The sequence below is a fragment of the Channa argus genome, chromosome 20 (assembly GCF_033026475.1).
Source record: "Channa argus isolate prfri chromosome 20, Channa argus male v1.0, whole genome shotgun sequence".
NCBI classification, from domain to species: domain Eukaryota; kingdom Metazoa; phylum Chordata; class Actinopteri; order Anabantiformes; family Channidae; genus Channa; species Channa argus.
Genome location: NC_090216.1, coordinates 19503362 through 19567657, shown reverse-complemented (window position 1 = coordinate 19567657; position 64296 = coordinate 19503362). Strand labels below are relative to the sequence as shown.

Here is a 64296-nt window from a genome sequence, read left to right as displayed (position 1 = left end):
AACCGCTCTACCTTCCTGTGCCACAGTCGCCCCTGTGCCACAGTTAAAAAGGCAGCACGAACAAATTTATATTTATAATCTCATTTAGCCAGGAAAAACTGTTTAAAATGTACAAAAAAGCCCTCTGTGATGCCAGAACAGCATATTTTTTTTAATGATTAATAACGACTCCTAGTTTCTTTTCAACTCTGGCTTAGCCATAGCTCTGTTGAGCCTAGTATTCCATTAACCCTGAGCAGCAATGACTTTGTGTCTTTCTTTATGAATAAAATTGTAGCAGTTGGAGAGAGAATTCACCATATCCTTTCCCAAAATATTACACATAGATCTTCATGTACAACAGTTAGAAACATCGATAGGGCCCCAATCCCTATTAGACTGCTTTTTACATATAAATCTCGCTGAGCTAACTTCAACTATTACCTCATCTAAACAAAAAACCTGTCCACTAGACCCTATTCCAACTAGACAGCTCAAGGAAGCTTTACCCATAATAGACATGTTTGTATTAGATATCATCAATCTATGTTTAGAAACAATTCAATTCAACTTTCATAAACTTTACAGAATAAAGTCAAGACTAAAGATGTATAGAGAAAAAACAACAATTCCCCCTTAAGTAAGCCCTAGGAAACAGTGGAGAGGAAAACTCCGTTTTAAAGGAGGCACCTTTGGTGAAAACATACAATGTCAATGACATACAGTGGTGAAAATTGTGGGGTGAGAGGAGAGGAAAAAGGGTTAAGAGGGGGAAAGGAGCTCAGTGCATCGGGGGGTGGGTCCCCCAGCAGTCTAAGCCTATAGCAGCATGACTATAAATAACTATAAACTCTATCAAAGAGAGGTTTTAAGCCTAGACCTAAAAGTAGAGAGAGTTTCTCCTTCCCGAATCTGAACTGGGAACTGGATTCACAGGAGAGGAGCTTGATAGCTAAAGGCTGTGCCTCCCATTCTACCATTGGAAATTCTGGGAACCACAAGTAGCCCTGCATTCTGAGATCAAAGTGGTCCACTGGGATGATATGGAATTATGTGGTTTTTTATATATGATGGAGCCTGACCATTTAGCGTACGTAAAAAGGAGGGTATTAAATAACTTTGAGACAGGATGCTTTCTCATTTTGGCAATGTTCCGTAGGTGTTTTATATGTGAAATGAGGGCAAATCCTGGTAAAAAAAAATAACTCCAAGATTCCTTGCAATAGTAAGGGAGGCCAGAGTTATGCCATCTAGAGTATCAATATGGTTGGATAGCTGAGATTCAGTTTTGTCTGAGTTTAGATGTAAAAATTTGTGTGACATCCAAGCCTTTATGTCTTATAGGCATGCTTGAAGCTTGATTAACTGATTTTTTTATCCGGTTCCATAAATAGATATATTTATGGACAATTTTTAAATTGTCTGTTCCCTCTAACCTCACTGTTCCACCTTGGTCCCTCTCATTTACACACATATTCTGTCTTGCTGCAGCTAACCTTCATTCCTCTGCTTTCCCGATTATACCTCCACCTCTCTAAGATATTCTCCACCTGCTCTCTGCTCTCGCTGCAGATCACAATGTCCTCTGCAAACATTATAGTCCATGGAAATTCCTGTATAACCTCATCTGTCAGCTTTTCCATCACCAGAACAAACAAGAAGGGTGTCAGAGGTGAAGTGAATAAAGAAGGCATCAGTTGTCATACATGCACAGGCTAGAGTTTCATTATCCCTTAGAATAAGGGATAATGCTTTGTGCTTTGTCCACTAATTGCCTTCATCCACAATAGCTTTCTTGCAACCTGTGCTCTCTGTGAACCTGGTTGAGTCTGGGCCAGAAAAAAGCCACAGCTCTGTGGATGACCCTGCAAAATGAGTTAGTAATTTGTCACCTGAAGATGTTGGATAAGCTACAAAGTGCTGGTGGGTTGTTTGGATAAAGCTTAAAGTTGTTATGCCTACATATGCCTAATATTTTTAGAATTAGGAAACAGCCCAATAATAAAATATTTTGAAAAGTCTAGAAGTTTTTGTAAACATTATGAAAGAGAACTGCTAACATTCGCCTATAATTGTATAGTTGTTGATACAAGTTTTGTTTCCTTTGCTGTGTTATTCTTATTTTTTGTATGTAATTGTCGTCATTTGGTTATGGTGCATTCAGAAAGTAGCAGAAAAGACACTTTCACATTGTTTCCCGGTCACCTCAGTGCTGGCCCTGAGCCCAGATAAAATGGGAGGATTATGGCAGGAAGGGCATGTGGTGTAAAAACTCATGCCATATCAATGTGCAGAACATGTTCCGCTGTGGCGACCCTTGAAGGGACAAGCCGAAAGCTGTTGATCTTTGATCTTGCTGCATGATGACTCAGAATTGGTTGTGAGAAATTTATTCTGATGCTATCTTCATGAGTTATATCATCAGTTAGAAGCAGACATTCATATCAACATTCATATTCATATCAAGCAGAAGACATCAGTTCAACTTTATTTATACAGCGCCAATTCACAACAAAGTCCTCTCAAGGCGCTTTATAAAGTTAAGACTATTAAGATGTATAGACAAAACCCAAAAATTCCCCCTTCAGCAAGCGCTAGGCAACAAGGGAGAGGAAAAACTCCCTGTAGCGGAAGAGACCTCCAGCAGAGGCTCAGGGTGGGCGGCCATCTGCCTTAGTCGATTGGGGTGAGTGGAAAGTGAAGAGAGATAAGAAATAAGCAACAAAAGCAACCACCAAACATTGGGCAGGTTGGTAGGACCAGTAGCTGCACACTGGAAAACACACTGCTCCAAAGCTGGGGACATCTGTAGAAAGGGACAGAGAGAGGGGGACAGAGAAGGAGAAGGAAAACTACAGCAGAAAACAGACAGAGTGAGTGTCATACAGTGGTGACAATTGTGGGGTGAGACGAAAGGAGAGCCCCTCCCAAGAGGAGGAAAGGAGCTCAGATCATCGGGGAGTGGGGTCCCCCAGCAGTCTAAGCCTATAGCAGCATTACTTTAACTAACTATAAGCTTTGTTAAAGAGGAAAGTTTTAAGCCTAGAGATAAAAGTAGGGCGGGTGTCTGCTAACCGAATCTAAACTGGGAACTGGTTCAACAGGAGAGGAGGTTGACAGCTAAAAGCTGTGCCTTCCATTCTACCTTTGGAAATTCTGGGAACCACGAGTAGGCCTGCAATTCTGAGATCGAAGTGGTCTACTGGGATGATATGGTGCTATGAGGTCTTCTATATATGATGGAGGCTGACCATTCAGAGCTTTATATGTAAGAAGCAGGGTTTTAAATTCTATTCTAGACTTAATGGGAAACTAATGGAGAGAAGCTAGTAAAGGTGTATATAAATATAATCTCTCTTGCTAGTTCCAGTCAGCACTCTTGCTGAAGCATTTTGGATTATTTGCAGGCTCTTTAGGGAGTTACTGGGGCATCCTGAAAGTAGGGAATCACAGTAGTCCAACCTAGAAGTAACAAATGCATTGACTAGTGTTTTGGCACTTTGAGACAGGATGCTCCTAATTTTAGCAATATTCCGTAGGTGAAAGAAGGCTTTTCTTAAGATTTGTTTTATGTTATGTGAGAAAACTCCAAGGTTCCTTGCAGTAGTACTGGAGGCCAGACTTATGCTATCTAGAGTAACAATATAGTTGGACAGCATATTTCTGAGATACCACTACCACCAACGTACTTCACAGATGAACTTGTATTGCTTAGATCATTTATAAATCCTTTCTTAAGTTTTGGCCTTTCCATCACTTTGGTAGCAGTTCATCTTGGTCACACCAGTCCATAAAATTTGTTTTCAGAAATCTTTTATGCAAATTCTAATCTGACTTACAGATTCCTACTGCTAATGAGTAAGCAGGAAGAGCTAATGAGAATCTTGTAGCATGGCCTCTGTTTTTCGCCTCATGAAGTCTTCTTTAAATGGTGGATTGTGATAGTCTCTTCCTGGCTTTGTGGAGTTAGTGGGTGATGGGCAACTGTGCAGGCGGTAAAGCAGCCTTTCACCAATCTAAAGTTTGTTGGTTCGATCCTCGAGGTCTCCGGTCACTGAACACCGACTTAGTTGTTCACTTAGTTGTTCACTGTATAGCAGCTCTCCCATTGGTGTGTGGGTGTGGGTGTTAATGGGTGAATGAGAAGCAGTGTAAAGCGCTTTGAGTACCAATAGGTAGAAAAACGCTATATAAGACTAAGGGGTGACCTGGGCACAGGAAACAATCCACCAATCTCGCAGTTGTTGGTTCAATCCTCAGTGGTCCCCTCTGGACACATGTCCTTGAGCAAGACACTAAAACCCAACTTAGTTGCTCCTGGTGAGCATTGGCCTGTTGCATAGCAGCTCCCCCATAGGTGTATGAGTGTGTATGTGATTGTGATTGCGAATGGGTGAATAAGAAGCAGTGTAAAGTGCTTTGAGTGTCAATAGGTAGATTGACACTATATAAGGGCAGACGATTTACCATTTACTACTTGATGCCAGTGACATCAAATGGTAAATGTGCTTATGCCTTTGATTAGTATTCTGTCTTTTCTCAGAATCAAATGGCTTGCTTTCATCCCATCTTCATCTTCATGTTAATTTTGTTCATTTTTAATAACAAATGCACTCTTGTCACAAGACACACCTGGGTAACAAGAAATAACTGAAGTCATTCAGTTACAGTATTTTTTCTTACTAAACATGTGGGTTACCTGATATCAAATTGTAAGGCTTGGAAAATGCTGAAACAAATATGCCATGGTCCAAACAATTACATCACAAATTGACAAGGAAATAAAGCCCATCTAGAATTCTACTGTAGACTAACAGAATATTCTCTCCCTTGTTAAAAATCTAAGTAATAAAGTCTCTGTGTCTCTTGTCTCTTACTCGCCCTGTCTCCTCGATCAGCGTCTTTTGTTGATCACTCCAAACAGCACCTCTCACCTTTCCTCCCAAGCATTCACCAGCTGGCCAAATGAATGCAAGCAGAGCTCTATGACCTCGCAGTTACAGCTGAATTATTCAAAAGGCACTTGATGTTTTTGCATGTCTGTGAATGCCAGCTCAACTTTTGTCAATAGTTGTATCGTGTGTATCTATGAATCACACGCACTTTTTAGTTCGATATATGTAACATTTGTAGCTGTGACTTCGTAACTCCCCATCAGTCCTCCTCCCAAGCAAGAGTGGATGTTTGTATCATTGATACCTGCACATGAAGACTCTGCAGCCCCCCAGCCATGCCTGGGTTTCACCTGAGATTCACCTGAGAATCCTGGTAAGCTATTTTGAAATGAGCTCTTACCACTCCCCACTGGGGTGCACATTTAGGTAGCTCTAAAGACAGCATTTTATTGCTATTTAGATAAGATTAGATAGATAAATAGATAGATAGATAGATAGATAGATTAGATAGAACCTGAAGATAACACTGTTGTGTGCTGTTGCAATGGAACAGAGGAAACATTATTTATCAGGAAAAAGTCTGAATAACCTAAATTTTACTTTGTTGCAATTTCTGATTTGTTTATCTATATTGATTTATTATTAACTTATTGATGAAGATGTAAGACTTAGTCTAACCATGACTTGTACATAGAAACTCCAGTCAGTGTTCAGTTTATACAGGTTGTCTAGCTTCAGAGCAATTGTCTGAATTTATAATATGGCTTCACTGAATTTAACATGTTACTTTAGCTAAAACTCTTAGGTGACAGTTTTATTGAGTGGCTAACACGTCTTGTTAAACGATTTAAAATTTCCAATGCCTGAAGACTAAAATCTACATTTGTTGCTTTCATTTGCATACATTGCCAATAAGCTCTCAAATTACAAAAGTTTATTTTTAATTAATTATTCTGTAAGGTATTTCAGCTCTGAAGAATTTACTGCCATGTCCCCAGTCAAGTCCCAAGGTAAAGAAAATGCTATAAGGAAAAGGACAAAACCTAAGACAGCCAGTAATGGAAGCCAACAGAAAATTGTAAGAAAGAAGGGTTCTAAGGCTTCCCAGGCTCCCTCTAAGGTTCTTAACAGGAAACAAAAAGCGAAAGAGAATTCACAATCTCCAGAAATGAAGCACAATAAAATGAATAAAGCAAATGGCATACCAAAAGCTCCACGTGACAAAGAGATTACAGGGGGCATAAACAAGCCTCCCAAACTCAAGCCTCCACCAAAAGTATTCACTCTAAAACCAGAGAGAGTCAACAACAAGCTCCCCAACAATTCTCAAAACAAAAGGAGCAATAAAGAGACAAAATGTGAGATAGTGGAATCAGAGAGTGATACAGGAAGCTCAGTGGAGGTGACTGAAGTGGAATCTAGTGACAATGAAAAGGATGAACACCAGGGCCGTAATGAAGAGCCAGCTGAGTCTCAGGAGAGTGAGCAGAACAGTGAGGAGCAGGCTAAGGAATCGGATTCTCAGAAAGATACAGAGCATACAGCAAAGTATTTAGAGAAAGAGTCTACAAAGGAAGCCAAATCCAGAAGTAACTCTGAGGATGAATCAGTCACATCTGCTACAGAAGATGATGAAAACAAACAAGAAGTTGAAGCATCTGAGGCTATTGTCAGCGATGGGATTGAAGACAGTAAGCAGAAGACAACAACTAATAAAGTGTACAGACATTACAGACAGACTCCACGTCACTCAAAGCCTGCAGAAAAGCTGAATTTCAAGATGTTTAAAAAAATAAATACAGATGTGCAGGCTGAGAAGACAGAAAAAAAGATGGCCAAAGCAGAAAAGGAAAGGTTTGAAGAAGAAACTGAACAAAAAGCGGAGGAAGGAAAAAGGAACAAGAAACCACAGAAAGAGGACAAACCTAGTTCTGTAACAGAGGAGATTCAACCACTAAAAGGTCTTTCTCTTAAACAGGCAGATGGCGCAGCAAAAGCTAAGACTCAGTTAAAAATAAAAACAAAAAACAGCAACAACAAAGATGCTCCTGGTGATGTTTACAAAGATATAGAAGAGGAGGTGATGGAATTAACATTGTCCACAGCAATTGAAGGCCAAAACCAAATAATGCTTCTCAAAGCAAAAGGTAAAAACTTCAAAGCCATCCTGGAGCCTGGGGTGCAGCAGGACACTTACAGTTTTGCGAAAGGGCACCCACAGAGTTTGCTTTTAGAGAAGGACAAGAATGCATCTCTTGAGGGCAAAGCAAATAGGTTGAAGTTAGCAAAGCTTGATGAGGACACATCAGTGAGTAAGGTCATTGTAGTAGGGTCTATCAAACCCAAAGAGCATTTGATAGCACAAAGAAAAGGTATGACAACTCTTCGCCAAGTGTCTAGTTGGATACAGAAAAAAATGCCAAATCGGTTAAACATAAGAAAAAAGCTTTCGGCTTGGTCTAAAGCCATTAGCTTTTCTAAATGGCTCTCCCTTCAGTCCATAGAAAATAAACAAGGCACAAGAAAATCCAAGAGCAATATCCTCAATCACAGAATGGTCATGAGAGCTATCAGTAAAAAAAGCCTTACAAGTAGGAAAAAGATGAGTTTCTCTAAGGATAAAATGGCTGAAGAAAAAGTAAACCTCCAGTTAACCTCAGGGGAGGTTGATGGAGAAATAGAGGCGAAATATGCTGTGGTACTCCCCAGGATGAACAAAAACATCAATGACAGACAGATAAAGACACTGTCACAGGAGGCTTCTGGTTCTTCTACTCCGTTAAGAACCACTGGATCCCCAGAAGAGTTCTCTACCTCAGAGTGCACACCTCTAAAACCAGGTGCTAGGCTTGTACTCTCTGTAACATCAGATCTCAACATTTTAAAGTCCATCAAAAAGCCTTTGCTGGAAGGTTTAAAAACATATGGAGATGTTGCAAAGACTGTGCCTGTGTCCTTTGGTCCAAAAGAATCATCCAACACTAAGGACAAAGACAGGAGAAACACCCTTGATAATAAAAATGAAGTCAATGTGCTACATGCTGAAAAAGGGAAACTGTATCCCTCTCAGATCAACATGACCAAAATGTCCTTGTCAGGAGGAATGGTAGGTGGTGGACTGAATTGGGTAGAAAGGTCAGATGCAGCTGAGATTCCCAGATCTAGCACACAGCCCTTTCCAAATGGAGAGGCAAATACAGTGATGTCAGGTGTCTGGTCCTTGTATGAAGAAGACACAGACAGAGAAGTGGCACAGCTGATGGGTGAGGGTGGTTTATATGCTGGAAACCCACTGATGAGTGGAGATCCTCAGGTAGGTATTTTATTTTTAGTTTTAGTCTTTAATGTGTGGCACCCTTATTAATGATTCTTTAAGACCAGTCACCTATCTTTGGTGTCTGTGGCTAAGGACTGGCTCCAAACCAGGAACCTGCTGCCCCATCAGACTGTAGAGAAACTCACAAAATGGACAGTCAATGATGATGGGGGCCAGGCCAGGAACATTCCTATTCAGAATGCCAGGGACCCCTGGGAATTAGAGGACCCCACACAGGAGATGCTGGAGAGTCAATTAGTCAGCACACTGGTATTAATACTCTTTTGTGCATTGCTTTCTACACTTCTCTATAGTCTTAGTTTGTCTTTTTAGGAACTAAGAATGTGCACAAGAGATTTCATGAGATTTTTCCTAAGTGATAAATGCAGTAAGAAATTGTGTTTTGTCTCTTCCAACATGTTGTCACATGATGATGTATCTACCACTAGCAAAGCCTATAAATACCTGGAACTTATACTTAGTAGCGTGATTGGTGCAGTGAAAATTAAGCAGAACCAGACACGATGGAAATGCCTTGTGTTGAATGTCAGTAAGTTCCTCCAGTGGAAAAACCCCAGAAGTAGACCCAAGAAAGGGGAGACTGGTTTTGACTTGATTATACTGTAGCACTAGATTTGAAGAATTCTTTTCTTTGTTTTTAATTTGGCCAGCAGTTTACCAGATACGTAGATTGAGTGTTGCTTTGGCACTGCAGTTAGCAGTACTGCCTTCATTGCTGGCACGTCTAGATTACTACAGTTTTCTAGCACTGTCGAGTGTCAGTATTTCCCATTTTACAATGTCTTATTCTCTAATTTAAAGTTTTTATAAACAATTTTAATCCTATAGAGAAAACATTCAGAGAAGTGAGTACATTGTTCAGTGTCAGAATTTTAGTTAGTTTTCATTGTTTATACCTGAGCATAGCTACTGCAAATAGTAGCTGTGAAGAGTAGCTATAAATGAAACAAAAGGCTTTTCTGATTGTTTATTTATTTTGTCTTCTGGATAGATACATCAGAGCCACCAACACAATGCAGCATGCTGCAATGAAACTGCAGTTTATCAGTGTGGTGGATGTTTTATTTTGACTTGTGTCCCTGTATCTGTTGATATCTCAGGTGGGGATGCCTAGTAGCATAAGGGTTGTGGATGAGGTGGATGACCTGTCCCAGCTGGAGTAAGCTCAGACATACGCACACAAACACACACACAGAACCTCTAGATTATTCTGGATATTTGGCTGTTTTATTTCTTGTTTCCTGTCTTGTACTTTTATTTTGTAAGACCTTAGTTCCCTTTCCTGTTTGTCTTTTTGGTTGCTTTTTTCCTCTGTTAGTCTTGAGTTTTTCACCTGTTTCCCTGTTTATTTAAACCTAGTTCCAGGCCAGGTCGGCCTGTTGTTCGGCCTGAAACCTGTCTTGGTTTTTCTGTTTGGAGTTATTATTTACCTGTCTGTCTGTTCACTTCACTAAGTCATGTTTGATTCTTTGTTTTGTCTTTATTATTCTCTGTATTGTTAATGATTTATCCTGTCTGGTTTTCTGTTTGCCCTTGTTAGTTGGGTTTTTGCCCCTTTGTTTTATATTTGTTTTTCGCTCATTTGTACCTGCACATTCCCCTCCTTAGTTTTTTATTTATTATTATTATTATTATTAATTTTTTCATCTTTGTGTTTACTAGTTAGTTCTGTTACCATCTGTATAGTTTTTTCCCCCCTCGTTAGTCTGTGTTATCTTGTCCTCCCTTCAGAGTGAGTTCTTGTTTGTTTGCCCTCTGTTGATCGTTAATTAATACAATACTTTCTTTAAATTAACCCTTCTCACCATCACCTTTCCGAGGTGCTTAATATATACAACCCCATTACAACAGTATAACTGTGCATAGTTTTGACATGGGTGTTTCATGTTCTTAGAGAAGTGTGCGAAAGCTCTGTGCTTATGAATCTGAAGAAGAGGTTCCAGTGTGACTGTATTTATGTAAGTGTTATTGCTTTCTTTACACAAGGAATTTGAAACGTTTTTAAAAAAGTAAACTTTTTTGATTTAAGAATTTTGGCAAAAAACACACAAACAGCAGAAGCAAGTCATATGATACCTCACAAGAAGAATAAATATTTTCACAACAAAGCGTTTTTGTCGGCTAGTACTTTAACAGTTTTGTGTATAATCTTAATAAAAAATGAATCTAAATTCAAATTGTCTTACTTTGTTGCCCACTGCTTTTAGTTAGATTCTACTGCCTTTTAAAGTACAGGGACCTAGAGCTACATTAGTCAATCTTGAGTTTAAAAATGTTATCACAATACCAAGGCGTTCCCTTTTTAATAGTAGATTGGAATGGACATGCTTATTCGTTATCTGGATTGCAGAAATTTCAGTTTTTCATAGCTTCATGATTTCCTATAAATGGATAAACAAAATTTTAAAGGTGCCAAATACAAAAATCAATGTAGAAAACCAGCCAAAAATCTATCTAGACCCCAGATGTTATCAAACAAGAATGCAAAAGAAAATTATAATGCCCTACTATAACTTGACAGCATTATGCAAAACTTTAGGAATAACTGCGATCCTCGCCAAATGATGTTTGTCCAAAACTAAATGTTTTTTTTTCAGTGTACTTATCAGTGACACTTTTTTCGCAGACTTACATTGGGAACATGCTGCTGTCCATAAACCCCTTTAAGCCTATTAACATATACACTGAGGAGCTGAGACAGAAATACCAGGGCAAAGGGCAACATAGGAACCCTCCGTGAGCAAACCTTTCCTCCACAATATCCTCCCCTCCCTTAATTGCCATTTGAGTTGGAAGCATGCATACATTTGTTCCAATGTTTCTGTCTTGTCAAAACATCTGCCCGCTGTCAATGTTTCTGCTATTCTCTGCTTCAGCCATGTATATGCCATAGCCGATGCTGCCTTCAAACAATCTCAGGCATCCACACAGGAGCAGTGCATCATCATAAGGTACTGACAAGAACATTCATTTTCTGAGTTTTATATATTAAAAGGGTTAGGACAGGCACATATTTGTCAATGTGTCCATCACCTCTTTTTAGTTTTTAGGAAATGAGAAGACCAGTTGTTTCACATTTAAAAGCATTTTTACTCGTTCTTGTTTGATATAGTATCTCAACTGCTCAAAAGTTCAGGCCCTCTTTTGTCATATTTTTCACTTCATAATAGTCCTAAATGTTTTCGATGAGTAACAGGTCTGCACTGGGCAGGTCAGCTTACCATCTGGACTGTTTTACTATGGAGTCATGCTGTAATACGTGCAGAATGTGGTTCGACAAGACCTTCACCAGAAAAAGACATTGTTAATGGTAGCATATGTTGCTCCAAAACCTCTATAAATCATGTAGCATTAATGGAGCCTTCATAGAAGTATTATTAATCCGTGCTGTGAGCCTTTAATGCCCCCACCACTGCGATCACAAAGGCTGGCTTGGCATTGTGCACTGATAAATCAGATGGAGATCATGTACTATACAGGTTTTTAGTCTTGTTCCTTGTGAAAATTTTATTAATGTAGTGAAGCATAAATGATTAAATCCCCAATTATGTTAAACATTTTTAAGTCGTTTAATTATTTACCCATGCATTGATCAATCATCATACCATCATTACAGTCTTTTTATACCCAATCATGATACTAACATGTTGCCAGTTAATCCCATTAGAAATGTTCCACAAGTTTTTTCTTCATAAGACTTTTTATATCTTTTCTTGCCCCTCTCCTAACTTTTTTGAAATGTGTTGCTGTGGAGTGGAATTCCACTACTTATCTCTCCACTATAGGGTTATCTAATAAAAGCATAACATGTACAAAGTTATTTTAAAAAGTGACAAATTTCCAGATATTTCTATTTCTTGGGAAGTGGCCAGAGCGGTTCAGGGAAGACTGAAGCTACTAAGCTGATAGTCCAGTACCTCAGCTCCATGTATAAGGAGAGAAACTACAACCTCCAACAGGTAATTATGTCAACTGGCATCTCTGCAAGGTCTATGTTTCAGGCATCCTGTAATTCACTCCTCTTTCCCTTTCTTCACCAGCCCATAGAGGTATTTCCCATCCTAGAGAGTTTTGGGAATGCCAAGACCATTCTTAACAACAACTCCAGCCGCTTTGGCAAGTACGTCCACATCCACATTCTCCAGTGAGTCCATCTAAAATTTACCTATATATTTACCTATCCTCAGTCAGCCCGGGTAAATTAAATGGAGCTTTTTTATTTTATAATTGTGTTTTCTTGATTGACAGTGGGGTTGTTGTAGGGACCTCATTGTCAAAATATCTCCTTGAGAAGTCCAGGGTAGTTTTTCAGGTAAGAACACTCGGAAAAGTGTGCTGTGTCTTCAAAATAGGCATTCATGATCTGTATGTTTGGAGAAAAACCATCGGGTTCATGTGCGCACACACACTCACACGAACTACACATCGTATTAGTTGCTACATAGATGGCAATACCCTTCCTGGTTTTAATGCCAGCCAGCCAGCAAGTTGTGTGTTTGCATGGATTTCCTCTGTCATAGTATCTCAAAATTTTCCTCCCACAGTCCAAAGACATAAATCTTAGCATAACTCGTGACTTCATTTGCCCGTAGACATGAATAATTGTCTGTTCCTGTATGTCTCATTGTTTCAGCCCATGTATCTATCATAACTACTTCAGGTCACCACCTGACCCCGCTGTTTACCCAGTGAATGCTGGGTGAACTCCAGCACCACTGAAAGAGCAGCAGGTGCCAGGTCCCAAATCAATGAAGCCCCAAAAATGTGCCAGACAAACTGCTTAGTGTGTAAAAGGTTTAATGAGAAAATGTAAATGTATGTGGTTGAGAGAACTCTCTAGATGGCTGTGTTGCTCAGATCTATGGAATGTAAGTGAGTGTGGGCGACTGTGGTGCAGGAAGGTAGAGCGGTTGTCCACCAATCTCGCAGTTTGTGGTTTAATACCTGGCTCCTCCGGTCACATGTGGAAGTGTCCTTGAGCAAGACACTGAACCCCAACTTAGTTGCTCCCGGTGAGCAACTCCCAGCTGCATAGCAGCTCCCCCATCGGTGAGTGTGTGTGTGATTGTGATTGTGAATGGGTGAATAAGAAGCAGTGTAAAGTGCTTTGAGTGCCAATAGGTAGAAAAGCGCTATATAAGTGCAGATCATTAACAATTTAAGTAATTCATAGAAGTCAATGTTAATAATCAGAATTTCTGTCTTTAGATGAGTAGGTGGATGGGTAGGGATAACCAAGATCAAAGCAAGATGTCCATGCCCAGTGTTGGCAATCTCCATGTGACTGTTGATTCAAAGAATGACAGGGAGAGTCAAAAGGACAACCAATAAAACAAGGCAGAGGGGAACTGGGATAATGGGCTTAGGGGTTTAAGCTCTGATGGCAACAAAATGTTCTCAGACGTTTCAAAAGCATACTTCTGTAACCTTAAACCTGCAGTCTCTTCATCATGGCTGTCATTAGGTATGACAGAATCACTCATCTCTATTAGACTAGAATGCACTCCCAATATGACGATTTTAGACTTCCAAGCTGGCTGAGTGAGATCCCAAGGGAGAGCAAAGGACCCGGTCAGGGGGAAACAAACAGGCATCGGGAACAGGCTGAGAGCTCGAACACACTGAGTTCCTTGGCCTAGCGTCCTGCTTTGCAATGTCCAGCGTGTGTTTAATTGTAAACAATTGCTTGCGCAACACAGAAAGCACTGTACCTCTCACATACTCCTGCACACCCAACCTGGAGTTACTGACCTCAAATGTCGCCCTTTTTATCTTCCTCGGGAGTTTACATCAGTCATAGTCAGCGCCGCTTATATTCTACTTTAGGTGGACACGGATTTATAATAAATAATAAATACATGACACATGATGTATTTATTTTCCCACATAATCACCAGTTATGAACACAGCTAATGCACAGTTTCTCTATGTTTAATAGAAGAGTTTTAGGAATATTGATTAACAGAATATTATATACTGCTTGGTGTTCCCAGCCCTGGTCTTTTTAACCAAGACAAATCTCATATGAGTTCACATGATGTGTTTTGTTTTGCTTGGATTTTTTAAATGTGTGAAAGGAAGTGAACCAAAGAGAAAGTTTACAAACTGTCCCACTCATTCGGACCAGCGCAAACAAATTGCTGATTTGAAACTGCAAATTTTTCCCCATTTTAGGGAAAGCAATTGGTCCAGGCAGTTATCCTCAGAAACTAAACAGACTAATTTTGGAATTTTTTTTACAACTTTTGGCCATTGACCATCTTTTCAGCCCTCGCTGAAAGAATAATTACCAGTACAGAAGAGGATTTTTTTCTTGTTTTCGCCTTTATGTGCCCACCCCAGGTCTATTTGACCAATAGAGAACATCATCTTCACAGGACTTCTAGGGATGCATGTTTGTTTGCTTAAATATTACAATGAGTGAAAGAAACCAAAACAAAGGGAAAACAGATGAAGATTGTAATCATATAGTCATATTTCTTTTTTTTTCATTTCCTTGTTTTATGAAGGTACCATATTTTCTGTATGTACTGATCAGAAGTTATGAATTTCTTTTATGTCACTGCCGAGTTCATCTCATTTCCTTTGAAGGCCACTGAGGAAAGGAACTACAATGTTTTCTATGAGCTGCTGGCTGGTATGAAAGAGTGGGAAAAACAGAAACTCTACCTACAGGGAGCTGAGAGCTATTACTACCTAAACCAAGTACATAACACATCAGTAAACAAGCAACTCTGTTTTTCCTCATGTTTTCTCTTCCTTTTATTTATTATACACATTGGACATATTTTTTTCTTTATATTTCTGCAGGGTGGTGCCTGTGAATTGGATGGGAAGCAGGAGAAACAGAACTTCAAACTTTTGATTCAGTGCTTTGAGACCATTGGCCTCCATGCTGATCAGATCTCCACTATCTGGGCCATTCTATCATCCATTTTGCACCTCGGCAACATCTGCTTCAGCTCATTTGAAGTGTGTGCGTGTGGGTGTGGGAAAGTTATTCCAACAACTAAAACATTGGTATCATACATCAGCTGGTGTTGTTTCAGAATGAGTCCTCTGAGGTAGCCCATATCGTATGTGAGGCTGAGGCAAAGCAGGTCAGCTCCTTGTTGCAGATTTCCTCTGAGGCCCTGCAGACTGTCATCACTCACAGAGTGACAGTCAGTAATCTCACATCCACCAGTTTTGTTTTTTACAATGTTTCCCTTTTGCTAAAAAAGCACATGCTGATCTGCTTTGTTATCCACAGGAGACAGCCTATGACAGGATCTACAGCCCTCTGTCTGTGGAAAGTGCCATAGAATCAAGGTAGAAAAATGCAAAAAAGCAGCATCTCAATTTCATTAGTGTATTAATTAACCAATTAATTTGTTCCAATGTAGCACTTGAAATAAAGCTTTTAATATGTGATTTGGAATTAAAGGTAATTAAATCATTTGTGGAAATATATAGAGATCCCTAACTAGTAGGCTACATTTACTATGTCTGGATTTTGTAGCCTATTCAGTAATTGAATATCAGCTGAAATATTGATATAGGTTTACATAATAATATTATTACTCTTACTATTCGTGTCCTTAAGTGTACACCTAAATTTTGTTTATACATTGCTATATAATTACTGCTGTTAAGACAGAATGCACAAAAACCTGATATATATGGGCAGGAATGAGGCTCTACATAAGCTTTAAGATCTTAAACACATGTTGGTTGGAATCAACATGGATAGGTATTTTTCCTGCTGCTCACTCAGGTTGGTTAGAAAGGCAGCCTCCAAAAAATGCCTGCAATTTATAGAAAAACAAGCTGATAACTTATGACAAACTTGAGTTTGGCAATCGACTAAGTTTTTCCTTTTTTTTAACAAACCCATTCTGTGTATGTTCCTAAGTATGTCAGTGTTTTCCTTCTTTTCCATGATATTCCAAATTGTTATTATGCTATGCAGGACATGTAAAACTGGCCCTAATTGGCCATGCTGTAAGAGAATATATTAACTTGTATGTAAAGGTGCCTCTTCTCATTGTCATTTCTTATAGAGATGCTATTGCTAAAGCCTTGTATTCAGTGCTGTTCGACTGGCTGTTCGAGCAAATCAATGATTGGCTGAGTCCGACAGAGATGGACAGCACAGTGGGGATAGTGGACATCTACGGGTTTGAAGTTGGTGTACAGCCGGACACCTGGAAGTTTTAAAGTAAACAAGTATGATAGTGTGGCGTAAGAGAAGCAATGTCAAAGCCCCTCTGTGTTCCTCTGCAGGATCTGGGAGTGAACAGCTTTGAGCAGCTGTGCATCAACTATGCTAATGAGCAACTGCAGCACTTTGTCAACAAGGCTGTCATCACTCAGGAGCAGGTTGGTGGGTTGACAGCTACATCTATGGTCAACTGACATCCTTTTAAACAATTTCTAAAAGGTCACCATTAATAATTTATAGGCTGTAATAGCTTTATCAGAGTTTGATGAATCATTAAAGACAACCATTTTTGCTTTGCTACATTTTAAAACATCCCTGTGGCATGATATATGCTTTATTTACTCAATTATTGCCTTAATGACTAATTTTACAAGGCCTCAATAGTTATATCCATTTATTAACACCTTATTATATAATATTTACAACAGAGGAGTTGTGTCGGAAGCTAGCCTGACTTTATACTAAGTATAAACTGTGTGTGTGTGCTCACCACTAATAGATAAATCTAACCAGCTAGCAATATATTTGTGTGTGTGTCTTTGTTTGTGCTGTATAGGAGGAGTACAATGCAGAACAGATCCAGTGGTACCCAGTTCCACTGAAGAATTTTCATTCCTGCCTAGAACTGATCTCCTCTAGGCCACATGGTATCCTCCGAATCCTGGATGACCAGACCTGCCTTCCACAGGTAGATACAGTACACACACACACACACACACACACACACACACACACACACACACACACACACACACACACACACACACACATAAATATGACATACAACACCACTGTATACTATACTACAAAGATTAAATATATGTGGCCAACAAATGCTTATAAGAATTTAAAAAATTTTTCTACTCCTGAATAAGTGTTTCATTGTTGCTCTGTGGTTTTCAGGCCACTGATCACACCTTCCTCCAGAAATGTCACTATCACCATGGGGACAGCCCCTACTATGCCAAGCCCAAGAATCCATTGCCAGTTTTCACTATTTATCACTATGCTGGAGCAATCACCTATCAGGTATGAGGCACAGAACAACAAATGCATTAAGCAGTAGCTAAAGCAGACAACAATCTTTATTTAAATACTATTCTGTATTTTTCAAGGTCCATAATTTCCTGAATAAAAACCATAACCAATTCAGGACAGAAGTGGTGGAGCTTTTGGCAAGGAGTCGCTTAAAGGTGAAACATCTGGAAGAGGTGAAATCTGTTCCACAGTAGATGCTCAGTCAGTTACATTTTAGCACATCCAAGAAAAAATAAATGAATAAATAATGTCAGCAGAAAACTGTCAAGATAAAAACTCAGATTTACTGTAAAGCATCTCTCTTTGTTCTTGCCTGATCATCTTAGCTACTGTTGTGCCTGACAAGAGCTTCCACGTTGTCCAGAGTCAGGTTATTTGGTGGTAGTTTAAATTTACATTTACATTTAGATCTGATCTGCTCAAAGCAACTTAAAAGTGAGGTACAAGGCAAGCAAAAATCTGAGTCAAGGAGAAAACATTTCCATTTCATGAGATGCAAGTGCAAATAGTTTAGTAGAACTGTTCCTTTCTGGGGGACCTTCAAGATCAGGACTGTCCAGCCTTTTCTCACAGGTTACCCCCTTCCGCTTTTTTTTAAGCGTTAGTTTGGACCCAGTAAAACACCAGAAACAGGCTCTCTATTTTATTTTAAGTTTTATTAAAAGAAAAAATAGTGCTCATGGTGAACGCTCGTCTGAGCTACGCATGCAAGATTAGGCAGGCGCTCACATTGCTTGGTTAAACTTATATATTGCGTGATCAAACATGTACATAGCGTGGTAACATCCTCCCTAAAAAAACACGGTAACGTAGTAATCTTCTTTCTGGGCAGGTGGCAATACTCATTGTCCTTAACGTCATTCATTTAGTCGGCAAAAGAGATAATTGGGAGTGAGCGATCGCTCACAGAACTAAAACGGCAGGCAGAGTCCAGGCTGTAAACCTAGAGGGATCAGAACAGTGCATCGATGAACATGATAAAGGCTGGACCTTAAAGGTCCTTAAAGGATGCCTTTCCTATATCAAAATATCTCTCTTCTTCTAGCTGAAAAATGCCTCCAGATGACATTACTTGAAAGGAATTCTTCAGTTCAGATTATGTTTTTTTGGTTGCTCACACTGTATAGTTTGTTATCATGGTCAGCCTGTTTTTCCAGAACTCGCACAGATGACATCATATTAACTCCTAATGATGGAAGAATCCTTTGGGTGACATAATATGGAGGAGATTTTCAGCTAGAAGCAGATAAATGTTTTTAATATAGGGAAGTCTGAGGAAAGCCTGAAAGCATTAATGTACATTTACGCCCTAAACCAAAGCCATAGAAAGCATGTTGAGGAGCCAGGCAGCTCTCTTGTAAACTCTGCTTTACAGAGTTTAAAATTTAAATTTAAATTTAAAATTTTGTATTTTGATAGTTTATGCATTCTTGCATATTTTCTTCATATAATTGCATGTTTGTCAGATGGTGTCAGAGCTGTTCCAGAAAGTTCAGGATAGCTACATCAAACAGAGAGAACTCGGATGGAGAGGGAGGGGCTTTCGTCAGCAGCCCTCAACTGCTGCCTCATGTTTTCTCCAGTCACTCAGTGAACTCACCATGCGCCTGGAGAGGTACCATAATGTTGACCACACTGGCTGACACAAAGCTGTCATTATCCATATTGCCTGTTGAGGGATACAGAGATTACAGTTTCAATGTGTGTGTTTACAAACAAACAGTTTTGGTTCTTCAAGTACAAAGTAAATGTCATAGGAAGGAAATGATGAGCAGAACAGTTGGTCTTCATACTCCTTTCATCTGGTGTGAATTATAACTGGGAGCAGTTGTACAACAAAATGAGGCACAATAAATGACTTAATGGCTCAGATCAAGTTTCAATGTGTTTATATTTGTACAGAATGACTGCAGTATATCTAAATAAGATTCAGTTCAACTATACAGTGATTTCAAACAGCCGTCAGATGTTGCTCAGGCTTTCTTGATTTGCAGATAAGGTTCCTGTTTGCTAAAAAATAATGTGTATTTTTTTTTCCTTTTAAAAACAGATGCCAAGCTACATTTATCTGCTGCTTAAAGCCAAACTATTTGAAGGTGAATAAGGTTATTTTCATACTTCATCTGTATTATAGGCTGTATATAGGCTGGGTTTTATATATATATATATATATATATACACACACACATATTCATACACACACACACACACACACACACACACACGATCAATTATATATATATATATATATATATATATATATATATATATAGATAGATAGATAGATAGATATAGATATAGATATAGATATAGATATAGATATATATATCTATATATATATATATATATAGATATATATATATATATCGATATAGATATATCGATATAGATATATAGATATAGATATATCGATATAGATATAGATATATAGATATTGATATATATACGCTTACACACTCACACACCATGTACTGTATATCAAACATTCTCCATCAGATTCCTGGGATTTTTGATGTGGACTATATGTCAGCCCAGCTGAGGCATGCTGGGCTGCTGGAGACTATCCAATTAAGGAAACTGGGATTTCCCGTACGGATTCAGTATTCCTACTTCATTGAGAGGTATTGCAAATATACAATGCGTCCTTGCCAACACCACCTTTATAGTACTTTTAGCTTAAATTAGCCTTTTTAATAATATGATCCAGTTGGGATTATCCATCATTACTTGATCCTATTTATCTAATACAATTAATTCAATCGCTGTTCATTAATATTTTTATTCAACACAATTCATATTTTCATTCAACACAATAATACTGATCCCAGAACTCCCCTCCTTCTGACTTGAATTTGCCAACTAGGGAGGGACTGGTCCAGACCTAGGGGAAACCTGTTAAAACCTGTAACATCTTTCCCAGGCTTCTTTTGTCTGTACAGGGAAGCCTTTCAGGGCATATTCTGAGCTGATCAATCAGCAGAAGATTATCCAAAAGATAATGTAAATCCATCCAATTACCACATAGAACCAAAAACATGAACTTGTTTTAACATTATGCCAGTGGCCAAAATCACAAAGATTAACCTGATGGTGGCTCTACAATAAGTCCTCTACTGTACAAGGAAACAGCAGTGTGTGTCCCACAGTTTACCTGCTATTTTACACTGCCCTAACTGCATCATCGATCAATATTGCCATATACAGTCATGGCCAAAAATTTCAGCAACCTTTCAGTTCTGTCAGAGAATGCAACGTGCTTATTGTTTGCACTGGAACAACACAAAAAAACAGAGAAGAAAAGTTAAACTTGATACAAAGTCACACAGAACTCAAAAGTGATCTGGACAAAATTATTGTCACCTTGTTAAAATTGTAAGAAATAATTGGTTTTCAAGCATGTGATTCTCCTGTAATTTGTATTTAGACGAACCCAGGTGTGGGCAATACAGTAATCGCACTTGCAACCAGTTAAAATGATGAAAAGCTGACTCAACCTTTGTGTTGTGTGTCACACTCAGCATGGAGAAAAGAAAAAAATGTAAAGAGGTGTCTGTGGATTTAAGAGAAAACACTGTGGAAAATCATAGGCAATCTCAAGGCTACAAGTCCATCTTTAGTGAATGTTCCTGTGTCCACTGTGTGCAATATCAAGAGGTTTGCAGCCCATGGCACTGTAGCTAACTTCCCTAACGTAATATGGAGGATACTTTCAGAAGAAAGAAATTATTGAAAAATTATAACGTAGGATTGTTGGAATGGTGGCTAAAGAACCTGATTAACTTCCAAACAAATTCAAGCTGATCTGCAGACACAGGGTACAACAGTGTCAGCTCGCACTGTCCGTCGTCATCTGAATGAAAAGGGACGCTATAGTAGGAGACCCAGGAGGACACCACTGCTGACACAAAGGCATAAAAAAGCAGGACTGGAGTTTGAAAAAACTTATGTGACAAAACCACAATCCTACTTAGAGAATATACTGTGAATAGATGAGACAAAAGTAGAGCTATTTGGTAAAGGACATCATGGCAGTGTTTACAGAAAAGGAAATGAGGCCTTCAAAGAAAAGAACAATCCCTACAAACATGGTGGAGGTTCAAATATGTTTTAGGGTTGCTTTGCTGCTTCTGGCAATGGATGCCTTGACTGTGTGAACAGTATCATGAAATGTGATGATTACCAAAGAAGTTTAGGGCTCAACAAAGTGGCCAGTGTCAGAAAGCTGCGTCTCCACCGAAGGTCATGGGTTGTGGGACAATGACTAGGACACACTTCAAAAAGCACTCAGAAATGGTTACAAACAAAGCACTGGAGAGTTCTGTTATGGCCTGCAATGAGTCGATATCCGAATACACCCCATAGAAGACCTGGGGAGAGATCTCAAAACAGCAGTTTGGAGAAGTCTTTCTATAAAATCTGAATGACTTGGAGCCGTTTGCTAAAAAATGAGTGGTCCAAAATTCCAGTAGAGATTCATCGTTAGAGAAGGCCATTGATTTCAGTTATTTTTTCCAAAGTAGGTGCAAATATTAATTTAAAGGTGCCAATAATTTTGTCCAGTGCAATTTTTTTGGGTTCTGTGAGGAATGTTTTTTTTTTTTGGTTGTTCCAAGGCAAACAAAAAAAATAAATAAACGTAAGTACCAAAACATTTGCAACTGCAACAGTTTTCTGAGAGAAGGGTTGCATTTTCTGACAAAATTGCAATATATTTGGCCATGATTGTAAGTGGCCATCTACCCACTGTTGTGTACATCATTTGATTTTTAGATTTTTGAACTTGAGGTCTCATGCAGGTATGGAGCTCTACTTACAGAGAGGTTCATTGAAGAATCAAACAGAGAGCAGACAGTGGTTCTATTGGAAATGTTTGGTGCAGAAAAGGAACAGTACCAGCTGGGACTCACGAAGGTACCAAACTGCCCATTCATGACAAGATTGACTGTATATATCCACATGTTTAGTGCGTGTGTGTACCCGTGTGTTAGGTGTTCCTCAAGGAGCCACTGTACCAGCAGTTGGAAGAGAAGTGGAACAGCACTCAGACCTGGGCTGCCATCACTATCCAGAGAAACATCAGGGGCTTCCTTTGCAGGAGAAACTTCAGGTTCTTTAAAGAAAAAGCCATTGTTATCCAGAGCCATATCCGAGGACATCAGGCTAGGTATGGAGAGGAAGTAGTACCTGGTAATAAAAGCTCTTTCAAATTTCCAGATGCAGGACACAGAATATAGTGATGATTTTGTACTTTCTCTGTTGGGGAAGTGGTCAGAGCTAGTGTCTGAGGTGGAGGGGTACAAACTAGTGTTCTTACAAGTCACCTGGTCATTGCATAACCAGAGTGGAAAACTCAGGAAACTCAGAGTTGCTTCTCTGCTATTTGCAGATCATGGGGTTCTTTGGGTTTGTCCAACTGAGATCCTCAGCATGCACTGGGGCAGTTTGCATCCAAGTTTGAATCCTTTGGAGGTGAGAGTCAGCAGCCAGTTAGTAGTTTGGCTTTCTTGTCAGGATATGTGCTTTTCTGGGCATGTCCAATTTGTAGGATACTGGGATAGATTAGAAACACGCTCATTTGGCCTAAGAACACCTTTTATTACCCCAGAAAAAGCTGAAAAATGCTGCTGGGGGGACATGGGAAATGTGAATCTTATCTTATCTTATCTTACTGAACTTCTGCTGCTGTGAACTTATTCCAAATAAGGAGCAAATTGATGGATATATTTTCAAAGTGGTACCTGGTATCAAATCCTGTTACCTTTTAACATTACATTTTATTTTTTATTTTTATTTTTCCCTTTTATACAACTTGTCCACTATTGTTGCCCATTTGGACTCATTTGCTTTGAATCACTCTTCACTTGTTCATTTTATATTCATCAGAATGCCTTACTGAATCTGCCTTAATCTGAATTTGGGCTTTCCAGTCTGTACATGAACATCAGTCATAAAATGAGAAGAACCTGAAGACAGTACGCACATACTTTTGATTTAAATTAATAAAATAAAGTTAATCTAAATTAACATTGATAAACAAGTTGATAAAAAACTGTAGTTCAGCGCAAAGAAAAAAGAGACAGCCACAATCTTCCCTCAAAGGTTTAATTCTCGCCTTGTTGAAGTCATGTCTTCTAGATGTACAATATACTTCAGCGTATGTCAGTACACTGTGATACTTTAATTTGGGGTTAAGGTGCAACCCAATATATGTCTGACCCCACTAAAGCACAACCATAAGTCCATAACCTCTGTGGTCAACTGATTTACATCTTTAAAGAGTGAGACACCACAGTCTATTATAAACGTAAGTCACTGTTCAGTATGTCCACATTACTATACTGTCACATTTTAAGAAAACAATGAGAAATGTAGCAATGGCTGTGTTTTGTTTTGTTTTTATTAAGCAATGTCAAAGAGAACAAAATAGGCAAATTAATAGAAATATGAACTAAAAAGGAGTTGAGATGATTGCTCATTTGGAACACTGTGTTGCTGTCCCCTTTCTTGTTGTAGGAAGTATTTCAAGCGTCTGAAGCAGTCCTTCACCCAGTTCTGGGCAGTGATGCTGATAACCAGAAACACTATTAAGAAGTGCCATTGGAGGAAGGTAGATATTCCAGAAAATTATTCCCCTTCCCCAAGCAGAGCCATGGCTGGGTTACTTGGCAATGTGGTGTTTGAAGAGTCTGTTGTGCTATGAATCTTTGTACTAACATATCATTGTATAAATTGTAATAAGAAAAATGCATACAGTATGTCTATGGCTTAAGTGGTGACACCCTGAAAGCCATGTTAATGGTCAAAGGTCCTGTCCTATTCAACTCTTTAGTCCTGACTTTATCTGGTATCCTACTTCTATTGTTGTGACAGTGCAGACAGAGCCATATATATGGCTAGCTGTCTATATGTGACATTTTCAATTTAATGTGTGTTAATCATTAGAAATAACACAGCGCCCAACACAACAAAGCACCTTTTGCATCAGATGAAAGATAAACTCTTAGATCATGAGCAGATCCTTTCTTCCTCTTGCCTTTCCATCATTTTGGTAGTCCAAAAAATTGTATTCCAGAGCTTTTGTGGGTCATCTCATCTCTTTTATGCAAATTTCAATATGGCTTCAATATGGATTTTTACTGCTGATGAAAGTTTTCTAGACCTGTGATCTCTGTATTTATTCTAATGATGATCTTTTCAAATGGTGGATTGTGATACCCTCTCCCTTGCACTGTGGAGGTTGTTGGTGAAATTGCATTTCTTCACAACTCTAATGTAACTGATATGAGCTGTTATTGTATTTTTCTCCCATACGCAACTCTCTGGAAATTCTTCAATATATTCATCTTCTGAAACCCAAATGTCTTTAGTGTACAGTAAACACAAATGAATTAGCCTTGCTGTTCCAACTTGGTAGGGAAGAGATGCCAATTTACCTACCTACATTGATAGCTGCTGGGCCCCTTCACAGGGTGTTTTCTTTCCCATATATTTTAACATTGCTAATAACAGTGTTGACATCATCACAACCACATCATAATATCTCCTACCTTTCCTTTTACACCAGCTTTCTTATCTTATATTTATCATGTCACTTGCGCACACACACCCACACACACACACGCACACACACATGCCCTTCTTACACATCAGCCACACTTCAGCCTTGGACTTCAACCCCTCTCAGTGAAATTTGATGCAGCACTGCATCTCTTCTTCCGCCTTCTGTAACCTATCCCTTTTAGATTTCTAGTGCCACTGCTCTGACAGGTAGGCTGCTTTTCTTTGTTTTAAACTTCTGCAGCAGATCAGATGCAAACATATTTCTAGCATTTTAAGTGACTTGACACAGGGATTGTAACAAAGGAAACTGTATTTTTGTCTTTATGCTGCTGCTACTGCTGTATGTTATTATAGGTAGGTTAGTAGGTAAGTACTTCATCTATTGTTCTTACCTTGTATAAACAAAACTGGCAATTTTCTTGTTTTTGCTAGTTTTTATGGTTCAGTTGTATCACCGCCAGTCTATTTGGTGGTGGTGTTTTATGAGGTTTGGACTATGAACATTGGAGCTATTAGGCTACAGCTAATTTGTAGCCTATGTCAGCTGATCAAGCCTAGTTAGACTCATCCAGGGCAAGTCTCAATTGTGTGTGTATGTGTGTGTGTGAGATATATATATATATATATATATATATATATATATATATATATATATATATATATATATATATATATATATATATATATATATACACATCTCCCATTTTTTTATTAGGTCTTTATTAAATGTTAAAAGCTTGACCCATGTGAGTACATATGGCAATAAAGTTCTATTCCATTCTTTCGGTCATTTTAAAGCAATTATGTAAAAAAATAAAAACAAACCTAAAAAAATTATACTTCAGACTAAATTCACTTACAAAGAGAAAATTTTTTTACTTAAGCTTCATCTAAGCCTCTTACTTAAGCGGCACATCTCTAAATGTACACATTTAATTCAGGTTATCTAGCATGTTAAAACACTGTACTGTATATTAACTTTTACAACTCTAGAGAAATAGTTCTAATTTAGTAATAGTTATTCTTTAGGGATGTGTCAGCTTGGGAGTTTGGAGAGTTTATGATGCTTTAATATTCAGGGACTCCGGATAAAATATTTTTATTCAGGATAAAATGCTGATGCTTTGCTGCAATAAGCACTTATTTGTGTTACCTGATAATGAACTTGTTGTGTTACTGCATATCACAGAATCTAACAGGTGATGAGCGTTCCTGTTTTTCAGGTTATCAAAAATAATTAAAAAATGTTATACTGAGGACTTTCATTACCCATGTTTACATCAACACGTGTGTATATTTAATGTCAGTGTGAAAGGTAAATTTGCTGTACACTGGAGACATTTGGGCTAAAGATTGCAATAAAATAAAAGCTCAGAATTTCAGCTTTTATTTAATGCTATTTAGATCTTGATATGTGAAACAACATAAAGTTGGAACTTTTTATATCAGATCACCCACATTTTAAGTGCGCAAAAGTAAAGTAAATAGTGTTTTCAGTAAATAGTGTTAAGATTTGTTCAAATACATGTTGGCTTAATAAGGGACTCTAAAATGTCTTTCTGTGTTGGCCCTGTGACAGACTGGCAAACTGTCCAGATTGTACTCTGCCTCTCACCCAATGACAGCTGGGATAAGCTCCAGCAGCCCTATGACCCTGATCAGGAGAAGCAATTTAAAGATAGATGGATAGATGGATATTAAATGACAATCCATGTGATAGTCAATCAGAGATATTGAGATTATAACATAAAATGACTAAGAGGATTTGTAGTAATACTAAAGGTGTTGGCTGAGCTGCTATGATTTCTAATGCAGTTGTTTGATTTGGGACTGTCACTGTAAACCCTCACATGAAGATAGAGTAGGCCTAGCCCATGGATCCACTTTTAGCTATTTGACTGACTGAAAATATTGCGAGGCTACAACAAAGGGAAATAATTTGCTGCATAAATACATTTGCGCACCCACATTTAATCTAAAATGCAAACACACGCATTTATTAAAATTTTAGCCATTTATCTGATAGCTGTATCTGTTCAAAATCAACAGAATAAACAACTAACTGTGTATTAAGAATATACAAATGTATAAAAGAACAGAGATAGAGATAAATGGAATGGCTTAGACTCTTTGAGCTGTAAACATGTCTAAACTTATTGGACTTTTGGACTCTCATATGAGGTGGGGCAAGACTATGGGTGTTGCAGAAGTATAAAAAGGGTTATGATTCTAAGAACAGGTCTGAGTAAACACATGCCTCAGAGAGAGATGAGGAAGTGTGTATCCGGATAACAAGTGCCTGTCATCTGAGGAACTGAGAAACTCAACTAAGGAGTTAAAGGAAAGGGTGTTAATTTGGTGATTAATGTGACTTTTACATCATAATTGATTGAACTTGTTTGTCTTCAATTTCAGGAATTTAATAGGAACAGAGTAAAAGCACCGACAAAGACTGTATTTCTAGATATGGTAAGTCTGACAAATTTAATGCTCTATCAGTAGAACTGACCTAGCTTTTAACCACACTCTAATATTTGATGCTGTTTTTAGGATGTGGGGATGTTGGAGATCCCTGCTCAGCTGTCAGCAAGACTGCGCAGTGGAGCAGGTCAGCTCAAACTACTCAACAAGAGGACTGAATACATCTGCACATATGAGATATGCTGCTATTGTTTTTCAGCCTTTTGTGATTGTAGTTTTAATTCTATCCACCAGGGTGCCAGCATGTGTCAGGAGTCACAGAGGTTGCACCTCCACAGGTGAAGGCAGAACATAAGCTCATGCTGCCTGTGGATATAGACAGATACCCTTTCTCTCGTTATGCCAAGTCCATTTTAAAGGTGAGTCAGGCCTAAGTCTTTTTTTTTTTTGTCCTTTCAGCTTATCCCGTAAGTTCAGGGTCGCCACAGCGGATCATTGTCTGCATGTTGATTTGCCATTGTTTTTATGCAGGATGCCCTTCCTGACACAACCCTCCCCAATTTTTACTTAGCTTGGTAGTCCCTGTGGTCTGTGGACGACTGCCTTATCAACAGAGCTACAGCCGCCCCCTATTTAAGCATAATTTCTAAAACACATGGCAGACAATGAAGACTCAGCAGGAAGTAGTCAATATCAGTGAGATGTTGGTAATTTTAACAAAAGATTACCTTAATAAACCATAGGCTTTAAATCTGCCTGACAAAAGACCACCAGATATAAAGGAAATCCTTACTGATGTTGCTTCTTATTGTTCTAATTTGGGTAGTACATGTATATAAATGCCATTAAACTTCCAATTGACTTCCCTATATGAAAAAAATCTCTCTATGTTAAGCCAAAAAATTGATGACATCACAACACCTTCAGTTCAGATTTATGTCTTTTTGCTCACACTATGGAGTTTGTAATCATTGTCAACCTGCTTTTTCAGAGCTCCCCCAGATGACATCATCTGACGCTTGTATTAATGGAAAAACTTCTCCAGGTAAAGTCATCTGGAGGAGTTTTTCAGCTAGAATTGGAGAAATATTTTAATATAGGGAAGTCAGGGGGACGTTTAAAAGCATTAATGTACATTTATACCCTAAACTAAACTCTCACATAGAGACCAAGCTGTAATTTGGTGAAGTTGCCCCTTAGTCCATTATGGCTCCACAACTGTACGAGTAACCTTAGTTTCATATCAACCAGGGCTTGATATTAACTTTTTGTGCTTACTAGTCATTGTGGCTAGTGGTTTTCCAAATCTAACAGACACTCCTTTCCCTGGTTTCTATTTTGTTGATGGTGAAATGTTTTACATGATTTAGGTTCACTATGTTCACTATGCCATTCTGTGCAGGTTGTGCTCATTGTAGTTAGTGTCAAATTGGACTTATTAATTGGAGAGTATTATTTCAGATGCATTTTAAGAAGCCCTAATTAGCCCTAATTATTATTTTACTACAGTAAAATAATAATTAAGGCTGTTAATTGTGTGTGTGAATGGGCATATAAGAAGCAGTGTAAAGCGCTTTGATTGCCAGTTAGTAGAAAAGCGCTATATAAGTGCAAAACATTTATATCAGTTTTCCTAGTCTGAGTTACTTGAACCCTGTGCCAGTAAGGGAATAGGACAATATAATTGAACCTGCCTTAAGGGTGTTAAGCAGGGTTTTGAGCAGTATCTTAGCTGTTCCTAGGACTGCACTCTTCTGGACAAAAATCTCAGATGTTGTTCCTGCAATCTGCTGGAGCCACTCTCCCTGTTTGAGAGTCCTATTGCCAGGGTACCAATTGTGCTTTAATCTTCCACATCTTTTCTAACTTTTCTTTCAGTCCTTGGTATTTGCTGATACATTTAGATTAGATTAAATTCCACTTTATTGTCATTACGCATGTACAAGGCAACAAAATGCAGTTTAGTATCTAACCAGAAGTGCAATAAGCAGTGCAAAATATCCAGTGTCTATAGTATGTACAAGATAGGCACTATTTTTGACATAATGTACATGTGGAAGTACTATGGACTAATACTGTATATAGATGGAAGTACTACTGACATAAAATATAGATGGAAGTACTATGGATATAATACACAGATGGAAGTACTATGAACAAAATAATATATAGATAGTCCCACTGCTTTTATCCTGACTGAATGAAATCACAGGCAGCTTTTTGCCTGGCTTTGCTAATGGTGCTAGACAAGTGTTGAGGAAAAACAGTTACTGGAGCATATCAGCAAGGGACAACAAGGATGAAAAAAAAAAAAAATACTCCACCTTAGTATATAGTTAATCAAGTGTTGACTGGCTCTAATTGCAGAGATTGTGTTTTCAGGTCTGTTTACAGCTACTATAGAAGCCTCAGGAGAAACTATAAATACCTATTTACAAGCCATTATGTCCAAATTGTACATTTGGGGTGTTAGTTAGGGAGGGTTGTGTCAGGAAGGGCATCCACTGTAGAACCTGTGCCAAATCAACATTTAGAAAGATAATCTGCTGTGGTTAATCTGAACCCACAGGATAAGTCAAAAGAATAAAAATTGTACCTTTAGTTAAATGGACATTAAGGTACAATTTTCTGTCCTTTTGACTTATCTGTACCTTTAGTGCGATGGACAGTTGGTAAGGCAGCCGTCCACACACCACAGGGTGAGTGGTTTGATTCCCGGTCCCGGCTATATGTCAAAGTGTCTCTGGGCAAGACAGTTAACCCCCAACAGGCCTTTCCCATCCCCAGCTATGCAGTGCTGGTCCAAGCCCAGTAGAAATTGGGGAGGGTTGGTCAGGAAGGGCATCTGGCATTAAAAACTGGACCAAATCAACATGCTGACAATGATCTGCTGTGACAACTCTGAACTCACGGGATAAGCTAAAAGGACAAATAAATAAATAAAAAGGTGCAATGGACATTAATTATGATGCATAACTGAATAAACAATAGTTGACAGCGGAGTGCATAAGCTAATGCATAATATTCCATACGTGTATGAGTAAAATTAATGAGAAGTTGGACCAGTGTGTGAGATGATACAGTTCACTGTTTGTATATGCAGGACTCAGTGGGGGCAGAGTTCAGTAATGTAGAAGTAATAGAAGCTGTCCCAGAGTCTGGTTGTTTTAGTCCGGAGGCTCCTGAAGTGCCCCCCCGAAGGGCAGGTGGATCAACAGTCTATAGAAAGGATAAGAAGAGTCCTTGACAATGCTGCAAGCTAATCGCAGGCAGCATTACCTTTGGACATCATCAATGGCTGGAAATGGAGTCCCTGCTTTGCGTTGGGCAGTTTTGCAGTGTCTTGCGCTCAGTAAAAGGGCAGTTCTCGTACTAGACTGTGATACTGCTGGTGAGGATGCTCTCTATTGCACAGCGGCAGAAGCTCACCGGAATCACTGAAGACTGGTCTCCAGGTTCTTCTGCAGTGTCTTCAAGAAGAAGAGATGCTGGTGAGCCTTCTTGACCAGGCTGGAGTTGTTGGTGACAGGACAGGTCCTCTGAGATGTGGGTCCCCAGGAACTTGAAGCTAGTAAAATGTATAACAGCCATTCATGTGAAAGGGGTCATGCATGCCTCCATTTTCGCTTGGGAGATGGGAGAGATGCTATGCAGCTGGCCAACACTCACTGAGAGCAACTAAATTGGGGTTCAGTGTCTTGCTCAAGGACACTTTGACATGTGAGGAGCCGGGGATTGAACTAACCAACCAACAACTGCGAGATTGGTGGACAACCACTCTATCTTCCTTCGCCACAGTTGCAAGGTTTGCCAGGGCCAGTCGCTCAAAGTACTTTATAACAATAGGTGTGAGTGCTACAGGGTGTTAGTCGTTCAGGCATCAAGGTGGAGTGTTTTGGCACTGGCACAATAGAAGTGGATTTTAAGCATGTAGGCACGGGTGATGGAATGAGAGACGGGTTGAAAATGTCTGTAAAAACCTCAGTGAGCTGACCAGCATATGCCCTGAGCACATGTCTGGGGATCCCATCCAGCAGCCTTGTGTGGATTAATCCCGCTAAGCGCAGCATAGGCATTTGTGGAGCTGAGTGTGAGGGGCTGGAGGTCTGCAGAGGAAGTGGTCTTGGTTTGACTTGCTTTGAGTGCGAAAAGCGCTATATAAGTGCGGACCATTTACCATTTGATATCCTGTCTTCACTAATAATTATCTTTATTTTTGGCCTCTGTAAGGACACATGGTGCCAGCCTCAAGGAAACCCTCTCCAGAGACCTCTCACCTGTTTGGAGACTGAAGATGCCAGAACTGCATTGGAGATTTACAAACTGGTATGTGTTAGTGATTATATTAAAGATTACATCAAATTCTTCGCATTAGGCTAATTTATGATTTCCTATCAGATCATGCGGTTTATAAGTGAACCAGATCTCAGTGGCTGGCAGGAGCAGTTGCTGGGTAACTACATAGTTGAGAAGGGCCAGAACCAGCCAGCTTTGAGGGATGAGATCCTGGCCCAGTTAGTTTACAACACTTGGGGCATGCAGGAGGAACAGGACAGTCTGAGGGGCTGGCTGTTGCTGGCTTGCTGCCTCAGTGCTTTCACCCCCTCACCAACACTGGACAAACCCCTACTCAAGTAAGTCCTTGCACATGTGTGTTGCAACAAACCTATATCTATACCTATACCTGTCTGTACATTGCTCAGTCTGGAGTATTTTTTTCTCAGGTATGTATCCGACCATGGTCCAGGGGAGTACCGCTCACTGTGCCAACACAAACTGCTGACATCTCTGGAGGTCCCAGCTCCCGCTGTCCGCATCTATCCACCCACTAGGCTAGAGTGGACCTCCAATCAGAGGAAAGGCACCATGTTGCTGGATGTACACACCTTCAATGGTGAGACCGGCAATTTTAGAAATTTTGCTATGTGGTGTAACTGTTTTAGTTTGGCCAGTGCCATAATGTATTTTTTAATAAACCCATCTATTTTTAAAGATGAAAAATTGACCACTGAAGTTGAGTCATGGACCACTGGAGAGCAGCTGGCCTCATGGCTTCTTAATTTCAGGTATTTGTCCAGTTTCAAACATATAGTGTATTTTCTGTACCTCCCTTAACTTGTGTCTCATAGTAAATTGTCCCTTGTGCTCCTGCTCCATGTGTTATTGGTGTGTGACAGAGGTGTGTCTGAAGCTGTGAAGGGCTGGTCGGTATCTCTTCTGACCGATGCAGGCTGGTCAGATCTGGCTGGCTCAGATTTTGTCATGGATCTGCTGGCAGGTGCAGAAGCTGAAGTGCTGCCGCCACCAGGAATACCCTTCCCTACAAATTCAGACTACCTATTCAGCAGCCAGGGAGACAGGTAGATCACTGACAAGAGCTGACTGTTGACTGGACCAATCCAGAATTGTTTGAAGAAGATTTGTTCTGTCTCTCCCATGTCCTTCAGGATGCCAGCTGTAAATATGGACAATATTCCACCAGCACCTCCAGTTCAAGCTCCTGGGCTACCTCCACTTGAAGGGAGCCCCTGGAGAAGAGATTATCCACAGGAAGGTAGGTGCTAAGGCCATGTAATGCTGCATATCTGCACAGGGAATAAGACCATGTGACTAAGACAAAGGACAAAGGATCCTGTGTTTTAAAAGAATGTAATTAATTGATTTATATTATACCAGCTCATAACTGCATAACTATCTCTGCAAAGCAAAACAACTTCCAATTCAATTCATTTCAACTCAACTTTATTTATATAGTGCCAATTTACAACAAAGTCATCTCAAGGCAATAGTCAATACAATAAAAATGTATAGAGAAAACCCAACCATTCCCCCTTCAGCGAGCCCCTCCAGTGGAGTGGAATAACTCCCTTTAACGTGAGAAACCTCCAGCAGAACCAGGCTCAGGGTGGACAGCCATCTGCCTTGACCGGTTGGGGTGAGAGAGAAAATAAAAGACCAAAAAGGCAATAACAAAACATCAGGCAGAGTGGAAGGACCAGTAGTTGTGAACTGCAAAATACACAGCTCCAAAGACAAGGACACCTGCAGAAAGGGACAGAGAGATGGAGAAAGAGAAGAAGAAAGACAAGTAAGGGAGAAGGAAAGTTTCTCCCTTACTTAATGTCATACAATGGAGACAATTGTGGGGTGAGAAGACAGAGGGACAAGTGGAGGAAAAGAGCCTAGAGGAAGGTTTAACAGCATGATTATAACTAACTATAAGCTTTAACAAAGAGGAAGGTTTTAAGCCTAGACTTAAAAGTAGAGACGGTGTCTGCTTCCCAAAGAGCTGGTTCCACAGGAGAGGAGCTTGACCTAACAGCTCCGCTATTGGTGTGTGTGTGAGAGCTGTAATTGCAAATGGGGGAATGAGAGGCAGTGTAAAGCACTTTGAGTACCAATAGGTAGAAAAGCGCTATATAAGTACAGACCATTTAAGTATTCTGAGATTGAAGGGGTCTACTGGGATAATATGGTACTATGAGATCTTTTATATATGATGGAGCTTGACTGTTTAGAGCTTTATATGTAAGAAGCAGAGTTTTAAATTCTATTTAAACCCCTGCTTCCTAGCCCTTCCAGAGACCCTAGCCACTCTTACAACATGCTAACGCTTAGTGGAGACATACGCATGTTGATTTTGATCTAATTTCTCTGAACATCTATTATTTCCTACTGTATTCTCATGATTGAATGGATTTTTATTTTCTGACCATGATGGGAACATGTCATAGACCACCATTGATGTTTGGTGCGCAGCTACTAAGAACATGAAAACAAGAACACACATGACAACGACTTTATTACAGGAGCTGTGGATTATGTGCACTGACCAAAGATAACCAAATGCTTGCTTATTTGTAAATAATTAATAATAATTATTTGAAAAAATAGTTTTTCTCTTGAGATCAGAGATTGTCTAATATTTTGTGTGTTTTTTATGAGTAATACACTCAAATTTAATCAATCAATAAAGGGTTTTCTTTAAGTCATCTTTTTCAGATCTATGCCAGAAAACACTTTGAGTATTTTTAAAGTATTTTGAGTAAAGCCAGTTAAAACTAATGTTCTGTTTTCTATTACATCAGTGGCTCTAGATGCTAAAATATTTACTGTTTGTTAGTGTTAAGGATGAATTAGATTAATAGCATATTTACCACTTGGTTACTACCTATTTCTGCATTAATAACTGTGCTTTTTTTACTTATAATAAGGCCAATGCCTTGTGTCAGTGCAACACAATAATGATATAACATCACCATATGAACTTGGCAAATGTGTTGGCAAACTGTTGTGTATTTGCACATCCAGCAGATCCAGAGCAATATTACTATAGCATTGATGTAATAATTTGTTTGATTTTACTTACTGGAAAGTTTCTAAGATTCAGGAATTACTGTAAGAATTAATTTTGTGTTCCCTCATTAACATTATTTATACTGTGCATGGGGTAGTGAATCAAGAAATGTTTCCAGTTAAAAACACTACAATCCATCAAAATACAATCCACCCAAATTGTATGTTTCAATGGTGATCAGTTCCTTTTATCAATGCTGGCATTTCTTTCTGAAAGTTGATCATTTGCAAACTTCAAATGCTGTAACCTTAAACTTGACATCGGAAAATGTACAACAAGAATCCTTAAGGAGTCATGGAGGATGTTCCGAATCCCAGATATTAAAATATCAATGCTGACAAAACCTGTGTTGAAATATATATTTTTAAAAAGATTATACACCGTGTGCACAATTATTAAGTTGTATTTTTTTAGGATTAATTTTGCAATGGACACAGAGCTCCACTTCGACTCAGACGCCAGCAAGGTGGAGGTGGGGTACTGGTATGGGCAGGTATTATTAAAGATGAGCTACTTGGACCTTTTCAGGTTCAAAATGGACTCAAAATTAACTCTCAGACGTACTGCCAATTTTTAAAAGACACTTTCTTCAAGCAGTGGTACAGGAAAAAGTCTGCATCTTTCAAGAAGACTTTGATTTTTATGCAAGACAACGCTCGTTCACATGCATCAAAGTACTCCACTACGTGGCTGGCCAGTAAGGTCCTTAAAGATGAAAAACTAATGACATGACCCCCTTCTTCACCCGACTTAAACCCTATTGAGAAGTTTTGGGCCCTTCTTAAGCAGGAAATTTACAGTGAAGGTAAACAGTACAGCTCTCTGAACAGTGTCTGGGAGGCTGTGGTTGCGGCTGCACAAAAAGTTGATTTTGACCAGATCAAGAAACTGACTGATTCCGTGAACGGAAGGCTTGTGACTTAAACTTATTCAAAAGAAAGGTGGCTATATTGGTCACTGATGTTTTCTTTTTGAAATTTCAGAAATGTTTATTTGTAAATTTTTAGTTGGTTTTTTTTTTTTCACTTCCACAGGTGAAAATAATGGGATGAGATGGGAAAATCTTTGTTTTTCATTTTTGCATAATAATTCTGGATTAATAGTTGCTTAATAATGGTGTAAATGTAGATATTCTCTTAAGAATGCCAAAACTTCACTTTTACTACTTAAATGTTCAGGTTTGAGGGTTCATTAACATTTTGGATTGATAGTTGTACAATAACAAAATTAATCCTCAAAAATTCAACTTGCCTAATAATTGTGCACACAGTGTATACTGTGTATATATGTTTCCACACAGAATATTGATTAGGAAATCAAATCAAAGAGAATCATATCCAAAAGCTAGAATCAATAATGGCATCTGAATCAATACATTTATATCAGTCCCTATCCGTATCTGTTTTAACTTCTCTCTACTTCTTCACAGGGCGTGGTCGACAGATGGACGCCTATGTTGATGACTTGTTTGATCCTGTTCTGGACCAAGGACCCCCAGTCAGTGATGTCATCAGAATTACTTTTTTTTTTAACTATATCCTGTGATTAATCCAATGCTTATATTTCCACGTGTTTGTAAGCTTTAAAGTTAAACGTATTAAGCTTTATACTGTTAGGTTTCCAGCAAATACTCAATGCTCTCTGATGGGTAATATATACCTCGGTTGTTTCTTTTTACTGCAGTTGAGTTGTATTCAGTCTTAGAAGGACCTGCACTTTTTCTAAAACAGTTTACTCTGTCGTTTACATTGTAATCTTTATGCTTGTGTGTGTGTGCGTGTATTTGTAGGACATGAACAGAGTAGCCATGCTAAATCACAGGATGAGAGGAGGAGGAGGGGTTGGACCCATGCACCCTGGAATGTATGGAGCTGGTAGGAAACTGCTGTTTTGACATAACACAAACCACACCATGAGCATAACTTGTTGTATAGTTGAAATAGAAAACCGTTATAACTGGATACAGTTTCTAAGATTAGATTTGTGTCTTTGTGATGGGCAATTCAGGGCCTAGAAGTATATTTTTACTTCCACATAAATTATAATTAATTATAATAATTAGAAATAAAACAAAACAAAAGTTAACCATAGTAAGTGTAGTTTTTAAAATGTGTAAAAAAGCTTTGTAATTAGTAGGTGTTAAAACGCAGTCTGTGTAGGACTTAAAAGTTCTCAGTTTAACTCTTTTTGAATTCTGAATGGAATGTTGTGTAAACCTGTTTAAATTCTATTACGACCAGATGTATAGTAACACTAATGAAACCTAAGTCAAATGAAGGTAATTAGAGTACATTTTTGGCAGAGGATGAAATTAGATCCACAATCAAACCTGTTCATTTAATTTACAGTAACTGGGTTAATGACACAAAATGCATCAATTATACAAGTCAGTACTATTCAATTATTCTATAAACACCACAAATACTTGCTGGATTAGTGAGGGGCACATACAGATGTCTGTATAGTTATTCATATTTAATGTAGGTAAATCCCCCTCCAGTCCACATAAATGGGCATAAGACTGAGAGAATGCAGAGCCGTTTGAACACAGGAATCTTGCACAGAATTGTTTTTTTAAGTTGAGAAATTCAAGAACAACCAAATAAAATCTAAAGAAGGTTGAGCACTGAACTCCAAACCCCAGTCTGGTCTCAAATTAGAACATATGTAATTAGAACAGATAATTTTGTTTTCTAGGTATGCCTATGACAATGCCAAGCTATCCAATGGGTAAGTGAGAAGGTTCATGTGTGTTATCAAGAATCAAATGTATTATGTCCTTCTGAGATATTGTCAATGCTTTAATCCTTTTCCATAGTTTTAGTTTCTCTTATTTTTACTCTGCCCATTTCCCCCTAGGAATATCCAGCTATGGTGTAGCTCCCATGATGCCAACCATGCCAACAATGCCAGGTAATCCGATTGCATGATGTTTTTAGCCACTTAATTCAGCAAATCCAAAAGACACCATTTTGCATGGAGTTTATCACTATGTATATTTAAGAAAATAAATCAAACAAAAGACTTAATGTATTCTTAATGTTAAGTTTCAATTCAAATAACATTATCTAGAGCAATTTTTCAGTTTGGATGGTGTCATCAGGAGGAGCTTTCAATTCAGATGACATCATCTGAAGGACTTCTATATAATGAGCAACCAGTCATTGCCTGAATTGAAAAAGGGTTTTAACTCATAACACCTTTTATCTGATTTTCTAAATGTACCCCCCTTCTTTGAGTGTATGCCCCAGTCTGGCCACTGTCTTAAAATGCTCATGAGATTAAAATAAATGCAGAATGCAGCAGTTTCAGTACTAAAATGCAAATCTCTACACGACAATTTGTTATAACTGTGTCTACCTAGCTATGATGCCTCAGGCTGCCATGCCTGCTCCTCCTGACCCGATGCAGATAGCAGCAACACAGCAGGCCTTCATCAACCAGCAGGCCCTTCTTATGGTGAGGAGCAACAAATGTGTGTCATGCTGTTTTTACAGCATAATAAAGGTTTTTAATTTCTGTTCGTTCATTAATCTTCCCTACTGCCTACCTCCAATCTAAATATGTATTTGTTTGTCCCCTGTGTTCAGGCCCAGCAGATGACCCTGCAGGCAATGACTCTTTCCCAAGTGCAGACACAGGAGCAACAAAGGAAGAAAGAGCAGGAAATAAGAAAGCAGGAGGAGGAGAGAAAACAAAGACGGCAGTCTAATCAGCGCGCTAGGGAAGGTTCACCCTCTCCACGAACTCCCTCACCCCCACCTGTCAAGCCCAAAGCACCTGCACCTAAACGCACCTCGAGCCACAGGCAGCCTCAGTCTGAAGTAATTTTTTAATTTCTTTTTCTGATACATTTTGCAAAACTATCCTTATTTACAGTTCGTTACACTATCCATGAATTAAATAACGGTTGACTTAATTTGGTTATTTTAATTTTAAAGTGAAAACAGATCTCTATATAATCTATGTTGTAAATTAAACATTAAATTATAAAACTAAAAGGAAACGTTTAGAAACGTTACTTTTACTTAATTAGAGATCATCTGAGTGTAGTGAATGTGTCTGAAGGATTTAAAAAAAATATTGAAATAAAAATAATGAAAATATTATTAAAAGGCAGAAGCCAGGGGGCCAATACAAGAACATTTTCTAGTCATTAATATATCTTGATGTACAGTAAATTCTTTATCAACAAGTGGAAGAAACATGACACAGTTATATATCTGCCTAAAGCAGGCCATGCAAAAATGAAAAACCATGCAAAAAGGAGACTAGTGAGGGAGGCCACCAGACACCTTTGAAGGAGTTACAAGCTTCAGCAGCTGAGATATGAGAGACTATATTGAAAACGACTGTGCCTGTGCTGTTTCCTAGCCATAGCATTAAAGATACCATAATATCTTTTAGCAGACATGCAAATTACAACTAAACAGCAAACACTAGGGACAACTCAGGGGTTCAGTGTCTTGCCCAGGGACATTACGACTTGTAGCCAGAGTCAAACCACTGACCCTGTGGTTCATGGACCAACTAAGCGACAGCCGCCCACACCTAGGCTTACGCAACCTTGTCTTTTAATTTCTTAAATGTGAATCACTGCTATCACTGGGTGTCTTCCTATTCATTAGAGGTGATATATTGTGTCTCCATTTTGTGCACAGCCAGCAAGAGATGATGATTTAGCAGAGCCAGATAACCTGCACTCTTTCAGAGACAAAAGGGATTACTTCCAGAAAATTGGTGAGTGAGCCTGACAAGTAAACATCAGTAATACTGTACATGCAGCTTCTTCTTGAAAACATATTGTGTGTCGTGTACAATTGTAATGCAGGAGATTTTGCAATGGTCTCTCCCCTCCTATCCTTAAGGCACTCAAAATGAATCCAAAAGCCCAAAGCCTTTGCCAGCAACCTCCAGCCCGCCCAGACAGCAGCGATCCTCACCACCAATGCAGCTTCCACCACCCCCACCTATAGCACCAAAGCCTGATGGTGAGAAAATGTGTTATTTTAATAAATAAGGAAAATATCTTCTTGCCCTTATCTTCAGACAGTTGTTATATAATATGCAGATTGGTCCTTAACGAATGCACCCAAAGGGAAAAGCACCATGCCATCATATTGTGCATACATTTTGTTATACCAACTGATGGTACAGAAAGGGAATCAAATGAAGAACCTATGATATACTTCCAGTCTCTCCTTTCCCATAGTGAATGTTCTCAGCAGCTCCCCAGCTAAAAAAGCAGAAGCCACTGTCCCAGCTCCTCTCACCAAGCCTAGGCCTGAGCCCACCTCCAATATCAGAGAGATCATCAAGCAATACAACAGCCGACCCCAACCAGAGCCCAAACCTTTTGAGCCTGTCAGGTCAGTTTCAACATGTATCTATCTTGGTAAATGGTCTGCATTATATAGCGCATTTCTACCTATTGGCACTCAAAGCGCTTTACACTAAATGGTCTGCACTTATATAGCGCTTTTCTACCTATTGGCACTCAAAGCGCTTTACACTGCTTCTTATTCACCCATTCACACTTACAATCACACACACATTCATACACCGATGGGGGAGCTGCTATGCAGCTGGCCAACACTCACCGGGAGCAGCTAAGTTGGGGTTCAGTGTCTTGCTCAAGGACACTTCGACATATGACCAGAGGAGCCGGGGATTGAACCAACAACTGTGAGATTGGTGGACAACCGCTCTACCTTCCTGTGCCACAGTCGCCCACACTGCTTCTCATTCACCCATTCAAACATACAGTCAGACTCCCATGGGGGAGCTGCTATGCAGCTGGCCAACGCTCACGGGAGCAACAAAGTTGTGGTCACTTCAACCTGCACCACAGTCACCACAATCCTGCCAGATTTTACCTTGTCCTGTCCTGTCCTTCCTCACAACTAAACAACTGTATAAATTCAGATTTTTGAATGAGACTCATTCTCCTATTCTGCCATTAAAGATTGAAACAGCATAATGTCCCTGACCTTTTTCTCGCTACTGTTAGTTGTGCAGCCAGTATGTGTAACATATAAAGAACAGAGAAGAACTAATGTAGGTTGCAGACTGACAAAAATTCTATGTGAGTAGTGCCGGTCCAAGCCCGGTAGAAATTGGGGAGGGTTGCATCAGGAATGGCATCCAGTGTAAAATAAAAAATAAATTAAAAAAATTTGCCAAATCAACATCCGGACAATAATCCTCTGTGGCGAACCTGAACTCACAGGAAAAGCCAAAAGGTCAAAAAGAAAAAAACCTATTTGTACTTGCGTTTTCCGCCTAGGCCTTCTGTAGAACATCCGAAAGTTCTGCTGTGCTGCTTTGCTAGTGTTCCCGAACTTGGTCCAGCTACCAGCTCAGTTGAGATTGCCAAGCCATCACCGAGAGTATTCAACCATTTACTTTCTTTTTCTGATAATTTCCCAACCAGAAAGAATGCTTGAGGTTATTGTCTGCAAAATGAAGTTATGCCCAACTAATTGTTGCCCAGAAGGAATGGCATGCCTCTTCAGCATGGTATCCATGCTGACTGAGGATACTTTGCACATGATGCAGATCACACACACCAAAGTATCCCCACATCATCACATTTCCACTTTCATGCCAATTGTGTTAGGCAGGCAAAGATGTTGTTGTCTTTTGTGGGTGTCAGAGTTCTACTTCTGACACAAATTGTTCATTTGGATCTAGACACTTCAAACCTTGACTCATCAATGTATTAGACTTTGTTCCAGTCATGTCAAGTCCATTGTTTGTGCACTTTGGCCAATTGAAGCCAAAATGCAAAATGACTTGCCAACCTTTGTAGATTTGTTTTCTTTTTTAACACCTCGGAGAGACATTCATGGTCAATTTAAGAGCATTCACATTTGAATTTTTAGAAAACCTGATCATTAGAATGCCAGGATGTTTTTTGTTTTTTTACTTTTTGCATATGTTTGATGCAATTCTTCTTAGATTTTGTATATAAATTATCCTTAGATAAAACAAATTTTAAGTCACAAGCTATGAAAAAGGACTTATGGTAGAAAAAATGACATTTATAAAGATAAAACATATGACTCATATACCAGAGTTTAGTGTGTTGTGGATGCTGTGCACTGAATTATATTGTTTTCTATGTGGTTTTATGCTTTGAAGTGCTTTCTGGGTAAGGAAGTGAAACCCAATCAGTTAGATGCATTCATATCTGTAATGCTCTTCACAGACCTCCTGTAAGGCAGTTTCTAAAGAAGAGTGACCCCAAAAAAGAAGCCCTGGCCAAACTCAAGAACAAAGCACCAGATTCACCTCAGAAGGTTAGGAAATAATCAAAAAAATAATAATTTAATTAAAGGCACTGTCCTTCTGAAACATACAGTATAATACATCCTCACATTTTCATGGCCTTCCTATGCAGAAAACATGGGTGGCCTCTCCACAGCCTTCACCTCCCTCCACCCAGAGTTCCCGCGTGATCTCTAGTAGCATGAGGGAGAAACAACGCTCCTTGGAAGACCTGTTTGGCTCCCAGCGGTCCAAGGATCCACTGCCTTCTCCCCCCAACTCCCCACCTCCTCCTCCTGCACCCACTCTTCAGGACATTCCCGACCCTCCACTAATGGAAGCCCCATCTCTCAGTGGGTGTTGCTTACTTTGTTTTCTAGACATTATACTTACAAAGATTAAAAGCTTCTGATACATATATTATAAGCGGTATTTAATGAAATATTGTAGCTGCAACTTAACTACAGTGTCCTTCACTCACTGTTTATTAAATTTAGATACGATTCCAAATGAGGAGGGGATTCAGTCCAAGCTCCATCGTTTTTCTGCTGGCGTCTACTTCTCTTACTCAAGCATGCCAGGAAAACTGTTTTTGCGGAAAGAAGTAAGAAATATGCTATGCGCATATATGCACATCTACACACATGCAAGTATAGCAGATTATGTAAATATATATCAGTAAATAGAAAAATTAGCCTACTATGTATACACCTCTAAATGAAGCAAAATCTCACCTTTCTGAGGTTTGTCAAAGGATGTTGTACAACATACAGTGCTATTATCTCTTCAACTGAGCTGCAATTTGCTCACTGATGCTCCTGGTGTTTAGGGAAAAATTACAATTTAATTGCGATTCTCAGCAATTTGCTCCTCATGTAAGTGTTCAACTTCCAGAATATGAGTGTGTGGATAAGTATTTCCAGTTTGGACACAGACTTTTGACGAGTGACATCTATTTATGGCATGACAATGTTTAGACTAACATGGGTAAATATCATTCTAATATTCTGAAATGAGAATCCTTGAGGATGCCTTTGGTGATATGAAGAGGGAGAGGTACAGTGTCCACTATCTCCTCCATGTTTGGTGCCATTTGTGGTACCACTTTTTTGAGAAAAGAAATTACTTCATCTCTGATGTTTAGATCATTCCTGCTCCTTCTACTATTCTTTCAATCCTGCATCTTTTATCAGGACTGCTACTTTTTCTTCCAGAACTTTCACCTGATACAGTCTTCAATCTCCTCAGCATTAAATTCCAGCGCCTTTGCCAGGCTGACAGTCATTACACTGTTCTCCTTCAATTTAATGTCAATGTTTTCCATTTTATTCTCATGTTTGTCAAACCTGGTGTCCAGGATAACTATTGCAGCCAGATTAGTAAAAATACATTAGCCATCTTGTAATATCCTTAACTTCCCTCTCAGGACTACAAGTGTACAACCCAATGCTTATTGGAGTGGAAGTAGAAATGTGTAAAATCCAGAATAAAAGGCTGATAGCTGAAAGTCTTGTGATTTGCTGAAAGTTTGAATGATTTCTTCAGGCTTTAGCATGCCCGACTGGTTAAAGCTAAAATAGGACAAAGAGCAACAGAATCTCTCCATTCATTTATAAGAAAAAATTGCTGAAAAAAGCTGAACAGAGAGAATTTATTTTGGTATTTTCAGCTTATCCCGTGAGTTCAGGGTTGCCACAGTGACCCGCACTGTGCAGCTAGGGATGGGCTGTAGGGGGTTCAGTGTCTTGCATGTGCTAGGGAAGAGTGGGCCGTGAACCTCCAAAACTATGGTCGTTAGGTGGCCACTCTACCAACTGAGCCACTGCCACCCAACTGGGTGCAGAGAGAACAGGTAAGAATAACAGTGGCAAGCTGATTTCGGAGCAAAGAAAAGTCTTATTTGAAGAGGAATGGAGATAGGTCAGGAGTATGGTAGTTTTTGCCTCTATTGGTAAGTCCAGGAAATGGTAGTGAAGGCCAGGAGTTGGCAAGGGCATGCTGGTGGTGAGGACTGGAGGAGATGGTGGCCAGGAGGAAGGGATCAGCTGGGGAGAGAGGAAACTTAAAGGTGAATGGCACAAAGGTGAATGGCACAGTGATTCGTATTTGGCAGGAAGAAGGTGATGACAGATCTAAAAAAAATATACAACCCAAAGAGCTAAAAAAAAAACTCAATCCAAAGGGCTCAAAAAAACAATCTAAAAATATCTATCCAGTTCCAATGAACACATTTAAATTACATTTATATTCCCATTAAGACAGTTTCCGAGATCAGTTTCCATCAGAGTTACTTATTCCACACATCCATTATGCAAATCCAATTCCACATCCAAAAGCTCAATAAACAGACAACAGGGGACTTATGGTTCTAAGGAGGTACCGGGGTTTTCGGAAGAATCACAGGCAGACAGGACCTTGCAGGCAGGCACCAGAAAATCGAAAGCAGGAAACTGGAGAATTCAGTGGCAGTAACACAGGATGACAATCTAAAATACAGCTGAGGGAAGAGCTGGGTATAAATAGGTATGAGGCACAGATGAAAACAATCAGTACTGATACAACCCAAAGAACTTTTCAGTCACTCTACTGAAGTGACTGAAAAAAATAGAGCAGGTAGGGGAATAGAAGGGTTTCAAAATAAAAGTCCAGGAAACAGGAAATGGAGCAAGAGTCTTAAGGAGTTCTCAATAAGCATTTGAACTAGAAACAGGGTATTTGAGCTGGTAACCTTACTGTCATAATCCAACATCTTTAATATTAAGTCTCTCTTCAGGTATTTTACCCTAAGGAGATGTTCAACAGTCCCTACATCCTCAATCTCTTATGTGAACAGGTTAGTGTATTTACTGGTGTCGTGAGTAATCCCACCATACAGTACCTTTTGATTCAGTGTTTTTCTTGCATTAAACATGGACTCTAACTTAGTCATTGTGTGACATTTACAAGATCATGAGGGACACATACTCTGACAGCTGTATAAGGATTAGCAGAGACGAGAGGAGGAAGATGAAGGATCTGCTCGGTGAGATGCTGCTGTTGATAATCTGTATTTTTGGAATAATTGCATCACAATCTTACAAAACTGAGACAATCTTAATCAGTGCTTGGAGTAAATACTTTGTGATTGCTGTACACTTGATTCCATAATTTATTCTGTCTCTGTCACTCTCTCTTTCCCTCTTTTTACCATTACTCATCTGCAGCAAATTTTAATGTTGGAACAACTACAAGCACTATCCAGGATGACAGTATGAAGAAGAGGATTATCATTGCTGCTAGAGACAACTGGGAGAATTACTATAGTCGACTGTTCCCTGTGAAGGTGAGCAACACAATACTATCTGTCTATTGTTCATGACATAGCTGTTGTATGCATTCACAAACTAGTCAAATTACAGTGTACATATGTCTGTTTATGACAAATAATGTATGAGTCTAAAGACTGAAAGAATGTAAGTTATTTTTATATCTATAACAATTGAGGGATTCTTATATGTTATAGGAACATTTAGGAACATTTGGTTAATGTTTTTATATTCAGGGTTAGGTTTGCTCTCAGATTTACTTTCCTTGCACTCGAAACTGTGTGCACTCAGCTTTCCTGTGCTCAACCTCAAACCATTGCTTTGAGCTGCTGCTGCTCATTTATATCTCTGCAATTGCACTCAGAATTTTCTTTTTTTGGTAGGTAACCTGTGGCAACACTATCATAATTTACCAACCAATAGGATTCATTCCTATTCGTTAATTCCACATTGACCAAGTAACAGGTGGAGCAGAATGCTGACTGGAAGATGATTATGGTACTAGGTTTAGCATGTAGCATTATCCTGTCTATCTAGAATGAGTTAAAATAGAGGAGAAGCTGCTGTGGCTGCTGTTTTACATTTTTGGAGCCGTGCAACCTGCTTAATAGAGTACATACATAAATCACCATACAGCAGCTGTCTACAAGTTCATATCTCAGTTAAGTAACTTTTTGTTTGCTTTTACGTTTTTTAGTTGTTTTTTTACACTAACAGCATTGCTAATGTTAATCAAAATACAATCAAGACTTCTTTTTTTAACATAAGGTTTTACCACTTATACCAGTTTTCACTCTCATATTTGGCCTTGGACTTGAAGCTATAGCATGTGTGGCAAGTTCAGTTTTTGGCAATCCGAGAAGGAAATAGGAGAAAAGTAAATTAGTTAGAATTACTTTTATGAGGCCCAAGGGTGGTAGTGAGGGGTAATGTTGAGGCTTGGCAGCAATGGATGACATTTAGGGAGATAGCTTTGTCTGCTGGGACCTCCAAAAAGTTGTTGCTCAAGTTCACTGAGTACAGACGAAGGCAATGAGTGCAATAAAGGTTGCAGGTATATAAATAATATTCTGAATTCCTAGCGTACTTGTTTGTTAGTTAATTTAAGATTCCAGTGGGTGAGGGTTGATGAGGTGGATCTCAAAGCAGGGTAGGATGAACAGGAGGCTACAGTGGTTAAGAGGTAGACAAGATCCAATAGATCCAAAAGATACAATATCCAAATCCAACATCCAACTAATTTGACTTGCACTTCAGATTAGAGCATATAACAGAAAATTAGGACAAGTCTTCAGGTCAGGCAGGTAAGTAAACAAGTAAGGCAAAACCAGGAGTTTTTGAGAAGCAGAAACAGGGGACAATCTGATAAGGTAACTGAGAGCAGGAAGAGGAGACAGAGGAACGGGTGAAACTAATAAGACACAGATTAGCAAAATAGTAATCAAAGGAAGAGAGGTAAATCTTTGCAGACCGGAAGTGATGGTTAACATGGAGTGCATGGTGAGCAAGATAATGCTGTTTCCACAGGAAGTAAGCTGGGATGTGAAAGCACCATGTTTATGGTAGTATTTAATTTGTTTTCTTTTCTTTTGTTTTTGTTTGTTTTTTATCTTTTTGACATTTTACACCATTGCAGTAGACTTGAAATGAATCAGTCAACATGTCAGTAAATTTAAAAAACCTTATAAAATTAAAGTGCTTGAGTCTCATCTCCAGGCCTGATGGCCTAACTAACAGTCTTGCTAGAGTATCTTTGAGTGTGAGCAGAGTAAATCTGAGTGCGAGACATTTGAATATAAAATTATTAAATCATTTTATTTTGCTTTTGATAAAAAAACAGAAGAATCCCTCCATAGATAATTCACATTCAGAAACAAACTGTTTTCACCAAAGGTGGTGAAATATAAAGCTGATATTCAAGAACTAGCAGCAATGAACTGCTGCATCACTACAAGTGATACTTGAGCACATCAACAAGACTACAGTGTGTGAGAGGAAGGGAAAGCAGAAGATCTGGGACAACAGATATAGAAACTTTAAACAAACAGTGGTAGGCTGCCATTTTTACCCTGCACTCACTCTCTAATAACTACTTCAAACCGAGGACATGTCTGGTTAGGATTTGTAGTTAGCTACAATTTTGTTGTTGTGTTGGCAATACTGTGGTCTCCTCTCATGCATTTGACCTTTATTCGTATTTGAGTCCAAGTGGTTGTTTTTGCCTTTTACTACCTACATCTAATTAGTTCATTCTTGAGTAATTTGTGCCAAATTTGGAGAAATTCTCCCAAGGCATTCCTGAAATGTCACATTCATGAGAATGGCATGGACAATTGGAAAACATTATGGCACATTATGGCCATTGCTTGGAAGAATTATAAAACAAAAGCAATAATAAACCAGAAATACAGTTAACGGGGGCAGCTGTAGCTCAGTTGGTAAGGCAGTCGACCATGGATCACAGGGTCAGTGGTTCGCTACAGGCTACATGTCGAAGTGTCCTTGGGCAAGACACTGAACCCCAAGTTGCTCCCGGTAGGTCAGGTGAGCACCTTGCATGGCAGCCTTTGCCATCCGTGTGTGAGTGTGTGTGTGATGGGTGAATGGGAATCAACATTGTAAAGCGCTTTGGATAAAGGCGCTATATAAGCGACTGTTTACCTTTTACCATTTTCAGTTTGAATTTTAAGTTGTAAAAAATAAATACAATTTCAGGGACATTATTATTATCAGAAACATCTTTTGACTTGATCTAAGATTGCTAAATAATAATGCTAAGTCAGAAGCAACACATTTAAATGTATTTTATAAGTCTCTGTACGCCAGTCCAAACCTTAAAGAATGGGAACTATGTACCTAGTTCTCCTGTAGCAGTGTCCTGAATAGAAAATTGTGAGCTAGTAACTACAGTAAATGAGTTACAGGATTACAATCCCCTAGTGAGTGTCACCTGCAAATATTGTATTTGATAAGCAAGAATATTATATCACAGAAGTAGAGCTGTCATTAATCATATACACGTATAAACAACCATCTCTCCTGTATATGTGTGTTTCAGTTGAACAGCGGGGATGCTCAGGTTTTGGGTGTGTCTCATCGTGGGATCCGTCTTTTAAAGCTAGTCAGAGCATCAGGCATCAACCCCAAACACCTTCATCTGCTCAAAAGCTACAGGTAAACACGTGGCTGACATAAACAAACACAACTGAACTCTGTTTCTTTAAATTAACCTCTCAGTTTCATCTTCTTTCAGTTAAAGTAGTTCAGATGTGATCTTCATAAAAAGGGAGTGAGTTAGTTTTAGGTACACTAGTTTTAGGTTTTAACCCTCTGAATAAGTCAAAAATGTATTTATTAACATATGAGCCAACATGATGATCTAACAAAGGAACACAAACATGGGGTGACTGTGGCACAGGAGGTAGAGCAGTCGTTAGTTCAAATCCCCTGTGTGTGTGTGTGTGTGTGTGTGTAGGTGTGTGTGTGTGTGTGTCTGTGTGTGTGTGATTGTGAGTGCATATGGGTGAATGAGAAGCAGTGTAAAGCAGTTTGGGAACCAGTAGGTTGTAGAGGTTTTGCTCATGCTCTCGGGGAGGTGGGTCTGGACTCCTTATCGCTGAAACATGGAAGTTTTCTTCTACAGCACACCTCTGTCATCACTGCAGTATCATGCCATCAGGATTACTGTGCTCATTATTTTACATGTGATTGCGACTGTCTATTAACCACCAGCCCAGTTGGATAACTTCTGTGATGAGTTTCCCACTTCCCTGAAGATGGCACTCCCCTCATCATCTTGGGAGACCTGAACATCCACCTGAATAAACCTCAGGCTGCTGACATCCTCGCACTTCTGAACATGTTTGGCCTGACAGTGGTCCCCACTCCCCCAACCTAGAAAGTTTGCAAACAAATGGACCTCAGTCACTCTTCTGCATCGTTCCGATCACTTCACTTAGCTCAGCATTTTTCTTCACCTTCCAACTAACCAACTAACACCTTCACATACTCCTACCCCACTTTCAACTTTGCCATAACAGTAGGTCTCTCAATCACAAGCTGTTTTCTTCCGTGGTTTCTGCAACCCTATCCCCAACACAGGTCCTCTCCACCTCTACACAGAAATAGCCACTAACAGCTTCTGCAATACACTTTCAATTGGTTTCTCTTCCCACTGTGTAAAGTCCTTTGAGTGCCAATAGGTAGAAAAGCACTATATAAGTGCAGACCTTTTACAATTATACATTGATTAGATTATTAATACATCTCTCACAACAGGCACCTTCCCTGCCTCATTTTACCCGGCTCAGATTATTTCACTGCTTAAAAAGCCTAATCTTGACCCCTTCCTTGTTGAGAAGTACCTGTCTCTCTTCTTCCTTTTCTGACCAAGACTTGGAACAAGAAGTCTATCCAGCTATCCAATTTGTTTCTTTATACTAACCAGTCTAGCTTCAACAGTGGTCATTGCACAGAAACAGTACTCTTGACAGTTGTGGAATCCCTGTGGAGTGGAAAAGCTGTGGCTCAGTCTTCTGTCTTAATCAGTTCGATTCAATTTCAATTCAACTTTATTTATATAGCGCCAATTCATCACAAATTCATCTCAAGGCACTTTACAGAATAAAGTCAAGACTATAAAGATGTATAGAGAAAACTCAACAATTCCCCCCTTGAGCAAGCCCTAGGCAACAGTGGAGAGGGAAAAACTAATGGAATAAACTTCCAGCAGAACCAGATTATATAGGCCTGCATTCTGAGATCGAAGTGGTCTACTGGGATGATGTGGTACTATGAGGTCTTCTATATATTATGGAGTTTGACTGTTTAAAGCATTATATGTAAGAAGCAGGGTTTTAAATTCTATTCTAAATTTTATGGGAAGCCAATGGAGAGAAGCTAGTGATAGGAAAATATGATCCAAGGTTCCTTGCAGATGCCAGAGTTATTCTATCTAGAGTAACAATATGGTTTGATAGCATATTTCTGAGATTTTTAGGCCCAAATACTATGACTTCAGTTTTGTCTGAGTTAAGAAGTAAGAAATTGTGGGACATCCAGGCCTTTATGTAAAAAGTATTGGTCCTAAAACATAGCCTTGTGGAACTCCAAAATTGACCTTTGTGTCCATGGAGAAATCGTGATTAAAATTGGAATCTATCAAGATAGAAATGATTTAAACCAACCTAGTGCAGTTCCTTTAATCCCAATTTAATGTTCTAGTCTCTGTAATAAAATGTTGTGATCAATGGTATCAAATGCAGCACTAAGATCTAACAGAAAAAGTATAGAGACTAGCCCATTATCTGAAGCCAAGAGAAGATTGTTGGTGACTTTTACGAATGCTGTTTCTTTACTATGATTACCTCTAAATCCTGACTGGAAGCCGTCACATTATTGCTTTGCAACTAATTTTTCAAGGATTTTAGAAATAAAGGGGAGATTGGATATTGGTCTGTAACTGACTAAAACAACTAGGTCAGGACAAGGTTTTTTAAGCAGTAGTTTGATTACAGCTACCTTATAGGCGTCTGGTACATAGACTGTTCCTAAGGATAGATTAATGATAATTAATATGAACATGTCTATTAAGGGTAAAGCTTCCTTGAGCAGTCTAGTTGGAATAGGGTCTAGCAGACAGGATGTTGGTTTAAATGAGGTAATAGTTGAAGTTAGCTCAGCGAGATCTATGGGTAAAAAGCAGTCTAAGAGGGATTGGGGCCTTATTGATGATTCTAGCACTGTTGTACATGACGATCTATCTGTAATATTTGGGTTGAGGATCTTGTAAATTCTTTCTCTAACAGCTACATTTTATTCATAAAGTCCTGAAATTATTGCTGGGCTCAACAGAACTATGGCTCTTAGTCAGCTGGGCTACTGTGCTGAAAAGTAACCGGTTTGTTCTTGTTTTCCTCTATTAATGATGAATAATATGCTGTTCTGGCATCACTGGGGGCTTTTTTTGTACATGTTGTACAGTTTTTCCAGGCTAAATGAGATTCTTCTAAATTTCTGGAATGGCACTTTATTTCTACATTTTGTGTTGCCTTAAGTTGCGAGTTTGTGAACTATACCATGGAGATCGCCTCTTCTGCTGTACTGGCTTCTAAGTTAAGGTGGCTACTCTTTATTGGTGAAGAAAATGGTTAAAGAATCATTTCTTTAAATTTGTTGACAGCACTTTACACTACTGCTGTAGTGGAATTTTTTTTTGGTGACTAAACAGAATCCCAGTGTTTGCAATTACGTGTGAAATTTATTTTCTACAACTAAGAAAATATCATACAAACATGAAGCACTGTAACTCAGGGTGAACCAAGGCCAAAAAAACAAACAAAATAACCTATTTACCAAAGAAAGAGCTAGCTACCCTCTAGGAAGAAACAAACTTTAATTGTTTAAAAAAATTTAATTATTTTGGGGTTTTGTTCTTTAAGAGCAGTAGTCTTAACTTTTATTAGGTTATCATGATTAACTCCCCTTGTGGTTGTTTTCGGTTTATGTAATTTTGTTGGTCGGGGAACAGACACAGTTTCTATAGGAATTTGGGAGTTGTGGGGACTGTAACAGCTGTAAAGACAATGCAGAGAGGTGTGTAGGAAAGGCTCAACTCTGGATTTTAATACTTTTAGTTAAAAAATTCACACCCTTTGTTGTTATTGTATAAACCAATGAATGTTTTAAGAGATAACAGCAGTAGTCATTTCAAAGAGACCAAAATGTACATTGTGAAACTATTTCAGTTTTCATTAACCAAATAGTTAATAAGTAAGTATAGTATGCTATCAGACCTTTCTTATTTTCCTTTTTGGAAATCTTCCTTTTTGGAAACAGAAAGTCATAAGTTGAAATAAACATCTCAAAACATTCAATGGCACCTTGTTGCATTCTAATAAAAATACAGCTTTTTTTAAAAACACAGTGAAAACCAAATTAATACATTACTACATTAAGACTAAATAAAGCAGTAGTACAACAATAGAATACATAAAGCAATATACATAAATAGTAAAATCAGAACCCAACCATTCCCCCTGGAGCAAGCCATAGGCAACAGTGGAGAGGAAAAACTCCCTTTAACGGAAGAAACCTCCAGCAGAACCAGGCTTAGGGTGGACGGCCATCTGCCTTGACCTTTTGGGGTAAGTGGAAAGGGGAGAGAGAAAAGAACAGAGCAACAAAAAGCAATGCGTTCTGAAAACGAAGTGGTCTACTGGGATGATATAGTGCTATGAGGTCTTCTATATATGATGGAACCTGACCATTAAGAGCTTTATATGTAAGAAGCAGGGTTTTAAATTCTATTCTAGATTTAATGGGAAGCCAATGGAGAGAAGTTAATAAAGGTGAAATATGATCTGTCTTGTTAGTTCCAGTCAGCACTCTTGCTGCAGCATTTTGGATTAATTCCATCTGGTTCCATAGATAAATATAGCTGGGTATCATCAGCATAGCAGTGGAAATCTATGGAGTGTTTTCTAATGATGTTGCCTAAAGGAGACATATATAAAGTAAAAAGTATTGATCCTAACACAGAGCCTTGTGGAACTCCATAGATGGCCTTAGTGTACATGGAGGATTCATCATTAGCATGAACAAATTGAAATCTATCAGATAGATAAGATTTAAACCAACCTAGTGTAGTTCCTCTAATCCCAATATAATGTTCTAGTCTCTGTAATAAAATGTCTTCATAAAAAGTCTTCATACAAATTATTCCTATGAAGGTGATCACATAATTGTTTTGCGACTACTTTTTCAATTAATTTAGAAATAAAGGGGAGATTAGATATTGGTCTGTAATTGGCTAAAACACCTGGGTCAAGACAGGATTTTTTAAGTAGTGGTTTAATTACAGCTACCTTATAGGCCTGTGGTACATAGCCTGTTTCTAAAGACAGATTGATGATATCTAATACGAACGTATCTATTAAGGGTAAAGGTTCCTTGAGCAGCTTAGTTGGAATAGGGTCTAGCAGACAGGTTGTTGGTTTAGATGAGGTAATAATTAAAATTAGCTCAGAGAGATCTATGGGTAAAAAGCAGTCTAAGAGGGAGTGGGGCCTTACCGATGATTCTAGCAATGTTGTACTGAAGATCTATCTGTAATATTTGGGGGGAGGATCTGGTGACTTCTTTCTCTAATAGCTACAATTTTATTCATAAAGAAGGTCATGAAGTTATTGCTGCTCAGAGTTAAGGGAATAGTAGGCTCAACAGAACTATGGCTCTTAGTCAGACTGGCTACAGTGCTGAATAGATTGTTGTTCTTGTTTTCCTCTATTAATGATGAATAATATGCTGGTTTGGCACCACAGAGAGCTTTTTTGTAAATTTTTTAACTATTTTTCAGGCTAAATGAGATTCTTCAAAATTTCGCCACTTCCTCTCTAACTTTCGTGTTGCCTGTTTTAAGTTGCGTGCTTGTGAACTATACCATGGAGATCGCTTCTTCTGGTTTACTGCCTTCTTTTTCAGAGGGGCAACACTATCGAGTATTGTACAAGTATGAATGTTACGTTTCTTCTTCTATTTTTCCATTCTTTTTCTTTTTTTTCCATTCCCAAAATTATCCAGTCAGCTTGTTGGACACACATTTCCACAAAACGCATTATTGAGATTTGAGGGGTGTGCATGTCGGAGCTTCTGTGACCCTCTGAAGCCTATGGTTACCCATAATTCCCTTCTTCGCATAGGTCTGTGTTGACAATTTGCGTTTATTAATGGACTTGGACATCGCTGGATCCATGCAGTATAACTATAATTCCACCTCAAGTCTGCAAGAAATCTGGGGATCATGATTTACCACCAACCAAGCACTACTAACCACATCTCCTCTATCTCTAGGGCATGTGGTTTGCCCTCTACAACATCAGAAATAGAATTTAATTTTCAAAGCACTTCTCAGAATTCTAACTCCACCCTTCATTAATTCAGTTTTGCAGATGTGTTGTCAGTTGCCTTCCAAGGTGCAGACACAGTAGAGCTGGAGTTAAAGAATGAAAACTTGCTGCTCCAGTCCACCAGAGCTCCACAGATCACTGCCTTCATCCGGTTTTTCCTCCAAGAGCTAATCAAGGTATTCCATCTCTGTTTATTATAATTATTTATTTACACATCTGTTCCTTTGATGTTTTGTAGCATCTTTTGATGATATAAGCCAAGCTCATGTTAGAACCCCATCAATTTTAGCTATTGCCCTGATAGGCGCATTTTTCTCTGCTCACTAGGACTCAGGCCATGTTGTTGCCCTGAAAAGTTTTGTGACCGATGACAAGAGTCTGCTCAGCTTTAACAAAGGTGACATCATCAAACTGCTGCCAATGGAAGGACTCCAAATAGGTGAGGTTATCATGTAGATAAGAGCTATTTAGATATGTATCAGTCTATTTGTTGTTTGATGTATATAAGCATGTCCTTCTCATCAAATAACTTGTGATCGCTCCACTAGGCTGGTATTTTGGCACAATGGGAGGGCGTTCTGGTCTTTTCCCAGAGGATCTCACTCAGCCATCAGCAGCCCCAGACTACCACTGTCTCCACCTTGACCGAAGAGATGATAGGAGGAGAAGCATGAAGAAAACTGTCAATCCCCCTAAAAATGTGTCTCCGGGTCCTATCAGCACAAGCATGGGCAGTGCTGATTTAGGGAGTCCCAGCAGAGAGGATTCACTCAAAGGCTCTGTACAGGGATGGGTCCAGATATCAGTACCAAGCTCAAATCAGGGCTCAGTAAATAAGTTTGAGATCCGCTCTGCACTGGTTGAGTTTGCTCTGAAGTACTTCAGGTATAAGTGCAAAAATATTAATTACTGTAAGTTCTAGGTTCATGTAACACAACATGGCAAATTCTGTATTATTGTTATTTTTTTATTCAGAGTAGGGACTACAGATCAACCAACCAGTGAAAGGAATTTTTCGGAAGCCGTTCAATACACAGATGTAAGATGTTACAATACTTCTCACATCTCATTCAAGTTGTGTAATTGCCCCTTTGACATTTTTGACATCTTTTATTTTCATCCAGGTCCCCATACAAGAGTCCCTCATTCTCTACAGTGATCCTGAAATTAATGATTTATCTGTCCAGGCTTTCATGAGTGAGTACATCTGCACTAACTGTGCAGATACATGCTAAAACAGCACTTTTCCTATTCCTTCATCACCCTTGCATTTATCTTTCTCCAGACCTGATGCAGTTCATGGGTGAAAGGACAATGATGAAGAATAACACCCAGTCAGATTGCTTAAGCCATATTTTATTGGTCAGTGCTCATTTAAACACGGTATTTGCAAGATTTATAGGTTGGGTTTTTTCTATGTTTACCTCTTTTATCTTCTGTTCAGTTAGGAAAAGAAAAGGAGTTGTTAAGAGATGAGATCTACTGTCAGGTCATCAAGCAAACCACCAACAACCCAACCAAGTGAGTTTTTTTTTAATATAACATTTACATGCATTTACATGTTAATTACATGCAACATAAAATAATAAAAGTAAACATATACATTAAATAAATTTGTTAACACATTTATACAAACATTGTAATATTTGGTTGAGTTATATGTTATGTATGAGTATGTTTAATAGACTTAAAACGAATCAGTGTTCACATGTGGCCAACTGTAGTGAAGAGCCTTGTCTTCACCACTGAAAGAATTCTTCTTTTATCAACCACAGTTGTTTTCTGAGGTCTTCCAGACTTTTTAGTGTTCCTGAGCTCGGGAATGTGTTTTACTTTTAAAAATGTACTAAAGTGTTGATTTTAGCAATACTTCATGTTTTTTATAGTTCTCTAATTGATTTGTTGTGGTTTCTCGGCCTGATGAAGATTTGGATTGACAGATCTTTAAACTTTTTTTTTTTACTTTTTATCTGTCTTCTTGTAAATCAACTAGAGGGAATAGCACAGGTGAGCAAAACTGTTGTTATGTAGTGTAAATAGAACAAAATTGTGGGCCTGAATGAAAATAAATCCAAAATAGATTCATTAATTTTAAATAAACCCTTAAATTATTGGTTTCATTTCATATCCAGTGTGGTAGCATACAGAGCCAATAGTAAGAATTGTGCACTTTCTAGTAGTTCCTATATACTATAACTATGACTATAACTCTATAACTATGACTATAACTCATGAATTCATTGACTTGGATCTGCCTCTGTCCAGTCTCCTGTCTTTGTGATATTTTAGGAATGCTTTGAAGGAATTTCTTTTAATTTTCTGCAAGCATCCACTTGGACTAAATAATGCACTGATTGCATTTTGTTGGTCAGAACACAAAGGTCAAGGTCACTGTGGCCCCACATCAAAGGAGTTTGTTTAAACTTTGCACAAATGTCCAGTCAGTATGACCACATGTCCTTCCCATTCTTGTAACAGAATATCACAGGAACCTTATGATAGAATTGTTTTAAAGGGCAACTTTAACCATTTTCAATTTGCTTTTGTCGGGTTTAGTTTAGGGTATAAATGTCATTAATGCCTTTAAACTTCCCTCTTACTACCCTAAATCAAAGTATTTCTCCAATTATAGCTAGAAAACTCTTCCAGATGAGATCACCCAGAGGTGTTATTAGAAGTTCAGATGATGTCATCTGGTTGGGCTCTGAAAAAGCAGGTTGACCATTATTGCAACTTATATGAGCAACAAGATGACAATCTGGACTGAAGGTTCCTCCAAGTTATGTCATCTGGAGCAGTTCTTCATAGAGAGATATTTTAATGTAGGGAAGTCAGAGGGAAGTTTAATATCATTCATTTACATGTACTACCCAAACTAAAACCAAAAGCAGCGAGTTCAATATAAATAAATGCGTCGTTTAAATTTAGCACAATCATTTACCAGAACAAAAATATAAACCTATTAGATTTTAGTTAACAAATGTTACTCGTGTGAACTCATGCATTAGCTGATTAGAATATCAGCATAGACGTGCATGTAAACTGCAACTTGACAGGTTTGCGAAGGCATACAGCTGCGATGCGGCCGTTCTTTTTTACATATACATATACATATATGTATATGTATATTCTTATGGTTGTGTGGTCTCTCTACAGGTCTAGCTGTAACCTTGGCTGGCAGCTGCTTAACCTGATAACTGGATTCTTTCCATGCTCTGATACTCTGCTGCCATACGTCACACGTCACCTGCAAGACATCTCACTGGATTATGAACACCCATACCAAGGTAGAAGACGAACGAGACAGTGCATACACACTGAAATCACTTGCAAGTAACCCACACACACTGCACAATATTGATTTTTTCCCTAGAGCTGGCATATGTTTGTCAAGACAACCTCCAGCGATCTCTCAGTTTTGGTGGTCGCCGTAACATTCCCTCACATGCTGAGATGGAAGCTATTCTGGTAAGTGAACCTACAAACAAATGCATACAAAAGGGAATCTTTCATCGATTCTTCATCTGATTCATTATCTACCTAATAAGTGCGTCACTGTTTTGTGCAGGCTGGCAAATTGTCGCGTCGTATTCCTATCCAGCTGCCAGGAGGAGTTGACTTCCCTGTAAAGATACGCAGTTTCAGTGTAAGTTTGTTATTTATACCTACTTAGCTTTAACTAAACTGACAGTATTATTGTTTTATATTTAAATCTTTGTTGTAATATTTTTTATCTTCCTCCAGGTGACAGCCGATGTGGTGACAGAGGTCTGTAAAGAAATGGGAATCTCAAATCTCACCGAAATCAGAGAGTTCTCCATCTTTACCAACAGAGTTCAAGGTAAATTAGATTGATAACCCAAACTAATATAATAAGAAAACTCTGACTCCAACCTTAATTTCTACATGGCTATAGATGCAACTTCTTGGATTTATAGGCTTTCTCTATCCTTTCTGCTTTTTTGCTTTTTTTCTTCTAGTTTGCTTCACAGACAGATGTAGTACCTTTTCTGCTTTAATTAAATCAAAATTATGGATCACCTGAAATTAATAAAGGTTTTGTCTGTAAATTAGATAGCTAATGGTTAATAAAAGCTAATCAGATACAAAGTGATACATAAGGGTGGCTATAGCTCAGTTGGTAAAGGCAGTGGCTTAAGGACCACAGGGTGGGTGGTTCAATCCCCGGCCCTGGCTATATGTCGAAGTATCCCTGGGCAAGACCCTGAACCCCTAACAGCCCATTCCCCCTCCCCAGCGATGCAGTGCCGGTCCAAGCCCGGTAGAAATCGGGGAGGGTTGTGTCAGGAAGGGCATCGGGCGTAAAAACTGTGCCAAATCAACTTGTGGACAATGATCTGCTGTGGCGACCCCGAACTCACGGGATAAGCTGAAAGTCACAATCAGATCAAAAAGATACTGTTTGCCATAATTTGGACTTCGCTTTCATGTTTTCTCCTTGACTTAGATTTTTGCTTGCCTTATTTCGCTTTGGATAAAAGCATCTGCTAAATGACTAAATGTAAATGTAAACCTGGACCCCCTCTTCACTGCTCTGCTCTTCCTTAATCAGATGGGATGGTGCGTCCCCTTCATGCTGAGGAGTATCTCTTCGACTTTTTTCTAGATGACAATTCCATCTTCTTGTTTCTGAGAAGAGTGATTTGGAGGAGCCCTCTCTCCTTCATCAGTGACCTCTATGTGGAGTTCCACTACCAGCAGGTATGCAAGATGAGTTCACAGAAGCCAATAATATGAGGACTTTTCTAACCACTGCTCCTCTTTCCGTGTGTCTGTTCTGTGTTATCTTTATGTGTAGCTCCTGGGTGACTATCTGAATGGAAGGCTCATGCTTCCTCACATTGCAAATGGTTCCTTTCCAGTCCAACAGATAGCAGAACTATCGGCTCTGCAGCATGTGGCTCAGGGATTGGGGGGCCAGCCCTCATTGTGAGTAACACATTGTACTCAGTAATTTAATACTGATTAGTGCAGAAGTTTAGGAATATTTTAAATGATTTTTATGGCTTTACTTAGTTAGAACTTGTGTAGCAATATGAGTTATCAGTATGAATAACGATGGGCCTTGCACCGAAGAATCACAATAATGCAGCAAACATACACATCATCAATATTTGTTAATTGTTTTAGGGCACCAGGTCAGTTGAGATGATGACTTTGTTAAAACCAGCTAATCATGGATTGATGGATCATGAATTAACCAGTCACATATCAGAGGCAGGCTCTTTGCAGAAAAGTGATCCCTAACTCCCTAACTGCCACCAAAGAAATACACAACAGATCACCTGATATTTATAAATTAATATATATTGATCTAATAACTACTAAGAAGAATACATGTGATAAAAAGTTGCCATAATATACAGGTAAAGGAATACACATTTGGGAATTGATAAATTGTGTTAAATACAGGAGATATAATGGAAAAATTAGTTGATGGTGATTGAAAACAGAATTAATCCTAGAACTAAAAATAAATGGTCTGCACTTTTCTATCTGTTGGTACTCAAAGCGCTTTACACCGCTTCTCATTTATCTGTCAAAAGAGAAAAGGAACTTTGATAAGAGTGTAAGGTGAAATTTATGGTTATATTTAGGAAATAAATTTGCAGTTTGTCGGCCTTCATAGAGCTTAACATGAAGCTTAGGTTTGCCTACTTGAGTCACTGAGGCTTTCTGAAGGTTTCCCGGACCAGAAGATCAGCCCCGAGCGTTTCAGGTCTCGGAGAGTATTTTGTCACTCATGTTCAGCAACAGGGGGGAAGCTCCTCCTTGGGCAGGATGGTGAAACTCTGGAGCGATGTCCTCAGGATATCCAAATATTACAGCAACCAGATTTAATAGTTGGCCACAATGTACACTCCTAAATCTAAAATGGGACAAACGTCAAATTAGTCATGGGAATGAGTCATGGGACGAGCATTATCACCATTCCGTAGCACTATACATTTACCAATTTTTCCAACAAAAATTTGGTGGTTTTACGACAGTGTCTGCTTTACATCAAGGTATAGGCGAATAAGTAAGAGTCATCCATCTCAGGATCTCCTGGGTTTATCCTGAGTTGTATCCTAATAAGTGTGGCCCTCTTGTATGGGAGTGTTGATAATTTACACTTACAGGGTCAAGGGTTCAGTTTCCATGCGCATTTACATGTTACAGAAGAACAGAGACTTTTTTCATCTACAGAAAGTTGATTCAGGTTTCCAAGATATGGTCTGAGGATGGTCTGGGTCCATTCTCATTCCTCTGGGGGATAGGTTAAAGGTCATTTTATTACCATGTCTTTGCAGCGTGGTTAGCTTACCTTAGCAAAAAGATTTGAAGCAGAGGGAGACACGCTTGGCTCTGTTTAAAGTTAGTCAGATAATGAAAAAAGAAAAATTTGAATTGTGGTGGATTAGAGCAGTGATAGACAGAGTAAGAAAATGTATAGAGAAATCTACATCTATTTACCATTTACCAACAACTTTTGGTGTATAAAACAAATTTGTTTTTTTACATATCTGTGTGACACAGATAAAAAACGCATTTGTTAAAAAAGGGCCAGAATCCCAGCTTGAAAAAAAAAGGCTACACATACCAACATCTCACTCATCCATACGGAAACAATTCCAGCACATAATTCCCCCACAGCTATAAAGAGACTGTGCATATAAAAATTATAAGTTGGAAATAAATAAAGAGGTGAATTTTTGAAGCAGAGTCTGGCTAGTTGTTTCCTCCTGCTTTGGTGTTTAAGCTTAACTGGTCTAACCACTTACTAAAGGCACAAGTTTAGACCCAAATATTTAAAAGGATCTAATCGCATTTTATGTCATATTTAGAGAAATAGAGAAGATTCAAAGGGGTTTATAAAGGTTCAAGCTCCACTCTATGTGACAGTGTATGTTCTGTAAATTTACACCTGGTTACTGTATTTCTGTGTAAGGCCGGAGATAAAGGAGTACTTGCCCTCGCAGGATGGGCTCAGGAGTAAACTTGAGGAGATCTACTCATTCTGTCTTGGTCAGCTAGCTGCTATGCAGTTCCTCAGCACTAAAGACGCCAAGATAAGATTCATTGGTAAGTAGCACCTCTTCTCTTTCCTTCATTTTTCATCTCTTCTCCTGCCCTGTTTACAAGGCATTTAATGATAATAGTACATATCTTATCCTTCTATCTTTCAGAGGTTCTAAGCAACCTGCCTTTGTTTGGCTCTAACACTTTCTTGGCCCAGAAGGTCAGCCAGCGTGGCTTTCCCTCCCCCTGCATTGTCAGCATCAGCCAGGAGGGAGTGCTGTTTTTTCACCCAAAAACACAGGTGCCCTGAGCAGCCACTGCTCTAATGTTCAATTCATTAATGTACCTTTACCAACAACACATTTTCCCATGATGAAAATAAAACTAATGTCAGGAAACAATAATTTTGACTAAAGTATATATTTTTTTTACATTTCACCAAGTAAGAAGTGATGATTAAAAACTACTCAAACATGACATAGTGTTCGGATTCAACATTAGGATTTTGCAGGGCTGTTGTACAGGATTATTGTTGCTTGTGTAATTGTGTAGCAATAATTAACTTATTTTAGGTTTCACTGCCGTAAATGTGCTAAAGATGATGCACAATGCCAGAAATCATTGTTTTACCTGTGTTTTTTCAAATCCATTCAACTTTATTTATATAGCACAAATTGACAGCATAGTCATATCAAGGAAATTTACATGATAGAGTCAACACTATACAGAAATATAGAGAAAGCCCAACACTGGCGAGGAAAAACTCCCTTCTCCTCCCTCCAAATTCTTTTCCCTACACTTTCCACTCACCCCAGCTGGTCAAGCTGCTGCGTAGTGCTTGCTCAAGGGGAGGGGGGGTTGTTGGGTTTTCTCTACATATCTCTATAGTCTGGACATTATTATGTAAACTGCCTTGAGATGACTTTGTTGGAAATTTGCGCCTTATAAATAAAGTTGAATTGAATTGACTTAAAACAATGAGTCACATCCTTGTACAAAACAAATTAGTAGTATTTACATAATCCATCTAATAATTTTATTTTCTTTTCTCTGCAGGAAAGAGTGTTTCTGATTCATCTAGCAGAGGTGCAGTCCATGTGCACCATCCGCCCCAAGAAACAAAGCAAAGTGCCAGCAGTGGAAATCAATTATGGCAATGCGGCTCGTCCCAAAAAAGTCACAATGCATCTCAAACAAGTAATGACAATGAATTATGCTCATTAAACACATTTGTATTATCCATTATAGGGATGGGGGAGTAATTGATGCTCAAACAGTATTAAATGGTAAATGTTCTGCACTCTAGCGCTTTTCTACCTATTGGCACTCAAAGCGCTTTACACTCACAATCACACACACACTCATACACCGATGGGGGAGCTGCTATGCAGCTTGCCAACACTCACTGTGGGCAACTAAGTTGGGGTTCAGTGTCTTGCACTTCAACATGTGACCGGAGGACCCAGGGATTGAACCAACAACTGTGAGATTGGTGGACAACCGCTCTACCTTCCTGCGCGTAATCTGCAAAAGATTACAGCAGCATTGCAGCCCACAGTTGGATGCAGAATGAATCTTCCATGGCTTTGGCTCTTTGCTGCCAAAGTGCTTGAAGTGTGAAACGTTGCAGTGTCAGTGTTCTGGTTAAGTGGCCACATAGGAGATTAAGGGTTCCTGACATTTCAAATGTTAAATGAACTTTTAAATACACCAGTTGACTTATTGGATCATGGTGGAGAGGTTTGAACATTTGTCTGACTGAATGTTTTAATTTCTCTTTCAGGCCAAGGAGTTATGCCACATCCTTGCTCTAATAATGGAAGAGTTAATCCGGCCGTCCATCAACAGCTCAATATAAAATTGCCAATGGACACACACAAGCACACAGACCTTTTTGTTCATTTCTCTTTCTGTGTAAAGTCTTGAATATTTTCTTGTCTTAGGTCTTATGTAAAAATCATGAAAAACTAGAACTAGTTAATGAGTGGATTAAGGAAGGATTGGGCTGATTCACCAGTTATCACATCAATAAATTACTTCATAAATTTCATGAATAAATCAATATTTTCTTTTTGTGTTTTAGAATTCTGAAACCCCTGTTGAAATGTAAAGTTTGTTCATCACCATTAGCCTTTGTAATATCTTGTCATAAAACTTGAATTTGTTAACATTAAAAACATATAGATTCTGTTAATTGCCTGTTAATTTCCCAGTATTTTCTCATAAGGAGGTGGACACAAATTAAAATAAAGCCAGAATTAATGGGCAATACCAAATGCATAACGTATGAAATATCTCACTAGACATTGAAATAATGGAAATACTGGTGATGTATGTTTTTGCATGTATTTGGTCATTTTCATAATTAATCATATTGTTCACATTTATCATATATACACTAATACAAAATGTGAATTGTGTCTACACACATATAGTATTTGTTAGCCTGCAGCCTTGATTGGACAATAAAAAAACATGAAGCCAGACAGTGCTCCATTAGATGATGCACGGGACATTTATATAATTCCCCTAAATGTTCTGTATTTATTGCATGCATTACTGCGTTAAGTTGTGGATATTGCTGGAATTTCTGAATTTCCTGATGAGATGAATAAAGTATGTATCATTATTTACTACAAAATGTGTGGTTTACATAAATATTGTAAATAAAGTTTTTCACGACACTTCCAAAGTTAATAATAACATATATAAAAATTATATTTACAACAGAGCTAGTGGTAAAAAAAGTCTGTTGTCACAGTCTGTTGTCCAACGGGATGACGGTAAACGTTATATCCACTCAAAAGCTGGGCTGCAGCCTACTTACATGATCTTTGTCTTATCTACATAGTTCTCACGCTGCTGAAAATGTCCGATCAAATGTAAAACAGAAATGATTCAGACAAGTCAGAATTCCATTTAAGAGGAAAAAAAAGTCCAGGAACATAAGCAGTACAGAAACATCTGTCTGAGCTGAATTTAAATAGACATGTCTTGTCAACA

General features: G+C 38.8%; 1 protein-coding gene across 6 annotated transcripts; it reads left to right on the top strand.

Moving 5' to 3' along the window:
• Window positions 1–25132: 25132 nt before the first annotated feature.
• myo15b (myosin XVB) lies at window positions 25133–63922 on the top strand. Of its 6 annotated transcripts, none has more exons than XM_067488359.1 (43): window positions 25133–25219; window positions 27428–27481; window positions 27563–27620; window positions 27728–27852; window positions 31664–31759; window positions 31832–32067; window positions 32158–32327; window positions 32427–32499; window positions 32611–32793; window positions 32881–32987; window positions 36220–36287; window positions 36580–36664; window positions 37488–37520; window positions 37650–37703; window positions 38155–38249; window positions 38381–38614; window positions 39452–39530; window positions 39659–39781; window positions 40003–40159; window positions 42001–42091; window positions 42193–42412; window positions 42557–42663; window positions 44833–44892; window positions 45006–45081; window positions 45263–45381; window positions 48423–48538; window positions 54305–54446; window positions 54598–54709; window positions 54819–55155; window positions 55246–55309; window positions 55395–55467; window positions 55556–55632; window positions 55715–55791; window positions 57427–57557; window positions 57644–57738; window positions 57839–57916; window positions 58015–58111; window positions 58844–58992; window positions 59090–59220; window positions 61223–61356; window positions 61461–61594; window positions 62350–62490; window positions 63077–63922. In XM_067488359.1, the coding sequence occupies exons 2-43, from the start codon at window positions 27479–27481 to the stop codon at window positions 63149–63151; spliced, it is 4815 nt and encodes a 1604-aa protein (XP_067344460.1). In that variant the 5' UTR covers window positions 25133–25219; window positions 27428–27478; the 3' UTR covers window positions 63152–63922. The 6 variants fall into 6 exon arrangements, with proteins under 6 accessions (XP_067344460.1, XP_067344461.1, XP_067344463.1 ...); XM_067488360.1 differs by lacking the exon at window positions 25133–25219 and adding an exon at window positions 25232–25378; XM_067488362.1 differs by lacking the exon at window positions 25133–25219 and adding an exon at window positions 25273–25366.
• Window positions 63923–64296: the final 374 nt, after the last annotated feature.

What these genes read in the sequence shown, in the direction of transcription:
- myo15b (XM_067488359.1), top strand. An exon ending in AATGGAAGCCCCATCTCTCA is followed by an intron (nt 42,413 to 42,556) that starts GTGGGTGTTGCT and finishes TATTAAATTTAG; the next exon opens with ATACGATTCCAAATGAGGAG. An exon ending in TCACAATGCATCTCAAACAA is followed by an intron (nt 62,491 to 63,076) that starts GTAATGACAATG and finishes TTTCTCTTTCAG; the next exon opens with GCCAAGGAGTTATGCCACAT.